Source organism: Thalia democratica, chromosome 3 (genome assembly GCF_965202585.1).
Source record: "Thalia democratica chromosome 3, ktThaDemo2.hap1.1, whole genome shotgun sequence".
NCBI lineage: Eukaryota > Metazoa > Chordata > Thaliacea > Salpida > Salpidae > Thalia > Thalia democratica.
This window is the reverse complement of record NC_139167.1, coordinates 79,473,420-79,525,297: the sequence shown is the minus strand read 5'-3', so window position 1 is coordinate 79,525,297 and position 51,878 is coordinate 79,473,420. Positions and strand designations below refer to the sequence as shown.

The 51,878-nt window shown below is 23.0% G+C and overlaps 1 protein-coding gene across 1 annotated transcript; it reads left to right on the top strand.

Annotated features, from left to right (window-relative positions):
- Positions 1 to 3,284: 3,284 nt before the first annotated feature.
- LOC145832584 (protein Wnt-7b-like) lies at positions 3,285 to 34,413 on the top strand. Its single transcript, XM_082939897.1, has 7 exons — positions 3,285 to 3,481; positions 28,507 to 28,736; positions 30,622 to 30,709; positions 30,975 to 31,039; positions 31,496 to 31,583; positions 31,850 to 31,910; positions 34,363 to 34,413. Exons 1-7 carry the CDS (start codon positions 3,285 to 3,287, stop codon positions 34,411 to 34,413), a joined length of 780 nt encoding a protein of 259 aa, XP_082796023.1.
- The last annotated feature ends 17,465 nt before the right edge of the window (positions 34,414 to 51,878 follow it).

Genomic DNA, 51,878 nt, shown 5'->3' with positions numbered 1-51,878 from the left:
GTTCTACAGATAAAATTTATAACCTTTGTTAACAAAATCATAGTACAAAATACGTTTAAATATACACTAGTGATTATAGCGTCTTGCATGCATTTGAAAACAATTATGCATTCTTACTTTAACCGCTAAAACTGTTACTATAGTAAACTAAAATGTATTGAAAACGAAATATCGAGTGGTTAAGAATTTGATTGGATTAACCAGCTAAAAATAGCTAATAATCAATAGTAAAGTTCCATCGCAGTGTGCTAGCAAGTGTTTTCTAAAATGACTTTGATCATCGACATCAGTTTTGACCTCTGGCCTCGTATGCTTTTGTCATTAAAAGCTTCCATTATTTCAACTTTGAAAAAATAGACCCAAAACATATTTTTGAAAAGTACCAAAATATTTTTTTTTTAAACTTGGGCACTTGAACTTTTAATTGGATTTAACAAGTAAAATTTTTGTATAAGTAGCTGAAAGAAAATAATAATTGCCAAAAAAATATCATAGATGATTTAAAGTCATCATTTAAGTCAGACATATAATGTTGTTGCTACTTATTTAGTTTGATTTTTTTATTAAACTTTAGTTTATAAATATTACATTGTTACTGAATTCTATACTGTTACATAAAAGGTTCAATGTAAGATTTAGGTTTAATTATTTCAAGGCAAGAATATTAAAGTATATTGTGTAAGTTTATATATATATATATATATATATATTTAATATTTATAAGTTTAATTACAAAGAAAAATGCCTGTAAAGGTATATATTTTTTTATCAATATAGGTTCAAAATTTAATTTTGATCAATAATAAAAAATTGCTTAAATATTTTGTGTAATTATAACTTTTATACTAAAAAGAATATCTAACAATAAGTATTTAACGTCGAGCAAGTCAGTATTACAAAAGTACAACTGTCATAAAACTACTTAACTCGATTACCTATCGTGAAGTCACAAAGTGTTACGTCATAATACGGAAACAATCGGAACTGTTTAACGTGTAATAATGACAAACTGTCATTCGGTAGCTTTTAAGTTTTCTTAGAAAATTAAAACACATTTTTACACATCAAAATATTTTATTTTTTTCTGGATGATTAAAGTGCTTGAATTTTAAAAACATAACTAAAAACACTCATGTTTATTTAAAATTTTGTGATAATATAAATGAATTTTATGTTGCAACTAATTTTTTTAAATCCGTATAATACTTGGTGAATGATTTTTTTAAATATTTCGAAACTACTTAACTTCAATGAAAAAAAATAAAATTAGTTGCTATAAAACAGAAATAACTTTATATTAAAAATATATTTACATAAAAGTTAAACATAAAACTTACCAAGCGAACTTACACAGTAAAAATAATAATCAAGGCACATGTAAAAATGCTAAATTATGTTCTTTTAATAAATTAAATTAATATGTTTAAATTAATTGATAGAAAAAGTGTTTGTTGAAAGCTTAATGAAATATGTATTGAATTATTAATCAACATCAAAATAAGGAACAAAAAAAAATTACTTATAAAAATAATTTTAAGTATTAGTACAAATAAAACTGTACTAGGCTAAATTAAGGTCAAAATTTTAAGTGTAGGAAAAATGCAAAAGGCATAACATGAAATATTTTTATTATTTCACATAAGAGCGGCAAGACAAAAAAAAAAAAAGGAAAAAGTTATTTAGATTATGTGTAATATAACTTCAACCCTTTATTAAAAAGTATTGAATAGTTTTATATTGCACCAAAATTAACAAACAAAAATATTTGAAAATTACGTCGAACTTTAATTGCTTTGTTACTAAATTCGTTTTTTTAGTATAAGCTCTATTCAGAATTAAATTTTTGTTACTATAAACCTCAAATTTAGAATAAAATTTAATGTTTGTTTTCTATTTTACAAAGTATGAACTGTGAGACAATTTTTTTATAAGTTTGATGATTGATGATTTTACTGTTAAATTTTCATAATCCTAAAATTGTTTAAAAAACAATGTCTTACAATAAAACAAGTTCAAATAAAAGTCATACAAAAATAAGACTTAATAAACAATTAAAAAAAGGTTGAAGGATTTCTTGCAATTATAATCTAAATACATAGGAGTTCGCTATGTAATCTGATATAAATTTTGATTAATTATAATCTGCTGATACAATCCGATTAGGCAAACTTAATTGACATTAAGTTTGCGTTCTGACTCAGGCTTGACTTGAAACTGTAATGAGATTCAAGTGCTGTAAAAGTTGTTTTTCTTGAATTCAAATTCAAAACCAAATACCTTTTTATACGTTTTCTTTTTCAAGTGTTGCACTTGATAACTATTAATCCTGTCAAAAATGCAAAGTTTTATTACTTTTTTATTAAGAACTTTTTAAATTTCATGTGACACTTAGGTATCATAAAGCTCAATCGACACATGTTGATTATTTCAGATAAAAAGATATAAATTTTAATTTATCTCACAGCAAATATATTCCGATGTGATAGCAAATATTGTTTTTTTTTTGATACAAAATTAGTTTCAAAGGTCAAAAAACATGCCTCTTAAGGTTGAATGCAATTTTAAGGTCTTACTATTGTTATAACTACTAATAAAGTAAAAAAAAATCTTAAAGTTTCAAAATAGAATTAAAATATAGTAGCACGTAAAATAATAATAAAGAAAAAAATGCTAATTTAGTTAGTAATCGTTCAATCTTTATTTGTGTGATTATTATACGTTAAGATAATTATTTGACTTATATATTTATTTTTCGATTCTAAAACTAGCTATAAAACTTTTTGCAAATAATTACTTCATAATAAAAAAATTCATGGCCTTAATATTACTTTAGAATTTTATATAAAAGCAAGTTAAAATATAATCTAAATTTAAATTCAGTGATATCTACTTATCAAAGCACACCAATTCTGCTAGCATAGATTTAAATAAGATAGTTTTTTTTTATAGAAATCTTAAAATCGTTTATTATACTATGTTTTTTTAATTATGTTGTTCATCTTTGAATAATTTATTTTTGAACGTTGCATTTTAGACTTCTTTTCTAAACATTTTACATAGTGGTTTTCAGTTGTTAATAAACGAATTGTTAATTACTTAAAACTTTTTACTTATTAAAAAAACAAGAATGTACTTCTAATAACAAGTTTTTAAATTTTCAAAACAGTTTTCTAAAACAACATCGCTTCGCTTTTCCTTGAAGTCGTCGTATTTGGCAAAAGGTAAAAATTAAGCAAATTATTAGCAAAAAATTACCAGTTTTTTTCCAAAATTTCAATGTTACTATGACGCAATCAAAGGCGCCGACGTGGTCCGGGCGTCGCTCGTCAAACAAAAGTTGTTTCCGCGACTTCAAAGCCGGTGAGCTCACATTTAATAACACACTGAGACGCGACAGTTCGAATCATGGAAGTATTTTTGCGGAAAACCTCAATATTTACTGGTACTTTTACGAAAATATTCGCGTCTGCATTTCAAGTGGGTGTTTGTTTAACGTTGGAGTTCAATAGTTTGCAGTTTGGAAAAATGTTTACAAACAACAAAATTTTTTTTTGATATAAGCACGTTTGTGACTGATTCAAATGTTTGATCTGAGCAAAAAATTTAATTCAATGCTTCCATATAAACAAGTTTAGTTACCAATGTAAGTTAAGAAGCGTTGGGCTTGTAGATAAGTATTGGCTAGTTGATTCAAGCAAAAAATACTCAAGTAAAGCAGTTTTTAAAGTAATATACACACAAAGGAATTAAAACATATTACATTATTAAATACCTCTAATTTAAGTATTGTAGTTATTTAGTAAAAAAAAATTATCGACAGTTTTATGCTAAAGTAATTTTGTAAATGAAGGTTACTAACAAGTTTAACAAGTTTACTAACCATAAAATTGTTTGCATAAACTAATTGAAATCAAAAAAATTATTAAAGTAAAAACTGAGCAAAGCATATACTTAAGTTTCAACATCATTAATAAATTATGAAAAATATGACTTGTAAAAAACACCATACAGTTCTGATTTATGATAAACATACTCTTTTATTTTGTTTGTGAATGACAATAGAGAAAGTTTTAAAGCATGAATGCAACTTTATATACATAAAGATAACGTAAGGTTTAACAACAACTTAAATCATTTTAAAAAGCAATCAGACTGCATTGTAATTTAACGGTATTTTAATTAGGATAATAAAATTTATCATTGATAAACAATAACTGTCTAAATAAAAACAAAGCTTATAAAAGTCACGTTTTTTTTAAATAACAAATTATAACTTTTACTTTTACGTCAAATATTTAGCAAATACAGCTTTCTGGATACTGCTTTACATTTATCATAAACTATGCTTTTCTTGACATAAAAAATAAATTTTAGTTACTGTTTTTAATATACTTTAACAACTAAAATTGAAATAAAAACTAAACAGCTAATTTTTAAAACAAAAGTAGTTAAAACCTATGGCTGCATATTTATCTATTGTTAAAAAATACTTTATAGACTAAAAATACTAATTGGATTCTGTATCACAGAAATCTATATATTAAGATAAAAATAAACAAAATCAAAGAAAACAAATCGTACCGAAATCAAATGCTAGACTGTTTTAAAGAAAAGTTTGAAAAGTATATTTGTATATCCAATTAAAAAAATCGGAAGTTGTACTAAAAACTGAACAACACAAAACTTTTTCAAGTTGTTGCGGTGAAAAAAACGATTGTTTTTGGTAACTAACAAGATTGTTCTATCCAACCACAATGTGACGTCATAAATACACGTTGCTGACGTAACTGACCAATAGCTGGCAAAAATTTGCTGTAGAGTTGAACAATTATTTTTTCTTTAAACTAATATAAATTTTATTTACAGCTTTACTATTTAATTTCTACAACTAAATAGCTTGTATAAGTTGTTACTGAAACTGAGTTTTAAAAAAAATGTTTAACTCAGATAACTTTTAGAGCAGCTTGTGTTGTTTATTAATTAATAATAAAAGTTTAACTTTTCAAAAAAATTAAATATTTAATCAAAAGCTTCTGCAAAGTTAAAAATAAAAAGCTTTTAAAATTTACGTAATTCTAAAATTATTATTAAGTATATATTTTTATTTTACAAAAGCATGCTAAAGTGGTGTATTTAATTTTCTTTTATCTAGTTAGATAATTAATTAATTCGAAACAACTAACATTTATAACAACTTAATTTATAACTTTACTAGTTTTTTAATAAAATATACTTTTGATTTTTTAACTTTTGAACAATTTAAACTAATCAGTTTTAAGCTAAAAACGACAAATTTGAGATAAGAATATTAGATTGATAAGTTATAAAGTTTTACTTATACGCTGAAAATAAGTACAACCTATAAAAAGTTGTAATTTTTATTTGTTTTTTCTGTTTTAAATGTTTAAATTTTTCAACTTTTCTTGATTTCAATTAACATTTTGAAATTGTATAAAACCGTTTTTTTCTGTATACTGTTGACAAATTGTTAACATATAAAATAAAGTTTATTGAATAGAAATTATTTTAAGAAGTTATGCGAACTACTGTACTAGTTTATAACAAAAATTTTAGAGCAGTAACAATTTGATTTGCAACTTGTAACTGAAAACGCATTTAAGTCGCTTAAGCGTCACAGCTTAATTCTTTCAAAGAATGTTTTTAATTATTTCAATCAATTTTATTGATTCCGCTTGATACGTGCGTGAACGCGTAATGTAGTTATTAAAATTCTAAATCTTGTGTAATCATCTCACCAGTTTTACAAGTATGTTTTTAATTACAAAACAATCTTAACATTTAAACTAAACATTTGTTGTTGAATAAATATTGATCACTATTTTTGTAGTTGTATAATAATGCTTTTTTATCTATGTTTTTTAACAATTGCAAATAATTTTAGTACAAAAATTTAAATAAAACTACTTATTTACACCGTATGTGTTTTTTCAATATAATATGTATCTAAATGTCTAGTTAATGTAGCATAAAAAAACTGAAACCTTTTTTCTACAATATTTTTAATTTGAAACCATAAATACTTACTACAGAGCTTTATATTTTTGTATTGAAAATATACGTTTACAAAACATAAAACATAAATATGTATTTAAAAGAGTAGTACCAAACAAAATGTTTTAAAGTGTAATTTTAGTGTTAACTTGCATTTTACTTTGTTTTGTTTAAATTTACAAAATACAGCATTCGAGAGTTTTACACTATCAAAGTTTTCGACCACTTTGAAATGTATAACACAGAAAATGTATTTGAGTAATTAAGAACTAAATATTTTAAACAAGAAATAGAAATAAATTACTTTTTTTTTTGTTATTTTTTTTTTTAATGAAAAGCATCACGTGAAGTTCTAACTAATTACTTTAAAATATGAAGTTTTAAACCTAATTACATACACAAAATTAATCAAAAAACCACAAATACAACTAATTTTGCAATATGTACAGAAGTACAACAAATTACATTAGCTTTTATTTCAACCCTGACTTAAATCGTATAAAATTTCAAAACACGTCATAACTATCTAAAAGCAGGTGCATTTACCACGGTTTGATAGAAAACAATGAAAATATATTTCACGCAAAAACTGATTAAACACATTTAAAGACGTTTAAATTTAAATCCGCTTGCTGCATTTAAAAATAATTTACTTGATTGAACACACTGGTAAGTGTTTTAGCTATTTAAGTTTCAACTTGTATATCTAGACAATTTCTCTTCACTAAACGTTTATTTGCGAAAGTTTAGAGGTATATACTCAGACCAATTTCGTATAAAACTAGAATAAAACTTAAGTACTAAGAACTACTAAAATGTTTTATTTAATTAATGCTAAAAAACGCACTAGGTCGATATTTAGTATAAAAACGAAAAATTTAAGTTATGAATTTCAATTTACAACTTTGGAATAGAAAATAACCGTTATTAGTTGCACAGCTTTTTTAAATTGCACTACTTTACCTAACTATTCATAACCTAAATGAAGTTTGTTTTTTTTTGCTTTGTAAAGACGGTAAACTATCAAAAATAATGTCACCATGATTGAGAACACGTTCTTGAGAAATATTAAGTTCAAGTTATTTATTATGTAGTTTAATTGCTTACCATCTAAAATTGTTTCTCACGTATTAAGGTAGATACGTGCGAAGCTAACTTTTACAACATTTTATTAAAATCGTGCGTAGAATATTTAGTAAAATAAGTTATTTTAGCTTAATTAAATCCTCATCAAAATTATAATTTTGTTGTGTAAACTTTATAATTGCTGTTTTAAAGCATATTTAAGCAGAATTTACTCAATTTCAAACATTTTTTCGTACATAAAAACATAAAAAATATTTAATAACTGTGAATAATTAGGGTTTTAAACATTAAAGCTTTGTTGTTTTTAGTTTTTGAGTTTTCTAGTTGTTGTAGTGAAATGTACATGTCTTCTAAAAATAGATATTTTTTCTAATTTCTTAATTAAAGACTTTATAACTTAAATTTCTTACTTTAATTTTTCTCTATCACTTCTATTTTTTAACGACTCTGATTGTTAATTAATATAGTTTTAATTTTTCATAATACCAACTTTAGATGGTAACAAAAATTAAAATATAGTTCACAATGTTAAGATTACATAAAAGCTAAAAAACTACAATTAAGTAGCATAATGTTTGTTTAGTTTTATAATTGTATAGCTTCGTTAAAAATTTGCCATATTTTATTAAGCTTTAGTTACTAGTTTAGCGTTAAGTAAACAATACGCTTGCAATGATTTTAAATTTTTTATAATTTTTTTTTTTAATAAGACTATCATGAATTTTCTCTGCAACGTAAATTTTTTTAATTGAAAAACAATTTTGGTTGAAGTAAATTTTGATTGTTGATTGTTATATCAATTCTCAATATAAAAGGAAATTCAACGTGGGTTGAATTTTTGCGTTTAAGGTGGAAAAAAACTATAAAAAGTTTATTTTTGTCTAATACAAACTAATTAAAAAAAAATATCACATATGAATTCATTTGTAAGAAAAGACTTAAAAAACTTTAAGATAAAAACTAACACTTTATACTTTACTTAAAAAAATTTTTTCTTCAAAAAAAAACAAAAAGTATATTTAATTACGAAAAATTGTTCGTCATTCAATTTTTTTTCAAAACTATACATAAACTAAATATCATATAACTTTAATAAACTAGTTAAAAAGTAATAATGAAGTATAGAATTTATTCTAAACAGGGGTGTAAATATTACTTCCCAAGTATAAAGTACCATACCGAATTTAGAAAGAAGTTATTTTTATTTTCATATGTTTTTGTTCTTTTGATTTAAACTGTGTTCGTTAGTTGTTACGTTTTTTCCAAGTTTAATACTTAATTTAAAACCAAGTGATGTTACATTAAAATGTATTAATGCAAGTTTTTCACGTGATCATCATTTGACAATGTTTTATAAATTACGATAACAGTTATTTCTATTTATTGTAAACCTTACTGTAACCCGTAAACAAAGTTTTTCAACACGTTAAAAAAAATACACCATAGAACATTTAAATTATTAAGAATACTTTTATCGACAGAAACCTGTAAAAAACAAATACATATAAAGTACAATCAAAAATCTACTTAGATTTTTATTGTTTACTTTTTTAAGAAGTTAACAATTCAAAAAAAAAAAAAAAGCTTTAAGGTCTATAAAGTTTGTTTATAAAACTTCAGTCAAGTAAAATATGTTGCAAAACAGTATATCTAAAACATTTAAAACTGTTGTTCGATCTATCAGTTTTTAAGGAAAAGATACGTTAAATAGCTATCATTAAACTCAAATCAAAGTAGATAGTTACTAAAAAAAGTTTTACTCAAATAAATAATAAAGATAATCATAATGTAAGTAGATTAGTACCTAAACAATCAAAATCAAAAAAGAAAAAAAAAAGATTATATTAAAATTCACAAAGCACTTTACTCTTATATTTAAATTACTAAAAATGAAAAAGTATAAAGTTGAATGCAATCAACAATAAAACAATTAATACCAATCATAAATAAAAACGTTTTATTTTGCTAACCCTCATTTGTAATTTAAAATATTTAATTTTGCGTTTTTTGTTTTAAATGTTTGAAATATGCAATTCAACTATCAGGCATTAAAATTAAATTTAAGCAATTTTTTCAACAAATAAGTTTTCTAAACTTAATGAAATTTTCAGATTATAATCTTGTAAGAGTTGATAAAATAGTATCTCTGTTCATACATATAATAAATATGTGACAAACCAACATATTACAATATGATTAGTTAGTGGTTACTCTCTTAGAGAATTGTAATCAAAAACAACTAATTTATTAAACATACATTGGACACAAAACTACTTTAAGTTCAATCGTCGTTATGTACAACTATTCTAATGTTATTTAGACAGATCTTTTTATTTTATAGTTTTAAAATTAAATGTTGTTCGCGCAAATAAATAAAGCGAATACTTTTAGTTTGCATTTAAACTGTCTGAGGAAACTGTTACGTACTTTAGTAGCTTCAAAAAGAACAAAAGGAAACAGTTTAACTGAAAGATTAATCGGAAACTGGTAAAAATCCTCAAGATAAAAATAGTTTTAAACCAAAATAGTATAAGTCAGTCTAAAATATTTGTCTTATATATGGTTTATCTTTGGTTTGAAACTCTTAAGTTTGAAAAAATATTGTAAAGCATAAATTTCATTATTTTTAAGAAACAGAAAACTTTTATATTATGATTACCAATTTAAAATGTTTTTAAGTGTTATCAAGTGTAATAACATTTTGAATTGAAAAGTTAGTTTTAAACCAATAAACGTTGCTTATAAAAACAACAATCTGAGTTATATCTTCTATTATATATGTACTTTAATAATTTTAAATTACAATATTAATTATTAAACTACAATTCCGATTTACGCAAAGTTTAAAATGTCTACTTTTATATCAACTGGTAATGTTTTCGTGTGTATTTTATAAAATACCAGAACAACAATTTAAATTTATGTATTTTATCTAATTATAAACTATAAGAACGTTATCGTAGGTAAGTATTTAAACTTGAATTAAAAAGTATCAGATTTAGATGATAAAATTGAGATGGTTGTCTTCACGGTCAAGTGCATTACAATGACTGTTGCTAAATATAATCACTTTAATGTGTGAATTAAAGCAAAAACTTTCTTTCCATAAACCTTTATTAACGTAATCAAATGCATGCTAATATATTTTATTTTTTAGCCTGAAAAGTTTTAAGAAGCTTTTAGTTTGAAAAAATAGTTTTACTATTGTTTAAAGTTTTTACCCTGAAAAAAAGTTTTAGTAATGTTTATTCAATAAAAAAAAAAAAAACAACGCTCAAAAAGTTAAACCTAAAGACCTGGTAGACGGATACTGATACACTTAAAATTTTTGTTCAGGACTTAGTAAGTACCGAACTATAGTATTAATACATTGAAAACTTGTATAAAATTCTAAAAAAATACAAAGAACTTTAGAAGTAAGTCGTTATGTGTTGTATTTTATTATAAATCCTTAAGAAAAAAATTGCTTAGGTTAGCTTCATAAATAACAAATAAAAGCTTAATTTATATAGCTTCAAGACACTAGAAAAAATGTTCAAAGTAAGTAAAATATGTAATTATACAAATTATAGTTTACTTTGAAGTTAAAACTATATCATAAAAAATGTTTGTTCTTTCACCTTGAAATAAAAATTAAAGAAATAAAAAAGTTTATAGTTCTGTCTTTGACTTTTTTAAAAAATCGTAAAAATTGTTATAACGTTTTTTTTTTATTTTTATCTTTTTTTTTAAGTAACAGAATATTTCAATTTTTGATTTTTATTTTGTAGTTTTATGTAAGTCGAATAAAACTCTGATGAATTATAAAAGTAACTACTTTTTTTTAATCTTTTTAATTAAACTTTTCTGCAAAAATTCTGAAATTAAAAAATATATGAAATATTTTGGATTGAAGTTTTTTTCAAGAAGTAAATAAGTATATGTTTGGTTTTTTAAATTTAATCTAAAATTTAAAACGGTTTAGATCTTTATTCAAACTTACACAATTTAGAATTGTAAACATGCCAGAACTTTCAATTAATAAATATATTAACTAACAATTAATAGAAAAAAGTGAAAGATATTTAAATACTTAAAATTAAAAAATGATAGTCTGCATAAGTCTTAAGGTAAAATCATTTTTCTTTTGAAATTTAACGTTATTACTAACAATCAAAGTCACATAGTTCGAAGCAACTTATTTAAAATTGTTGTATACTAAATTGTGTTTCATTAAAAAAAACATTCACAAGAGTGGGGGCAGACTACCCTTTGGTGTTGTTTCCATTTTAACAACCTGAAACGTCATTGTCATTCCTCAAACGCCCATGTCAGTAGCGGTTGCCATAGAAACGAAAATTGACGGGTTGCTTGAACACATGGATTTCTAAAGAGGTGTCAGACCTAATACTTCCTGACAAATTTCAATGAATACCAAATTCGTAGTTAATTATAGTTGGTTATTTCTAACTAGATTAACATGAACTGCAAAATAGTAACATTGTAAATAAGATCAAGTTTAAACATTTAAAGCAGTTTTTAATGTTAAGTTTTTTTCTTTTATAAATAAAATAACAGAAGCTCATATGATCATAAAAGCTCAGACACAGGTAGTTTTTGTAATTTACCAGTCTGAGAGTTTAAACTTTAATTGGATTAAAGTTTGTTCAAGTTTGTATGGGTAGCTGTAAGTTAGCAAGCATTGCCAAGAAGAAATCAAGTTTAAATCAGTAAACAACCTTAAACAGTTATAATTGGAAGATACCACCTATAAGTAGACGTTTACATTGTTTCCGCTTGTTTCGGTATAAAATAATGTTTAGCCCCGTATAGTGTTATTAAAGTTTTATTACAAGCTTATATTTGCATAACTTAAGTATAAATATTGGTAATTTAAAAATACTTACTAATTTATTGATAGCAATACTTTATTGAATAATTTTATAGATGTTAAGAACTTTGCAAAACACCACATTGTTGTAAATTGTTCTAAAGTATAAAAGCAAAAGTTAAAACTTTATTGTTAACTGTGAATTTACTGTTTTAAAAAAGTTTGCTTATGTGTGCTGTAAAATATAAATAACACAAAGTAATAAATACATTTATTTCACAACAATATTTGGAGGATAATATCATTTTAAAAATCAAGTCAACGATTTAGTTTTCAATAAACAGTTATAATCAAGCAGTAATTTACAAAAAATTTTTATAACATTATCTGTCATACATCAGTAAATAAGCAATTTAAAACCAATAAAAGATGACATCACGTATTTATATTAATATAAGATTTAATGTTTAGATGTGCAGTTGACTTAATATAATTAAGCTTTACACACTTGTATGAAGTGTTATACTAAAAGCACAATGTTAGTAACAGAAAAAATTAAAAATCAGTATTTACTGCACGAGGTAGTACCTTAAAATTTTCAGTAACCCTAAATTTTTTTCAATTTAGCGAAAAATTAATACATTAAACCTAAGTATTATTTTCTAAGCAAATAATATAAGTTACTATCAGTGTGGCCATTAAAAATATTACAATCTTATAGATAACAAAAATATTTTAAAACACTGCAATACTCAAATTCAAACGAAAAACACAATGTTAAAGAATTAAAAAGGAGTGTAGCGTGCCATTCTAGTTTTCAACTTTCATCTTAAAAGTGTGCAAATGTCTAGTAAAAATATTTATAAAACTTTTATTTCAATTTATATGTGGCTGCTATGCGGCTGCAAGCTTCTGAATCACCTAATTGTTTTTCCGACTACTTGTTCGCACGGTAGCTGAGCTAAACAAGTGATCATTTCTTAACCAATATGTATATACATACTTCCACATGCTTAAATTTAAAACTATAACAAAAATTAATTTACACGTTCTTATTTCGATTTGAATTTTTTAAAACACGCATCAAAGCTTATTAAAGTTATAAAGTAAGACAAGTGTAATAATTCAAATTAAGGTTTCTTTTTTGCTGTTTTTTAAAAAGATAAACCTCGTGTCTAAATGATTGTTTAATTGCATTTAACGAGAATTTTAATCAAACTCTTAGAAAACAATCCTTGATTATTTAAAATAAAACAACCTAAATAAGTTGTATACATATACATGTTTATGTTATTTACTTGCTTAAAAATAATCAAAGCACTCACCCAAATTGTGTGTTTAAATTCCCAATTCTAGTTATTTTTAAAATACTTTTACTTATTAATCTTTAGAAACATACCGAACTTGTAAAGTTTTAAGTTTTTAAATAGCTAAATAAATTACAATTTGTTAGCAGTTACAACCGAGACTTCTAACATCTAACTGTATACATATCCCAACTAAAATTAATCTGGTTAGAACTATTGCTATTATTGCTATATATTAAATGATGGATCTTTTACATTAGTTTTGAGTCTTGAAATTAATTATCTAATTGTGAGCACACTTCCAAGAAAACGTCGTTATTGCATTCAATTTCAGATTACTTTTCCATTTATTTGGGTAATTAAAATCTTACTTTCTTTAAGTTTCTATATATATTGTTGAACATTTTAATTATTCGTTCTTTTTTGTTGGCTCAAATAATGACAACTGTTAGATACAAATTGTAAATTAAATATTATCAAAAGAACTCCAATTTACTTTAAAGTGCTTTTAACTTTGAAATTGACGTTACTTTATAATACATTACTGTTACTTAAAACATCAATAATTTTTTTATTTATATAGTGAAAAAATGTAGTTACTACTATTTAAACAGGTATTTAGAAAATATTTACTATCATTCACATGAAACCGGTTTATAGTACTTCACCAAGAAACTTCTAAAGTATCCTAAAACCTGACACTCAGGTGATCATTTGGTTTCCCTGACAACAGGAAGTTTAATATTGTTGCATGGCAACCAACATTCTGCGTGGAAACCGACAAATGTATGAGATGTAGTTTTCTAGTTACAATATATAGTTAGTAGGAAAGTCACACCGGTGGTTGTCATGGACGTTACGACCTTCTGTTGCTTAGTAACCATAATAAATGAAACTGTTAAATTTTTCATAATACTTAAAATTTTTCACAGACTAACGACTGAGAACGTTAGTACAAAGAACAAATTAAAAAAAAAAATATAGAAGTCTTTGTTTCAGAGCTTTCTAATAGCACCAAGAATATAATTTTTATAAAAAGAAAAACTTGTTTATAATTTAAAATAAACTTATTGTTATTTATTGAAAAAAAAGAACTTATATAAAGATGCCATGCTTATCGAGTTTTTGTTTTTTTTTTTGTGTAAATTATGGTTTTTGTGACTTTAACGTTTAATATATTACTATTATTTTTAAGCTTACAAACTTGTTTAAATTTATTTCATCATTACCCTTTAAGTTTATCAAAAACAGTATAGCGATAAATTTAAGTTAAGTAGTAATTAAGCAAACAAACTAATCAACATATTAGTTCTCAAAGCAAAAAAAATAATACTGCACAAAAAAAACTTTTTTATAAAGTTATCAGAATCAGCTACCACATATACTATTTAGGTTAATTTGAAAAATTTACTTATTAACAATCAACGTAACGAGCTACACAACTTTATTCAACATTAAATGTGTGATTGATGTTATATCACAAAAAATTGAATTAATAACGCGGGAAAAAGTATTATGAGAGAATGTGAGTAATGCGAGAGAATGTTTAGGTTTATATTTTAATACCTCAGTTTTAAATAGACAGAAACATTTAGATAAGCTTAGTCACGAAAATTAAAATATCATATATAAACAAATTAATTTGTGGTAACATAAAATGCATAAATTCTTAACGTTAATGATATGTTTATAAAATTTGTCCTTCGTCTTTAATAAAAAAAACTTAATAATAGTTAAAGTACCTTAAAATGTAGCTAAAAACAAACAAAACATCTTCTAAACTTAATTTTATAATTCAAATAGCTACTTTAATAAATGTAATATGTAGTTTGAAAACATTTCTGTTAAATTTTTTTTTATTATAAACCTATGAATTAAATAACATATAAATCTATAAACGTTATTATTTAATGTAAAACTTATTGAATAAGTTTTGACTATAATAAGAAAATTAAGTTTAGTATGTGTTGACTGTATAAACTTTATAAGTTGTTTTGTAAATTTTGGAATTTTGGTAATAACATAAAGATGAAGATAAGCTAACTTGAAAACGTATTATATGAAATATTTAAAAAAACATCAACTCATCATTGAATCGTTACGGTGTAAAATCAAGTTCTTAAAAGATGTACAGAGCCAAATAAGAATAATAAAAAAATCAAGCTTTACTAGATATTCTACTCAATACAACTTTGTTGTTGTTGGCTACGAACTCACATCAACATTTAAAAGTTATCTGGGGTCAGCTGGACAAGGTTTACTTTTTAATTGGATTAAAAATAATCTAGATTTGTTTGTTTGTTGTCCCTTCATTACTGACAAGTTGTTTTGTTAATTTTTTTTCTCGTGTGAGTTCTACGAAGCATACTAGTAATTAATTGTTTTGTTAGTTTTATAGAAAAAAAGAGAAGATAAAACTAAGTTAAAGAGATCAACGTCATTTTTCAACTGCAAGTACGAAACCTACAACATATTATATTATGACAAATTAGTGAGTTAGTGGGAATTATTTTTTAAAGAAATGTATTGGTTGTCAATTTAGAAACGATTATCTTTTTGACTGCTTAGAACATAAGTTGTTTTAAATACAGTTTTTTATTGATTTTATCAAAAAGTAACTACAGAAAAGGAATTTTTCAATTAATTGTGTAACGAACGAATATAATTAAAGGTAGATAAATAATAATAAAATGAAGACTATAATTATAAAAGCTATTATGTATCTACAATAAAAAATTTCTTTAAAGAAAGTAAATTTCTGTTTGTTAAAATAATAACCTACTACATTAATTAATAGCTTTTTGCTTAGATTGCAGATGTTTTTGTACATATAGTTTTAAAGCTAAACTGTGTTTAACTTTAGTTTAACAGCTTTTATATCTAATTAAATTCAAATTGTTTTGATTATTGTATATATAAAATTACTTTTCTATTTAAAATCTATAAGCTTATGAGCAGAAAGTAATTAAAGTAACACTTAATGCAAAATGCATCAACTCTAAACCATGTAAAATTCATTATAAAATTTTTCATGTTTTTAAACACACTTAAATGTTGTTTAATTAGTTTTATATATTTGAGTTATTGATAAAGTATATATATATATATTTCAAAAAAGGTATTAAAAATATATTATTACAATTTACTTTATTTTTGACTATAATTAGAAATTAGACGTAGGTTAAAAAATAAATAGCAAGTCAAGTAGGTTTATGGAAATTAAAACTCAATTTTGTTCGTAGTTTGTATTAATACTAAAATAAAGTTTTATGAGCGACACAAATACTTTGTGACGTCAATGAACAAACTTGTTTATTACTTAAAACAACCTTAGAGCAAGTTTTCAATTGATTTGTTTCTTATCCAAAAAAATACAGTAAGGTTCGTTTGCAATAAAAGAAGTTTGATTGATTACTAATGCTCTTAAAACTTAATTCCCGATAATTAAACTTTTAATCTTGTTATATTAAACGAAAAACGAGGTCAACTAAAATTCACTTGTATTTTGAAAGCAGATCAAGTATAATTTAAAAAATTTATATAAAATTTTAGGTAGAAAAAAATAATTAAAAAAATTTCATGACAGTTTTGAGTAGAAAACATTAAAAATGTTATACTAAAATACATAAAGTTTTAAAATTAAAATTTTGTTACGGAATCTAATCCAATCAATTCGTGAAGTAATGAAACATATCATTAAAAATTAAACTTGTGATCTGATTATAGGGCAAGTAAAGAAAAATTCAAACATCAAATACTTTAATAGACGTACCCAAAAATTTTACTAGGAAAATTCTGAGTTGAAGTGTAAAGTTTTTATAATTTTTTATAAATCTTTTGTAAGAAATTTAAATTTTTTATATTTAATTTGAGGTTGTAGTTTACTAAAACACAAGTGTTTATACATGCACATATTTTTATGAAATAAGCACAGTTTTTTAGTCAAAACATATAAAGAAATTAAAGTTTACAATATTTTACTATTACATTAATAGTGTTTAATTGTGTACTTTATTCAGTTGTTTATAAAATAAGTGACAGTACAATGTATAAACTAAATTAAATGTAAGTTTTAACTTTCTGTTCTTGCATTATTTAAAAACCTAACATTAACATAGATTTCTATGTACTTTCTTCGTGTAAAACTGGATATATACAGTTTACTTTATTGTCATTTTTGATATAAACAAGTCAACATTTTTTGATAATATGTAATAAAAGTAGTTATTTTTTAACAAGTTTATAAGTTAATTTTTAGTATGATGAAATATAAGTTTGAAGTTTTGATATGTAAAAGTTTTTCTTTTCATGGTATAATAACAGTTAGTGAAATGAAATTATAAATAAAACTTTACTGAAACTGTTTAAAAAATAAATCTCTCTTACAAATTAAAAAATTTAATTCAACTTATCAGTAGGCCTAACAACTAAAATGATTTCCGTGACGCCAAATAGGCTTTGAAAATAAAGATTTGAACATCGTTTAGTAAAATATACAAAACTTATTGAATAATTAATATTTTAATAAATTATTTTAAAACACTAAACTTTGAAACTTTTCCGAAAAAAACTTAGAAGTCTGCTTTTTAAAATTTTAGGTTTAAAAAATATTTTCAATATTATTTTAATGAAAACTTCGACGCTGTTAAAATTGTTTTTATTATGAGTATGAACTAAGTTATTAAAATTAATAACTCTATGTTTAAAATTTTAATCTTAATCCAGAACCGACCGGATCCCAATTTTATCGATCTGGTATGATGATTTTTTAATTGTTTTCTAATAACATTTAAAATGCAAAACTACAACCACCTTTTGTACGAAGTAAAAAAAAAAAACAGAATGACTTCAGTATTTTCATCTCTAAACCACTAAATTAATTCTCATGCATTACGCGCATTAAGCTGCGTAACTTAAACTTTTTTCTGATATCAAAACATTTTAGTAGAAACCCGAAACGTAGTAATTTGTGTTGGTTCATAATGACCCATAAAATCGGAAGTAAAATCTTGCTTGTCTGGAAAAAACGGAATAGTTTTTGAAACTTCCTGTAGCTCTTTTAGTTGCACTAACTTGAGTGTTTTGTCATTGAGTTGTTTGTAATTGAACAAGCTCAAATTTATTGCTAAATTTTGATTGAAAAACGGAAGTATATAATCAAGTAGAGGATGTTTTTAAATTTCTACGCTTTAAACCATAGTAATAAAACCTTCAAATTTTTTTGTACTGAAAAATAAATTAACTAGTGCTTCGGTGCAGGTTAGTGAGGTTTAAAAAGCATAATAAAATTAAGTTTGCATTAAGATAATATGCATATGGCTGAATTATAGTGTTTACCGTTTTATTTTTCTTTTAAAACACTTAAAATTAATATACCAGTTTAAAAAACAATGTTGAAATATGTTTTATGTATTTATTTAGTTTATACCTTTAACTGATAAAACTTGATCAAAGTTTTAATGTTGTTCAAAAAATAATAGCAAATCTAAACAAGTATGAAGCGGAATAAAACATGTGAATTTATCATATTTTGTTAAATAAAACCAAGTAACCTAGTCTGTTTATAACGATATATAATAACGTATATAAACTTTAACAAAGTTTAACAAATATTTTTATTGCAATTTTTTATATTTGTATAAAATTTTAGAGCTTAAGCCTCTTAAACACCGTAGATAAAATTAGTTTATCAAGCAAAAGAAATTTAGTATATTTATGTAATACTCTGAACAAGCTTTTGTTATTATGATATAAATATCAAAACAATATTATCAATGTATTTTTTTTAATTTAATGCTGATTTTTTATAACTTTGTATTTTTAAACATAAAATTCGTGTTATCTAACAGTATAGCAAGCATTTGTGTATACAAATTATCTGAAATAAAATTACACCTGTAATACTAATAAACTTTGAAAATTAGTTTACTTAAATTATAGAACAAAATTTGAACTTTGATATTTAGTAATTGCACATTTTTAAGTTTGAAAATGTTAAAGCATAATTAACAACTTACACTCCTTTTTACTTCTTTAATTTATGCATAAATTTTAAAATTAAATATGGTATCATGCTAGTATAAGGTGTTATCAAATTCAACGTAAATTTTTCGTTAGCTAACACTTTTTAAAATGTCATTTTAATTTTGTTTATGCAATTAAACTAAATAACTTTTAGAAAATATTTTTTTATTTTGTTGTTAAACTCAACACTTACCAACTATTACTAATTTAATTACTTAAGACATTATTAAATTTTATAGTAAAATAATAAATGTTTTTTCTTACAGCCTTATTCTTTTCAATATTAAAACCTGAAACTCAATTAAATTTTTTATGCATAGTTAAAGTAAAATAAATTATATTAACAAACAATTCAATTATCATACGCCATCAGTTTTATTTGGTGTTTTATTGGTTATTCGTTCAAATGTGACCATTTATGATATGTCTTAGGAAGTTAAATGACGTAACAATGCAACTACGAAACGTTAACCGACTGGGAAATGTTTTTTTTTGTGTTTTGTTTCAAGTTTCTACGACATAAAAAGTAAAAAAAAAACAATTCACATTAGTTGATTTGTTTTTTATTCATAACAGATTAAAATTTTAGATTTGTTTGAATAACTTAAACCAATTGATTGTAAGAAGGATTTCATTCTAAGTCTTCTAATATTGACAAAACGAACGTCAAAAAATTATCTAGTCGAATTTCATTAAACTGTCATATAGTTCTGGGTTGATATTTGCAAAACAGTTTTTTTTTCTTTTAACTATAAAATGTTCAATATCTTAATTTAAATATATGTACTATTTTTGAATATTTAAAAAAAATGAGAGTTCTATTTAAAATAACTCTGTCAAATATTAAGAACAGCAAACGAAGCATAACCAATTCAAACATCGTTATTTAAAGTTTATGTAAAATTAAAATTTAATTGGTTATAAAGCTTAACGTATATTTTAACAAGTGTTTAGGTGAAACCAAAACATTTTTGGTATTAACGGTTGTAAAACGAGTAAGCTAAAGAAGAATTGAAGTTTTTAGACGTTTTGGAAGTTTTTCAAGTTTAAACCTTGTCTTGAACATAATATTACAGTTTTTTCGTTAAGGATTTAGAGTAGAAACTAAGACTATAGTTTGTGGTTAAATGTTTAAAAATGTCAAAACTTTTTATAATATTTTGAGATTCACTGTTTTTATTTCAGTGTATATAAATGTATGTTTTAGTTTGAGGTATAACAATGATTTCAGTTATTTAAAAAGTATAACTAAGTCTTAAAGTATAGTTATGTTTACTTATAACAAATATTTTAAATTCTCTACATTTAGCTTTGAAGAAATTAGAGCATACTATATTTATAATATCACTTAAATAGGAAATCATAAAAAACATAAAGTAAGCAGGAAAATGAAGCTGTTTCTTATTTTATATAAATAGATTTCGTAATATACTAATTTTTAAATATTAAATAGGACATTTCAAAATTTTTGTTTTACATGTTTTTACCTGATATACCTAGATGACCTATTTTGTCTAATATCGTAGTTTTAAAACTAGTTATGACGTCTTTGTTATATTATTCTGTATCCATACATTTTTGTTTCAGAACACGAATTTTGTTATATAAATACAAGTTTTAGTGCTTATATTAAACGCATTCCAATTAAAAAGCTAAAAAGGCAATTTGTATTTTAATAATGTTCTCGTGTTAAATCTTTTGTTAATTCCAAAAACAAAATTTTATCAGCCTGTTGCTTTTAAGTAAAATTAGCTTTAGCAAGGACATTATTACTCAGCAGTTCTTTACATGCATTCATAACTTTTATTGGGTTTAAGTTTCAAAGTTTTTAAAAAATATCCTTCTGGTAAAGTCGTTTAAAATTAAGTTGTTATCATCCGGAAATATTTATTCACCCTTTTATCTTAAATATAATATCCCTAGTCAAACATACAAAGCGAAAATTATGTCCACAAAAGTAGTAAACTGTCACGAGTAAAACGAAGTTTAAATCCGAATGATGAATCACAAATGCGCAAATCCTAAAACAAATTTATTAGTTGTTGATTTAAGTTTTGGCTTTAGATAGCAAAGTATGATTATTACTTATTTTGTTCCAATGATTTTGTTTTTACTTTGAAGGTATTTTCCAGAATTACCTTTGTTTATTTTAAAATTTTTATCGTACTTTTTTTGTAATTGACTTTTAAAAAGTTAATATTAGTGCATATTCATATTTATTGGTAGCACAAAGCAGGAATTAGTAATTAACTCATGTAACAACTCGCTGTTAAAATGATAGTTTTTACTGTTTCTTTAAATAAGTTTATAAGTTTAGTCAGATTATGTGCAAATTAATTAGTGACGTATAATAGAGACACTTGTAGTTTCATAACGGTAATACTTCTTTTTGCTTAGAGGTACTCAAACAACAAAGTTTTTCAGCGTTTTACTAACCATCTATTTTTTTAAACCGTAAAAAAGAAATGACTTTTTTTTTATTAAATTTTGCTCTATAAAATACTTAAATCAGTTTACAGTACAACGTCTGTTTTAACTAGTTTATTTATTTAAAAAGTAACTTTCTCTCATTGTATAGGTAAAATACATGTCACTTATTTACGTGTTTACAGGAAACTTTTAATTAAACCCTAATTTATCATGACGTAATAAACTAATTATGACAGTGTAATTGCTCTAACTGTTAGAAAAAATTGATTTTTGGTCTTTTTGTTCCCACATAAAACTTCATATTAAACATTATGTAAGTTATATTGAAAACAAATGATGTTAACTTAGTTTAGTTTATTATAAATTATTTTAGTCTTATTACTTTAACTTTGTTTTATTTATAAAAGCTTTAGCTAGCAAATATAAGTTTGCACTACATATTAAAATAGTAAAGAATTTTTTTAAAACATCTCATTAAAAAAAAAAAAAACTTATCTTACTGAGAATATTTTGCTGCTTTTTGAAGTTTTATCAACTTTCATAGCATGTAAAAACACTAAAACTATGACGTTACTAAATGAAATTACTTAATATACTTTATTTTAAAAATACGAATGTATTTATGTTTTGTGTTTTTTTTTTTCACGACTTTTATTTTATGCAGTTTGCTTTAACGACAAGAATTTTCTAAGATACTTTATACATTAGTAGTTATTATACTTGGTTAATTTTAGTGTACAGCAAAAGATAAGCATAGTTGACATAAGTTCAGTTAAAGTTTAGACACAAATATAATTATTATTTTGTAAATAGTAAATATCGTTTCTTTACAAAATGATATGAATTAATAAAGATAACTTAAACAACTTTATTATGTTTTGACAAAAAAAAAACTTTAATCACTTCAATTCTTTTTAGTTAAATTTTAGGTGATAGGTATTTTAAAATAAATGAAAAAAAGTTTAAAAACAAATATCATTAGAGTTAAAACTGTAATTGAAAATTGTAATTATTTATTTCTTTTCGTAGTTTTTACATAACAATTTTCCTAAGAATTGATTTTGAAAATAATCTTCTATAAAAATTTTGTTTACTTTAATTATATGAACTTTAATTTTTTACGTTTCAATGATTTCAATTTCCATGCTTGTTATGGTCTGGCACCGCTTTTAACAAAAGAAAGTAAGTTTAAATATTTGGAATGTTGGTTGTAAACAATTATTGAGTTATAGTTTAGTATGTTTTTCTATTTAACTGTGAAGGAAAGAAAAAACGGATGAACTTAACGTTTCAACAGTTTTACGTACATAAATGTTTGTTTTGGTTTTGAAACAATTTTTACTTAGTTAGTTGATTCAACGTCGCGTAATTTTACGTTTGAATTATTTTAGTTAATGCTTGAATGGTTTTCATGGAAGTTGTAGGCGGGAATATTAAGCAACTTACATCTTTATACAAAGACCACCGAAAAATTTAGTTCTAATATATCATTTTTTTTTGTTTCACAAAAAGCACTTATTAAATTTAAACTTTCATTAAGATCTATATATACAATGAAATAAATTAAAAATCAATGAAAAACTAAAATAACTTACTATGTTTATTTTAGGTTTTTACGCTGCATCTAGCTAAATCAATTGTTTTTCTATTTTTTTTTAATCACCCAATTGTCATGAAATTACACAAAGTCTCTCCTTTTAAAGTTGTCGCCCCATATCAGTTGAAAGTTCATGTAATTTTTCAAAAGTATAGTTAATTGCCCTAGTACCCAATCAAAGCGATATTGCTAGGTTCGAGAAAACCTACATCAGAGCTTTTAATTTCTTAAAATTTCTTATAAAATGTATATTAAAGAAGTTATTTGTCTTACAAAATTGTCAAAATTACTTTTATCAAGATGTAAAAATATTTAGCATTTCTTGAGAATCTAAACCAGGGGTCGGCAAACTACGGCCTGCGGGTCAAGTAGAGCCCTAGAAGCTATAATCTGGGGCCCACGAAGTGCGTTCCAACTGAAAATTTAATCATTTATACACACTATTACCACGTTTTTAGTCTAAAATAATTTTTAAGTCGATTACGAGAAATAATTTATATCAACTGTGGCCCGCGAGCAAATTTTTCATAAAATGTTGTACCACCACTTATAAAAGGCTCCGACACTGTCTCTAAATGTTTGCCTTTTAAATTATTAATACAAACGTTCAAGTGCATTTTTATGTTAATTTTATTTATAACAAAAACATATTGAATACTGAGTTCTTTTTTAAATAAAATAATTTCTGCTTTAATGTCACTATTTTTTTTGTTATCGCAACCAATATTTTGATGACATTACAACTTATCGGTGCCTTTTATGACGTTATGATAAAATTGAGTATTTTTTATTATTATAATTGTTAAAGAAATATTGATAGCAACAAAAAATGTTTTCGGTGAATTTTGTGATATTTATCTAATTTATAGTCGGTGAGAATTTCCGTATAAATTTTAAAGTAGTTTCATGTAAGAATATAACATTTTCTCGTGGTTTAAAGATATTTCATTGTTTTATTTGTATGTAATTTGGGTGTAGAGCGCTACTTAAAGATTTTGAACTTTAGTAACATGTAATGAGCTAGAAAACATTAGCAACTATTTATAAAATTTATTTTATTAATATTCTAATTAGTTTTGTAAAACTCCATAAATAAAATTTAAAAGTTATATATGTAAATAAAATGTTTTTATTATATATAAAATAAACATTTTTTATAAAAACAAGCATCTATATTGTTAAATTTACAATTTTATCTATGTATTTACAAATTATGTAGTTTTTTTAATTTTAAATGTTTAGTTTGAATTTTTTTTTTATCTTTAAGGTAAGTCATTAAATATTTATTTCTTACTTGTTTATTATTTCTATGAGAAAATTGTGTGTGAACAAGCATTTACATTATAATTATTAGTAGAATATATTTATTAATTTGAACAAATTTCTCAAATACGGGTAGATCTATTTTTACTCATAAATGTGACTCTTAGTAGAGTTCAAGTTTTTTTTTCTCTCTTGGGCTATAATTTGTTTTATACAGATTTAACCATAGTAGGATACTTTAAGATAAAAAAGTTATTATCAAATTTATTAGCTAGTTTTAATATAAGTAATTTACGAGAATTTTAATTATTTTGTTAACAATAGTTATTACAACATACTTTGTTTATGTTTTTATATCTGTTTACTAAAGTAGTTTGTTATTAAAAATTCTTAAAGTGCTTGTATTCTTTATGTTAATGTTATAATTTTATTTATTTAAATATTAATTTTTTTATTTGTTCTTTTAACGTTTTTAAACTTCTACAAAAACAAATATAAATGCTCACTCTAAATCCATGAACATATTTACTTATAAAACTCTCAAACTTTTTACAAGTAAGTTGGAAAAATATTTATTAATGTGTCAAATTATGAATAAGACCAGCTTACGTTTTTCATAAACATTTTAGAACTGCTTAGAAACCTTTTGTATAAAAGCTTTAAAGATAATTAAATGTTTAAAATGCTTATGTTAAGGCAAAAACAAAGTAACTTTAATAACTTTTTGTTTTTAATTTTGTCAATTTTTTTAATTTTTTTAACCTTAAATTTATCTAACGAGTTCTTTTTATAAACAGTAAAACTATTTCACTTTTATAACTTAATTGCAATATTGCAAGTGTTTTTAATTGATACTAAAATATGTTTGAGAAAAAAAGTTTATTTCTTACATAATGTAGTTGCAATAGTCTTCTCTAAACTTTATAAAGCAAATGTTGTAACTAATTTGAAAAATGTCAGTAATTTTAATTTACACTTTTATACTAAAAGAACTATTGTAACTTCAAACGAAAAAAGTAGTTACAATACGACAATCAAAGTGCAATTAACACTAAAGTTTTAACAGATAACAAAGTAATCCAATTACAACATTAGAAGGTAAATGAGATAATTAGACAAATTTAACTCAATAGACGCCTCTGTGAGTCTGATCAAGTAAAATTACCACAATTAAATTTAAGCTAACTTAATACAAAGTAGTAAGAAAATCAGCTAACACTAAGTTTAATTGTACTTAACTTTAAATACCCCGTTAGCTAACTTCTAAATACATATTTATATTAGTGTATGATATATCATACTGTTAGTATATGATATAATAAGTAGTAATTATTTATAAACTAACATCATTCGACTCGAATAACTTTCTATAATGTCATAAACTCTAGTTAAAATTTTTTGTTCAGCATATTCTAATTAAAAAGATTTATTAGTATTAACAATTACTATTTTAATATACCTTATTTGTGCAAATGTTTACTTTTATTTCGGTTTTAAATATATTTATGTTTTTAAACATAAAACGAACCATTTTTAAAAAGCTTTTGGAACTTTTATATCGATTATAGAGTTAAATCTCAGTATAAGCATAAATTCTTTAAAAGATTTTAAACTTTGATAACGAATACGTTTAAAATAACTTTTTTAACTGTAAAAATCGGTTAGATAGTATAAAAAATATGAGATTTAATGTTTTTTTTTCACAGTGCTTTATGCTACAAATATTAAACTAACTACTGAATAAATCAATTTTTAATTGTTTCGTCAAACTTTAAATGTTTTACATTGATCTTCAAAAAATTTTTTTTTTTCAAAACTCAACACTTAAACCATATGTCATCACACTTCTAGATAGCAGTGCTTAAAACTTAGTACCAGTATAAAATAGTTTTATTTGAATTACCTTTGATTTTGATCAAAGTTTATGACACCTATTATTTTATTATTATCGATTAAAAACTGTGTATCTGCACATATTTATCATTTACAATTTTAGACTTAAAATATAAAACTTTATTAAACTGTTGTCCTATCATATATATATAGTAGTTAGAATTGTTAAAAGTTTCAAACAAAAAAAAAAAAACACTTTACCTTTTTTTTTAATGTCAAAGTATTTACAAATTAACGATTTCTATACAACGTTATGTTTTTGTGTTTGAACTGTAGTTAGTTTAAGGCTTAGACTTAACTTAATATTTTGGCTTCTATTATCGACTAAACTTAAGAAATTATAATATCAATTAAATTTTGTATCAAACTACAAAGTAACCTTTTATGTATATTTGTTTTAATTTTCATAATTGTTGTTTAAACATTATAGTAGTTTTTATTCTCATCGAGTTTGTATCTGGTTTTTACTTCTTTCTTACCTTAACTGACTTTCAGTTAAACTCGTATTCTGTACATAAGATACATGTTTTTATGAAAAACTTTAGGATAATAATATTTTATAAACTTTAACCATCAATCAAGCAGATGTCAAAAATAAGAATAAAAAAAAACATTTTGCGACAATAATAGTTTTTAACATAAAAGCAAAGAAACATACATTTAGTCTCGATAAAAGGTTTTTGAATATAAGAAAGTAATAATTTAATAATAAGACAAAGTAATTTTCATAACAATTTTCTAGATTTTATTTTTGTTTATGTTATGGTAATTGAAAAATTGTTGCCCTGTATTACAATAATGCTTTCAATAAAATAGATTTTTCAAATAATCCTCAGAACTCATTTCCTTGAGAATTTGTTTTTGTCTGGTTTTTTTAAATAAAATCGTTGTGAAAATTTTTCATTTACAATTTTTTTATTTCAACATTTTAATGCCTTCGTAATTTTAAGAGCGTTTTTAGGAAGTTTACATATTAAAATAATTAGTTTAGCATTAACACTAAGATTATAAAAGTTCGAGTTTAATCTTTTAAGTTTTATTGAAAACTATTTTAACACTTTCCCATGTTTTCAAACTTATGAATAGCTTGTGTCTTATACCAACGTGAGAAAATTTGATTATTTAAAGTTCCATTTAAAACTTACAATAAACTTAGGCATTGCAATATATATTTTACAAAAGATTATTAGCTTTTAACTAAGTATTTCTAAATCCATGTCTATATTATCTAACTTATTGTAATAACAAATTAGACTTATTATAACTAAAATTATTTTCAAATAACAAAACTTACTTAGACAGCAATGTAATTTAAGTTTCAATATTATTGATTTCTTACACTGTTTCAATTTAAGAAAATCACTTTCAATAAGCTTTAAATTATGTAAGTAATTTATAAATTTTGAGAATTTATATTTATTTAAAATATATATATTTGTTTTAATTTTGTTTTCTTTTTCTAAAAAAGTTTAAAATAATATAACAAATTCAGTTTATTGTATTTAATAATTAAATAGACTGTATTAAATCAATAATTTTCTTAAGTTTTATACTACTATTTTTGTGTTTTTGTGGTTTTGTATTTTAGTGATATAACTTGGTATTTATTTATTAATATTTAATAATAAAATTCAACAAACATACGTAAAAATAATAAAACGTTTTTGTTTACAATACATTTTTCAGGTTTCAAATAAAAGGTTTTTAGACTCGAAAAACTTAAAAAAATAAATAATGTTTTGTAAATATGTTTGATTTTTTATTTTATATTTTATTTAACGGTATAACTCTGTCATTTTGTTGTAATTATAATTTAAGCATATTTTGACTAGTTAAATGTTTAATTAAATATGATTTAGAATATATTCTTCTTTAAATAGTAGCTGTTTTTAAAAAAAAATTACGTAAAAATTACTTTATTTTAAAGTATAATATTGCTCAAAAACTTCACTGTATTAAAAGTTATCAACGTTTTAAGATGTTTTTTTAGTATCAGCCTGAATTTATACTTTACAATAAATTTGATAACAATACAGTTTTAATATTACAAATTTTCTTAATTGTTTACACATTTTTACATACAGATCATCTTCAACTACAAATTTGGTATCAAGTAGAATTTGTCAGGGAGTTTCAGGTCTAACACCGCTTCAGAAATCCATGTGTTCAAGCAACCCATCAGTTTTCGTTTCTATGGCAACTGCTATTGTGAGGGCATCTGAAGAATGTCAATGGCATTTCAGGTGGAAAAGATGGAATTGTTTCCATAGAAACAACACCAAAAAGTTGTTCTTTTCTCAAGAACTATCAATTCGTGAGTTGTTTAGACATTGTTAGTTATTTTTTACAAGTTTGTTGACTGTTGAATGTGTTTTGCTCTTTATATTAGAATTTTTGTACGTACTCAAATATTTTCATTTTACCGTTAATAAATGGTGTTTGCTAAATGAAGAATTTAAGAAATATTCAATAGTACTTTATATTTTGAAAACCTCTTAATTTGCTAATAATGTTTTAAATAAAAACAATTATTGAATTTATGCTTAAATATTACAAACTTATCTGAATTATTTTAACATGTTTGTACAATTTTTAATTGTAAGTTGGTAAGTTTGATTGAAAACAGTTTACATTAAACGGTCGTAAACTAAGTTAGTTTCTTAAGCAAAGGTTTTGATCTTTTTATAAATGTTTTTCAAACATTTTTAATTAAAAACTTTACCATTACTTTTGTTTTAAGTAGACATATTTCAAATTATAGCAAAATTTCATTTTTCACGAACAAAAGTTTTTTTTCACCATCTAATTGCTATTTTTAAATCAAAAATTCAGTGGCAATTTTTCAGGCACTTTTCCAAATTTTTAAACAGCTGTCTGGGGGTTGTTCAGTATTAGATTGAGAACAAAAACAAATGACCCTTTTACTAGAATTAAATCCCTAAGTAAACTGACGTCTCTAAAAATATATACATTTTTGTGACGTAATAGTAGTAATAAATAGGAAAGGTTCTTGTGAGAAGTTTTGATACTTTTATAATTATTTTCTAACTAACATAAGTAAGTTTACTTACAACTTCAATATTAAACAAAAAAAACGAGATTATTATGTTTAGATTACTTTTGTTTTTAAATGAATAATCTACAGTTTTATAAAATTATTCATCAAAAAATTATTTTAAATTATTAAACATAAAAAGTTATAAATGAGAAATATTTGCTGTCCAAAACTATCGATAAAGAATACTTAAACGTATAACTATATAATACCTAGAAAATCGTTACATAGTTTTTATAAGCTTTATAGGTTTATACTAATTAAAGAATAAAACTTTCTCATTAGTCTAGTTTTATTATTGACGTTTATTGTAAAGCAATAAATCAAACTCTTTTCATCTGAATTATGATTATTTTAATCCGCTACACACTTATTCAAGTTTAAATATTTGTTTTACACGCCTTTTTACTATCAACAAGTATTTGGGAAAACGTTAACTTCTAATCTTTTGATTTTAGTAAGTTTTACGTTTTTATAAGAAAAAAGGTGTTAAAAGACGTAAATAGTTTAGAATTTTTTTGTAATTTACTTAAACTTGTATACAAGCTTTGTTTTCGAAATACCATAGTTCTAAAAAAAAATATTCTCAGTTATTATTAAGAAAACATCTTTACCTGTTGAACTGAAATAATTAGTATAATGTATATTTAAATATTTATAAATTTTTCAGTTTTGAGCAAAAATATATGGCTAAGCAACAAAAAAGTGTCGTTTAATTAGTTTAAAGTCAAAATATCTTTTTTAGTTTTTAAACTTGGAATCATGCCAAAATAAGATGTAAATAAAATGATTCTCGTGATCTAAACTTTTGATATAGATTTCTTGTTATTTAAATTAAAAGTGATATAATGTATATTTTAATTATAAATTGTAAAAACTCTTTAAAACTAGGATTGAATTTGAGTTAAATCAGTTTTGAAGGGAAAACAAGGATAAATTTTTTAATTTTAAAGAATAGTTTTGATATTTGAAAATCAAAGAAAATATTTTGAATTAGAAATTAAAGGGATCACTATAAAAGTTTTATTTATTGCATTTAATTTTTTAAGGTTTTCAAAGCCTTAGTTGAGCTGTCACTTAAAATACAACTTTTAATTTCACAATTACGTTTTTGATTTTTTTAATGTTTTTACATTGTTTTCAGCAACAAAAGAACTAGCATACGACCACGCAGTAAAATCAGCTGAGTTGTTTTCTACAATTTTTAGAGAATGTGCCAAAGGGTCTATGGGGTTTGAACTTTTCTACAATATTTTATATAAATATTTCTAATTAAATGAATCGACTCAATGTATTTTCATTATTTTTTACAATAGCTAGAATGTTCAAAGACACTGCAGTATATTTTACTGTAAATAGTTAAACTGCAGACTGCTTTCACAATGTATTTTGTAAAATATAAAATTTTAAATAGTTTTTATTTAAACTTAAGTTCTTTACAAATTTGGAATTCATGAATTATCAAGAACATTTATATCAAATAAATACTTTTTTCAGGTCTGTTTGTTATTGTAATGGTAACAGATTAAAAAGACCAAGAAGTACCAATCAAAGAAATTCAGGTTTTTTTACTAATTTAGAGAATATTTATGATCGTTGTTACAAATTTTGTCTTTGATCTCACTTTTTAAACAAATTACTTGTATTTGTTTGTTATATATTTTCAAATAGAAACAGCATTATTTTTGTCAAGTTTTTGAAAAGCAACAAAAACAGCAACATAATATTAACTTGAGTAGCTGTTTGTTTCCTTTTATGTACTTAGAAAAACTCTTTAGAAAAAGGAAATAAGTTTATAAATTAAAATGTGCCTAAAATTATTGAAAAAAAGTTTTTTATTACGTAATCACATCACAATTTTTGTTTAATAATGTGCAGTACACTTGCTTAGTACTCGTTGATCAGTTAAAATTTTCGATCACTAGTTTCTTATGTTAACGAATTCTGATTTTTAACTTTAAATAGTTCAATAAACAATTACATATGATATTTTTAAAAATAACTATACATTTTCTTAGGAAGCCGAAGTAATTTTTTATGGACAGGAGAATGTAATGAAGAAGTTTCATATGCAAATAACTACACTGCAAGATTACTGAAAAGCAGGTTGGTAGATAAAATTGAAATGAAATATGATAACGGTTTATTTAAAACATAGTAAAAGAAATACTTCTGTAATTTATGCATTAGTAGTTGAACTATTAGTTAAACTGTTTATTGCATACTTTGAATAAAATTTAGCTTTTTTAAATAACTTGCTGTTTAACTATGAAAAATAAAACATTTTATATACCCATATCTACAACTAATACAAAATTCACTGTTTTAAGAATAAAAGTTATTTAAACTTATAAAAAATTTAAATTTTCTAGAAATGTACGTAGAAGTAAAAGAAGTCATGTTAGCAGACATAATTACGAAGTTGGTAGAAATGTAAGTTTTATTTTAAACATACAAATGTATCAATATGTAATAGTGTTAATATTTTTGCATGTAGGCAGCAAATTAAGTTGATATTTACAAACGTTTTAGAAAATAAATATAACAACTTACCCAGTTTTCAAGTTTTAAACTAAGTATTTTAACAAATTACATATGAGAACAACAAAATTAAAACTTTTTAATTTTTTATTCAAACATTTTACTTGTAAAGTATGTTTCTATTTTATAGTTACAAACAGTATACCACAAAAACTTCTTTTAAGTTATTTTCAATTAAACATTACATACTTAAAATTTATTTTACATTATTTATATACTTATACAGTTGAAATTAAGCTTATCTCATTGTAACTAAACAAAACTATTTATCATAAACAATCCAAAAAAAGTATAACGTAGGAACAACTTCAAATTATAAATATCTATTTACTATTATATTTATAGCCTTAATGTAAAACAAATAAAAAGAATTTTTTAACTATTTTTAAAAATCACTGCTTAAAGTAACTAAACAATTAATAATCGCTATAATTCAGTTATCTTTTAAAGTTAAATCTATGGCTTATAATGGTTGTTAGAAATATAAAAATGAAAAACAATGATTTATTTACGGATAAATGTTTTTTACATCTAATAAAAAATTGTAAGCTAGAATTTATATATTACAAAAAGTATCAGTTAACAATAGATGGTCAATTAAACTTAAAATACAACACAAATCTTGATAAAGTTTAATCCAATTCGAAAGTTAATATTTTTGAGTTTGTTATCCAAGATGTTCAAATTATTGTTGAACCTAGATAATTTCGAAGTTGATTAAAATCTATCTTTGAGCCAAAAACAACAACAATAGTTTTTTGTGAGAAAGTTTCCGTTGTAGGAAATTATGATTGTTTGATATATCTTGGCTTTTTAAATTTAAAATTTCTAAATTATAACTTTCTAATTTTTTATTAAAACTTAAAGTTTTAAAGTAAGATAACAATGTTTATTACGTAGTTTCTTATTTACAAGCCGTAAACTTTAAACAGAAACAATAGTCTTTGTTATTAATATGGTTAAAGAAATTTTTTTATAGTCTAAAATCAAAACTTAGTAACTGAAAGAAATAATTTGAGTTTTGATTAACTTTATTACTGCTTTCTGTATAAGTTTTACTTTTAAGTATAAAACATTTAAAACTTTGATTCTGAAGTGAAACGTTTTAAGAAAATATCTAATATTACATCTGCTTTTATAAACAAATTAAAATTGCTTAAAAATTCTTAGGTGTAGCTTTAACAAATATAGTTAAAAGAACAATCATAACTATTTAGTAAACAAGTTTAAGGTTATTATGGATAGATCAAATTTAATTAAAAATATCAAGATTATTAATAAATGATACAAAAGTCAGCTAAATTCATTATCAGATTGCAATCTAAAACGCAAAACTATTGTTAAAATTACATCAATAGTTTTAATTCAACTTTTCTTAGTGAGGCTTATAAACCGGAAAATAATATTAAAGTTCACTTATTTTGAAGTATTCAGCTGATATGTTTTATTAAGAGTTTTAAAAGTTTTTTCTAACTATAATATATCTTTAAAAGCTTATATGTTACTCTAAAAACAATTTAATTTATTCAAATCAAAAATTACTTAAAAATATTATTTTTATTTATTTAGAATTTATATATGTTCGAGTATAAAAATTCTTAGAGTATTAGACATTTAAAAAGGTAAAACTTGTCATTTTATATGATTTAATTAAAGTGTCAAATAAATAAATTTTCAATATATTGACTGAAAGTTAACTATGTAAAAATTAACTAAATAAACTAAAAGCTTTCAGAGCTTCTGATATACTAATTTTAAGTATAAAAATTAAACATTATTTAAATGTATACTGTTCAAACGCAACGTGTTAATACTAAATCATTTTAGTTTTTTATATTTATTTATATATAAAGTTGAAACTAACTTTAAAATTTACATAGAGATTAGTTTCTTTGAGATAATTTAATATATAAATATATATAGATATACAATGTGGTTGTCAAATATTATTTACTAAGACATGTGCTAAAAATATTTTAGTATAACTTCATAAAGGTTTCTTAAATACTTTTAACATTTATCAATACTTTTTTTCTTAGAGTTTAAAGATAAAAGTTTGCATCTTCAGTCGTACTAAAAAACATATGAATAAATATGTATATATACAAATATTTGCATCTACATCGGAACTAGAACATTTATTTTGATCAAGAGTTCATGGTCTTTTAATATATATCCTTAGTTTTTCTTAGTAATTTAAAGTTCTCAATGCAAAAAACTTACAATTTCTATAGCACTATTAATTATCTAAAATAAAGCTTCAGAGCAAACATACTTTTATATTAAGATTAGGATAATTTTTTCTTTTTCTTATTTATGTTTATTTTTTCATATATTTTTACAGGCAGTTAAAGAAATGATGACGTCACGGAACTTCAGGTTCTTGTTCATCTAGAAGTTGTTGGAATGAACTTCCAACCCTTCATAATCTTGCAGGGTTTCTTAAAATGAAGTATTTGAAGAAGAGCGTCAGAGATCGCTCAAGAAGGTGTGAACTTTATAAGTTTTTTTTGTTTATACACCGATTTCAATCTTTTTATTTTGAATTTGACCACAATTTATAGCTTAAGTTTATCCATTAAAATTTTGAAGTATTCTATTAAATAATAATAAATACTTTAAAAGCAAAATTTTACAGCTGAAATATATTAGAAAACTAAATTACTTTAGATCATTAATTCAACAATCAAACTTTTTATAATCAAACTTTCACTCGCATAGTTATTTAGTCAATCAAGTGTAATTTTAATTCAGTTTAAACAAGCTTTATTTTCCCAGACTGGCTAAACTGAAAACCATGACAAAGCCAAGGAGGTCTCCTTCACTTCAGGAGCTAGTAATTCTGACTCTTCACAGACCAAATATGCACTGCAGTGCTAAGCCAAGAAAGCATATTGTAGGTACAAGAGGTAGAAAGTGTCACGTCGAAGTAAGAAAGTCAAATGGCAAGAGAGAAGTGGTTAGTTTTGTATATTAATAAGATTGTACTATAATTTTTTTTTGTTTAAAGCATTGATTCATAAAAACTTCTACTCTATTAGCATATATTAGTAGAACACCTTTATTTATCTAAAATAAGAAGGTATATTTTATTTATAAATCTCGATAACGCTTATATTATAACATACAAAGGGATAAATCTTTATAAAAACAAGTTTTGTGTGTTTAAAGGCTAACAAAGTCTCTTTTTAATGGATATAGATATTTTTGATATATGTTTACTTACATCTACATAAGAAAATATTTAGATGAATAATTTTTAGTTTCAAAAACTCGCTAAGTTTTACAAATATGTTTAGAGAAAAACTTTTTTTTTTTAATAAACCACTGAAATTTAAACACTTTATTTTTACAAAGCGTTAGTTTTCTATTCAGAAATTTAATTCACACTCAATGAGATTAAAATGAAGATGTTTTATCATTTCTAATTTTATTAATTTTAATGTAAGTAAGAAAAAATTGTTTTTGAATCACAATTTTTTACAGATCCCACCAGTCGAAGGAAGCTGTAGAAAAATGTGCTGCGGTCGAGGATTTACAACTAAAATTTACGAGAAACAACAAAAATGCAACTGCAAATTTAAGGATGTTTAGGCTGCAAAAAGTTTATTTGATTCATATTTTTTATAGTTATACTTATTTTGATGTTTTTTTTTTTGCTTATTAAAAAAAAAATTTTTTTATTCTTCATTAGTTTTTTTATTAGACTGAAAGTATCTATCATCCTTTTAAAAAATCGTTTTTTTCAATTATAGAGTTTCTTAAGTAGAATTTCAAAATATTTTAGCCTCCTAAAGTTTTTCTTTAGAAATACTAAAGCTGCAAAATATAGTGATGTATAACACTTATTAATTTTCTAGTATAAATTAATTTAATTTGATGCATTATTATACTTCTTTGTTTATGAAGAGTTTTTATTGAAATTATATTTAAAATAATTACAATTTTAATTACTTTTATATCTTTTATCAATCATCATTTTCTGAAAACATGTTCATTTAAAGAAAACAAAGTAAATGTACTTTTTTTTCTCAGAAATAGTATTAAGTTAGAGTTGTTACAGAAAACTAAAAAAAAAGAGACTAAAATAATTGTTTTTAACTATTTATTAGAGTAAAACAAAAACATAATAAGGTTTAAAAATTTACCACTTTTCAATTTCTTTAAACTTTACTTAATTCTCACTGTTTTTTGTTTTACTGAAAACTTCAGAACAAATTGATGAAAAACTCTGTGTTAGAGAAAAACTTTTAGAAGTCTAAAAAAAAATGTATATTAAGATTTTTACAGATTAAAAGAATCGAGCTATAACTAAAAAATAAAGCAGTTTGATATTTTAAACTAAGTTAAGTTTTTAATCGTTTGCATTTTTTATCGCTAATAAATCATAACCATTTTGTTCTCAAATTTAGAAAATAAACAGTTTTATATGTAATAAGATAAAATATATTACTGTAATAAAACAATAGTAGTGTCATGAAAAGTTTTTGAAGTTTATTAATTAAGTTATGAAAAGAGATTTTACAAAAAATAATAATAGAAAGATTTAGATAATTATGTATGTGGTGTTAAAAGTTTATTGCTATTTTTTAAATTTCTTAACACTAAAACACTATTCAATCCATTCTTATTCTAACATACCATTCTTAACACTCTTATGATAGTAAAACTGTTTATGTTTACAAAGATGCTACCATAAACTTGTAAACGTCTTAAAATCAATAAAACAGCTTAAAATACCTTTTTTAGCTGTTGTTGTAGAACAAAATGAAAACTTTATATTAAAATAACAGTAATAGAATTCATTTATTCTGAATCATTTTGTTTGATACTTAAACCTAAGTCTTAATAATAATAAGTATTTAGAAAAGTAAATTTTCGAAGTTTTAAAAGCGCTAATCAATGTGTTTAACACCAAAGCTATACAATTAAATGAAGAATCATTTCAGTATGCATAGTATATAATGGAAGAAAATAGAAGAAAACTAAAAAATCGTTATAAACAAACCACATTAAGTCAGCTAAATATTTTATGTCTAGTTGTCCTGACTAACAATAAATTTCGTAAACTAATACTTTCAGCATGTATTTGTAATTTTTTTCTTCGACGAACAAGTATTTAACATACTTTACAGTTAGCTTTTATATTTAAAAATTTCTTTTTATAAACAACCATTTTAGTACTTTCTTAGTTAGCTAATATATAGTCCTAAAGTTATAAGTGAGTTAATTTTTTTTTCTAATTTGAAACCAATAAACGCATAAAGAAAATGTATTATTTTTTTTTACTTGAGCGGTTTTAAAACAAACAATTTGTTTAATTGTTAATTGAAATACAAATGTTTAATCATAAAAGCCTTTAATAAATTTTGTTATTTTTATTACACTTGAACGAAAAAAATAAATTTCCTGAAGTTTAGCTGTTATATTTGTACATAATTTTGTTTTTACTAACGGTTTACTAGAACGTTTAAATCCATAAAAAAAAAACTTATTTTAGCTATAATATATTTTACAAAAGCCGATGACTTAATTAAGATGTTACTTACTATTTTCACGAATTACAACTTGTTAACTCTAAAGTACATATTTTTCGAAATGTACCCAATTTAGAAAAAAGTATAAAATATTTTTAGGCGTTTTAACAAATCTTTTAGTTGAAATTACTCACTACTTCAAAAGTTTTTTTTTTTCAAAAAGTATTTTACAAAAGATTTTTTTAACGTCTAGTCAACTAAGCTATAATGATTTTATATTCAAAATAATCTGTTAAACATGTCTAGTTTTTTAAAAAAGCCAAAAACATTATATGACGTAACTCAAACTTATGAAAATTTTCATTCTATTCTGGGAATTTAGTTTTCTATGTACATAAATAATTCTTTTTTCTAGTCAAAAACAAAATTATGTGAAAGAATAGAATGACAAATGATTTAAAGTATTGTTAGGTACACTATTTTTTATCAATAAAAAATTATTTTTGTAAGAAAGTTTATTTAATATTCGTGAAGTAAAATTTTAAGCAAGTCTACAAAGTATACACATTTTTTACAGAGTAAAAATTAAGAAGAAGGTTTATTTTATTGCATTAATTTTTAATTTTTTAAGTTGGAGTCTACTTAAAAATAGTCATAATTTAAAACAAGTGAATTTATAAAGTAGTTTATTCTAATAAAGTTTTTTAAATAAAAATTTCAATAATAACTTTGAAAATGGATAAAAATTAATAACTATACGAAGCTTTGTTTATTCGAGAAGTTGAACTTTTGCTTAAAAATTTGTAAAATTATTCAAATACTTCTTACTTTATATGTTGCAATATATTGAATTCTAGTGTTAAATTTTTAGACAACTTGTTTGTTTGACAACTAAATTACAATAGATATTAACAAACAAAACATAAACTTTTTCAATAGTCTTTATTAACAAGATTACACTAAATTTTTGTTTTACTAAAAAACACAATCACATGTACACAAACTTAAAAAAACCAACGAACTAATTTGTTTTGACGGTTTTTTTTTTTGAGCTGTTTTCTATTCTCAGTTAAAAATTAATACTCAATTTACTACCATTTTTATAGGCATATAAAAGTTTTCTTTACCGTAACCACACTAATAAAATATTCAGAATGTTTCTACATACTATTGCACAATTATAAAACTTAATAATTCTGCTTTTAATTTCTTTCTTAGTCTAATACTATAAACGAAATTTTAATTTCGCTCTAGCTGAGTCATTGTTTAGAAATTAAAAGCTTTAACACAATATAAGATCAAAGCAATTGTCATGTTAATGAAAGAACATTAGTAGTCTTAGCCACTTTACACACCTAGCAACGAAGTATTGTTGATTGGAAACAAGCCAAAAAATCAACGATAAACGTATTTATTAGAAGTTTATAATTTACCTTTAGTTTTTTAACATTATACAGCTAAAATAAAATTATAAATTTTAAAACGTTTTTATTTTAAACCAAGGCTATACATCTGTTAGTTAATGGTTTTTAAACTTTTAATGCTTATTTTACTAGCTTAATTGCTTTAGTTCACTAGGTTATTTGGATAAACTACTAACATTATACGATTTTGATATACAATTATTTTAAAACAAATTAAGTTAACGAAAATAAAAAAGCATAGTTAAAGTCTCTTTTTTAAAGTACTTTGATTTTTAGTTTAAAAACGTTAATAAAAGTGTTGATTAGAAAATAAATTACACAGTTTTTTTTAACAAACAGTTTTTTTTTTCACATATGCTTTAATTTTGCCCTTAAACGAAACTGTCGAAGTTATATATAAAAAATTCTGAAGCTTAAAAAATTAAACATAAATTTCTATATGATTAAAATAAATTAAAAAACATAGCTTATAATATACTTATCCGGTTAACTTTAAATGAATTGTTATGATCAACTACAAATGTCACAAAAACAACTACAACTTACTTAAACAAACTAAGCAAAAAACTATCGAAAAGTTTTAACTCATTTTATTGGATTATATTAAGATCAGGCGATATATTAATGAAAAAATGACAAAAAACTTTCTATTTTTGTAACATTAGATAACTAACACCTCTGCGGTTAATTTTAAAAATAATCCAATTAATTTACAACTTAAAGCGTATTTATTGTATCAGTTTATTTACAGATAAGTATGTCATTTTTATCAATACCTCTCAAATTAGTAAATTGTTTAATAGTTTATAGTTCTTTTGCCAAACACTTATTTAAGCATTATTGCTGTTATTTTTTTCTACAAAAAAAAAAGTTATAGTTTTTCTTACTATAAGATATATAATATAGCAAAAAACTAGCAAAAGTTTTGACCTTTATTTAAAAATATTAGTTACTTTTTGTACTTAAATAAAAAAAGATACTACGTCAAACACACTAGACAACCTGTTTAAATAAGTTTTAATTCGAACCGACATAGGTTTTTATTATTCCAAAACTTGTTTTAAATAAAACACTAAAACTATTTTATAAACAACGAATTAATTTATAAAAAAAAAAAATTATATGGTTATAAAAGTAATGTTAGTCAATTATTATTTATAGTTACATTTAAACACGTTTTACAGCAAATTAGATACATACAAAATATCTTAGTGTAAAACTTAAAATTAGTACTAACAATAACCGGATACATTCTATGAAGTAATTTGAATAATTTAAAACATTTTTTTAAATCTAGCTTTGAATTAAATTGTCGTATTAAAATAAACACACAAATTGTCCTTGAACAACTAAGAATTGTGTTGAAAGTGTAACTATGTTGCTACTTTATGCTAATTAAGGAGTTCGTAGCTTCTTTTTATTATTTATTGATAATGTATTAGTTACTCAATTAATATAAATCTTTAAAACTTAACTTATCTTATTTATTATTAACACCTATTTGCATTGTTTTATTGTTCTGTATAATAACACTGTTGAAGTTGCTTCAGGTGATTTAGTTTATTGACAGTTTCTACACAAACTAACTTTCCTTTATAAATTACAAGGTGTAAATGTTTTTAAAACTGATTTTACAAAACAATAAAACATGTAGACTAGGATATCCGAAACTTTTTGTCATGGGGCATAAAAACAAGTTATGGCCCCTCCGGTAAGACTTTTACATTAAATACGCCAAAGACTTTTTATTTCTTGCTTTATTATGATAATCAAATTTAAAAATAAAATTTTAAATTATAGTTAATCAACCCTTGCTGCTTATGGATCTCGAAATTATGTAATGGCCCCTGAGTAAAACATATGGCCACCTAAGGAAACTCCGATGTTGACAAAGAACACCGACTTCTTTTTTACTAAATTAAAAAAAAATAACAATACTATATTAAAATTTTCATAAAAATATTGAGTAATTTTTTTTTTCGGATGTTTTATAAAAAACCTTGTAAGTAAATTTCCTCACATAAAGTTTTATTTTTTAATCTAAAAATAAACTTAGATATTACCAAAAATAAAACTTACATGTACCTAGATATGTGTTGAAAAGTTAAACTACACAAAGCGATTCGAGTTTTGTAAATATATAGTTTCAGACTTTGAAAAAATATTATAATATTGTTAAATGTAATAAATTAAATATTATTTAGAGATTTTTTTTATTTAGTTTTATGTTGCTTGTTTTAACTTATTATACATATTGCATATAAGTGACTAATATAATTAAATAATATTTACATATGTTAAATTGCTACAGTTTGTTATGTAGCAAAAGGTAATTAATAACATAATAGATTGTTAACAAAAAATTTTTCCAACTTTTTTGTAGTGAAATTTTTGGTAAACAGTATTATTTCTAGTTTTCGTGACTAAACCTAAAAATACCTTACAGTCTAGTTTTAAACCGACCCATTAAAATATCAATTTACGAAATTCTCTTGTTTTTCGGTCTGTTCTCTCATTTTACAGCCAAATCTCTCATTTTTACTTTTTCTGTTTTATCACAATTGTTTATAAAATTAAACAAGTTTTTGTTTCAACTTTAGTTACTTAAAGTAGAGATCGCTTATATAGTACGTTTTAAGACTATATTTTAGTAATTATTCATAGAAATCTTCTTTTAATGTTTATTATTAACAAAAATTTTATATAGTAAAATTTATAACAGTCTTTTGTGCCTTTTAAATCTCTAATTACATTAAAATAGCTCAAATCTTGACTAGTCTTAAAACAAACAATTTAATCATTTAATACTAGATTTAAAAATTTACTTTCACTTCAATATAAATATTTAAGTTGTGATATTGTGTTTTTATTTTTGTTTAACACTTTAAGTAAATTGTTAAGAATACCCATTCACTATGACTTTGAAATACATTAAGTATATTTTTATAGAATTTTCAGTTTTATAAGCATTGATGAATTCTTTGAGAAAAACATTGCTTGCAGAAAAATATATATCAAAATTAATTGTAACCTCATAAAACTCCAATTAACACTATTAAAAAAAAATTAAGTTTCAAAACATTTGAAATAACTAATATTCTAAAACTTTAAAACTTTTTGTGTAAAAAAAACATAAGTTTATTTAAAAAATTTTTTAATTTTCAAAGTTAATTATATTTGTTAAGGTAGAGTACATTTAAAAATAAATTTAGGCTAAAAGTTTTTTTTAATCAAATCAACTTATCAATTCCGTTTTCGATAATTCAAGTTACAACATGAACAAGATGTTTTTTAATAATTTCAACAACCAGTAAAGTTAAATTAGACAAGTTATTGTACAACAAAAATAAATTTATTTTAAAATTTTATATCTCTATCTAAATATCTGTATTGTCATACACATAGTTTGTTATTTCAGTGAAAAACATTTTGTGACGTCAAAGAACAAACAGTTTTTTCTTTATTACTTAAAACAACCTGAGAGCAAGCAAAAAAATATTTAGAAAGGTTCTTTTACTAAAAAGAAATTGATTAATAACTAATGCTGTTTAAACTTACTATGCTACAATTAAACTTAATAAACTTGTTTAAGTAAACAAAATACAAGGTCAATTAAATGTTACTTGTATTCATAAAAAGCAAAAACATATATAATTAAAACAATTTAGATAAAATTTAAAGCAGCTTAATATTATTCAAAGATCTTTATTACAATTTGTAATTAATAATAATAATTATAATAATAATAATAAATTACAAAAAACATACGAAATATTATATAATCTTACATAAAGTTAGACAATATAAAATCTTACTATTAAGTCCAATCCAATTGATTCGTATAAATGAACATATTTGACATTAAATTTATGTTCTGATTAAATTGCAAGAAAAAAAGCGTCAAACATCAAGTACTTTAAAAGACGTACACAAAAATTTTACGAAGGAACTGCTTAATTGAAGTCTATAAGTGGTTTTTAATTATTGTAGAGAGTAGTCTTATATTTTTTTTGGTTAAAGCTCACTATAATACAAATGTTTATAGATGCATATTATAATGAGATAATTTTTGTTTTTACATCGAATTAAAAACAATCTTTTAGTCAAGATAATAGATTTTTTTTTTATGTTTAAAGTTTTCTTATGTTACATAAATTTTTTAAAATGTAGTATTATATTTCGTTTATGTTAAATTTAGTAGTTAAAATTTTAAAATATTAAACTAATATATATTATTAACTTAAAAATAGTTATAAGCATTTTAATTTGTTGTAAAATTCGAAATAAAGTTAAAATAGTTGAAGTGTATCAAATAAAAGAAGAATTATCAAAGAAGTATATAACAAACTATACGTGTTAATATGATAAAATATTATTTTAAAATTTTCATAAGTAATAGTACTCTTTATTATATTTTAATTTTAGTGATGTAAAATTATAGTTAGAAAAAGTATTAAAAAAGGTATATGTAGTATTTACCAATTTTTTTTCGTAAAATACAAAAAAAAATTATTATACATTAAAATTTTTTTAATACAAATTATAAATTGGAATAACAACGAAAATTTTTTTCGTTGTTACAAAGTCTGCTTTTGAAAATTAAAATATAAAACGATTCGAACTTTGTTTAGAAAACTATTTAAGTTTATTAAATACTTTTTAAAACTATTTTGAAGTATCAACTTATGAACTTCTACAAAAGAAATTAAATGCCTGATTTTTATAATTGTTTTATAAATTTTGACGTTTAAAAAATATATTCAACATTATTTTTAATAAAAACTTCAACGTTATTTTACATTGTTTTTAAGGTATTTATGAAAATGTATTATACTTGTTAACTTAAAAATACATTTTTAAAGTTTAATTCGTATCCAGAAACGACCGTATCCTGATTTTTTTGACTCGGTAGATCACTAACATAATGTGGTCTTAAAATGTTTTTGTAATAAGTTTCTAGAATAAAGATACAACCATCTTTTGTACGAAGTAAGAATAAAGAATGACTTCAGTATTTTCATCTCTAAACCACTAAATTAATTCTCACGCATTACGCGCATTAAGCTGCGTAACTTAAACTTTTTTTTGACATCAAAACATTTTAGTTGAAACCCGAAACGTAGTAAATTGTGTTGGTTCGTAATGACCCATAAAATCGGAAGTAAAATCTTGCTTGTCTGGAAAGAACGGGATAGTTTTTGAAACTTCTTGTAGCTTTAATAGTTTCCCAAACTTGAATGTTTTCTCTTTGAGTTGTTTGTAATTGAACAAGCTCAAATTTATTGCTAAATTTTGATTGAAAGACTGAAGCATATAATCAAGTAGAGGATGTTTTTAAAATTCTACGCTTTTAACCATAGTAATAATGCCTTCAATTTTATTTGTACTAAAAAATAATTCAACTAGTGCTTCGGTGCAGGTTAGTGAGGTTTAAAAAGTATAATATCATTAAGTTTGCATTTAGACAATATGCATATGGCTGAACTATAGAGGTTACCGTATTATGTTTTCATTTAAAACAGTTAAGATTAACAAACCAGTTAAAAAAATAATATTTAAACCTACTTTTTGTTTTTATTCAGTTTATACCTTTAACTGATATAACTTGATCAGAGTTTTAATGTTGTTCGAAAATGATAGCATATCTAAACAAGTATGAAGCGGAATAAAACATGTGAATTTATTATGCTACATAAAACCAAGTAACCTAGTTTGTTTATAATGATATATAGCAACGTATATAAACTTTAAAAAATTTTAAACAAATATTTTTATAACTACTTTTTGTATTTGTATAAAATTTTTGAGCTTAGGACTTTTATATACCGTAGATGAAATTAGTTTATCAAGCAAAAGCAATTTAGTGTATTTATGTAATACTTCTGAATAAGCTTTCATTATTATGATATAAACATCAAAATATATTACCATTGTATTGTTGAAAAATTTATGCTGATTTTTTATAACTATGTATCTTTAAACACACAAGTCGTGTTATCTATCATATATATAGCCAGCAGTTGTGTATACGAATTATCTGAAATACAATTACACCTGTAATACTAATAAACTCTGAAAATTACTTTATTTAAAATTATAGATCAAAATTTGAACTTTGATATTTAGTAATTGCACATTTTAAAGTATAGAAATGTCAAAGCATTATTAACAACTTAAACTCCTTTTTAGTTCTTCAATTTATGTATAAATTTAAAAATTTTGTATTTTGTTATGAGTTTTCGTTTGAAGTTTATACAACACAGAAAATAAAAAAAAACACGAATAGGTGAAATAGAATTGATTTTATGAAAAATATTTGGATCTAATTAGACTAATTAACATTAGTTGGTTCATATCAGGTTAAAATTCTAGATTTATTAAAATAACTTAAACAAACTTATTGTTTTTTTAACAAAAAGTTTATAAGTTTAGTCAAATAACATGCAAACTAATCAGTAATATATTTTATTAATACACTTTCCTATAAGGGTAATACTGCTTTATGCTTAGAGGTGTTCAAACAACTATGTTTTTAAGCGCTTTACAAACCATTTATTTTAAAACCAACTGTAAATAAAAAGGAATAAATTTATTTTTAATTAATTTTGCTCTATAAAATACTTAAACCAGTTTACAGTACAACATCTGCTTTAACTAGTTTATTTATTTAAAAAGTAACTTTATCTCATTGTATAGGTACAATACCTGTCACTTATTTACGTGTTTACAGGAAACTTTTAATTAAACCCTAATTTATCATAACGTAATGAATTAATCATGACAGTGTAAATGCTCTAATTGTCAGAAAAAAATAGTTTATTACTTTTTTTCCCACATAATTCTTCAAATTAAACATTATGTAAGTTCTTTAAATCAATTTATCCTAATTAAATTTAGTTTTTTTGTTAGTTCTAGTTTTATTATTTAAATTTTATAAAATTGTAAAATCTTCAATTAGTTCAGATAAACTCGCATTACATAATATAATTAATTTTTAAACATCAAATTTAAAAAAATGTTACAATTCTACTGCAAGTTTTTCGATGCCTTTTTAAGCTTTATAAACTATCTCAGCATGTAAAAACACTAAAACTATCATTTAACTAAATTAAATAAGACAGTAAACTTGCTTTAGAAATACATTTTTACTAGTGTTTTGTTTTTTATACTAAGAAAAAAATATTTTAGTTCTCTCTAATTTATTTTTTTTTTTTGTAGATAGAAATGATTATTCTCATTTTTATAATTTGTCTTTTGTTATTATGCTTTAACAACGAAGTTTTCTAAGGTGCTTTATACATTATAAGCTATTTTACTTTGGTAATTGAAGTCAACAGCAAAAAGATAAGCATAGTTTATATAATTTCATCCAACTTTAGACAAAAATACAATTGGTATTTTGTTGATAGTAAATATCGTTTACTTACGAAACAGAATACTTACAAAACAATTAATAAGGATAAGTTAGCAGCTTTATATTTTGATTATGTTTTGACATTTAAAAACTTTAATGATTTTAATTATTTTCAGTAAAATTTTGCACGATAGGTTTATTTAATTATATTAATTATTTATTAAAGAAAATGTAAAAATTATTCGGCGTCTTGTTTTTCAATCGTGAAAGCAACAAACATTAATAAGAGTTTAACCTATACTTCAAAATTGTTCGTCTTTTTGTAGTTTTCACTTAAAAATTCTTTTATAGTTTATTTGAAAAAATACTGTATATAAATCTTGTTTATTTTAGATAAATGAACTTTAGTTTTTTACGTTTCAATTATTTTACTTTTCATGCTTATTATGGTTTGGAACAGTTTTTAAAAAAGGAAAGTAAGTTTAAGTTTTTGGAATGTTGGTTGTAAATAATTATCAAGTTATAGTTTATTATGTTTTTCTATTTAACTGTGAAGGAAACAAAATACGAATGTATTTTACGTTTCAACAGTTTTACGTACATAAATGTTTGTTTTGGTTTTAAAATTTTTTTTACTTAGTTAGTTGATTCAACGTCGCGTAATTTCACGTTTGAACTATTTTGATCAATGCTTGAACAGTCTCCTTGAAAATCATAAACGCGGGAATTTTATGCCAATTAAATGTCAATGTCAAAGACCTCTGAATTATTGAGTTCTAATATATCATAAAATAATTTTTAATAAGTAATTGAACACTCATTAATTTTAAACTTTTATTAGAACTTAAATAAACTTAAATTACAAACTGAAAAACAATGAAAAATTGAAATAAATTATTATGATTATCATTCGGTTTTTACGCAACATCTAGGTACCAAATAATGCAACATTTCTTTTTTTTATAAATTAAAAAGTTGTTAAAACATTTTGCTTAGTTTTAAGACATAACTTAACGATTTTCTTAATAAAATGTTTTCGATAATCATTAAAATTTTTTCTAGAAAACATAAGTAATTAAAAGTAGACTTTTACATTAATAGTTGTTTTAAAACAGGATTTTCTTAAATTATTTTAACAATTGCCCACTTTTCAGAAAATTACGGAACAATCCCTACTTTAAACTGTATCGACCCTTTATCATTATTAATTCCTGTAATTTTTCGAACCTTATTAGTTGATTGACTTGGTAGCTTTTAGTAGCGATACTACCAGGCTCGAGAAAACCTGCTCTTAAGTTTTTTATATTTTAATATATATTAAAGTAGTTTTTTTTAATATAAAATTCAAAACTTTTTTTTTATCAAAACGTATAAATCTATAATTTTACTTGATAATCTAAACCAGGGGACAAAAAAACTACGGCCGTGGACTAGATGTCCTCTAAACCATAATCTGCCCACGAGGCACTTTCGTGCTGAAAATGTCGTATTTTAAATACAAACTTGAAATAAATTTTGTGGTAAAGCTTACAAATAGTCTCTTATTTAAAAAGACACATTTTATTTACATTTGCTTATTTTACCACATTTTTGGTTTAAAATTGTTTAATAGGTTGATTACAAGAAATAATTTAAAGTAACTGCGGCCCGCGAGAAAATTTTTCTACAAAACGTTGTACAACTACTTATAAAAGGCTCCGACACCTTTATAAGTGTTGGATTTTTAATTGTTAAAATAGATAAAAAAGTTTAAAGCCATTTTAAGTTTTATTCATTTATAACCAGTAGTTATCACTCCCATCATTAACAGAATTGAGCAGTTTCGGGCCACCAATAATAATTAATGAACCTTACCGGAAACATCAACATCAACAGCATCCGAGACATCCTACGACCGCTTGGTTAAGATCACAACAGCGGTTTCTCGAGACTCTGCCTGCCTGATGAGTCCTAATTAGAACGAAACCGGTCGTGGGATGTCTCGGATGCTGTTGTTGTTGATTTTGCGGTAAAGTTCATTAATTATAAATTAATTTTGCTCATGTGATTTTTTGGAATAATAAAAAAAAAACTCGATATTAAATTTTTTGTTAACTAATTGTTTTGTTATCGCAACTGATTTTGATGATGACGTCACAACTTATTGGTACCTTTTATAAAGTAACGATAAAATTAAGACTTTGTGTTATCATAATTGTTGAAGAAATTTGAAAAAGATTTTTTAATGATTTTGTAATGTTTATTTAATTGAAAATTGGTGAGGTCCTCCGTATAAATTTAAAAAACAGTTTTATGCTAGAATATAGCATGTGTCTTGAGGTTGAAAGATATTAAATATTTTACTTGTATATAATTTGGGTGTAGATCGTTACTTTAATTCTAATGAGATGTGAAAAGCAAGAACATAAAAATTTAGTGTAGGTAAACAGTCAGCAAAACAGAAATCAGTAATTTTTTTAAGTTCAAATTTCCATTAGTTTTGTTAACTCCACAAAAAAAAATTAAAATATAATATTTGTAGATTAAATGTTTTTATTATTTATAAAATTAAATACTTTTTATAGTAATATACACCTATGTTGATAATTTAGTGCATTTATTTACAAATTTATATAATTTTTAGACTTTTAAAGTTTGGTTTAAAAACATTATTTTTTTAAGTTTATGGTAATTCATTAAATATTGAAATTAAAATATAAATTTCTAATTTTTTATTACCCATATGAGACAATTGTTTTTACACAAAAGTTTACATTATAATTATTCGTAAACGTATCAAGTAAATATTTATTCAAGTAGTATTTATCTAGTAAAATATATTCTAACTACGGGTAGATCTATACTTACACATAAATGTAACCCTTAGTAGAGTTCAAATCATTTGTTGTCCCTTTGGTTATAATTTGTTTTTATACAAGTTTTATTTGAAAATAAATAAATTGAAGTTATAAATATAATTAATTTTATAAGCTAGTTTTGATTTAGGTACCTTAAAAGAAATTCGTTTATTTTTTAACAAAAGGTTATTACGACATACTTTGTATATATTTATACTTGTTTACTACGATATTTTGTTGTTAAAATTACCTTTAAATATTCGTTATATTTATATTATTGTTTCAATATTATTTTTAAAATAGTAGTTATTAATATTTGTTCTTTTAACATTTTAAAAAGTATGATAAGTTGCTTATTTTAAATACATAAAAATATTTAGTTTTAAAAATTTCAAAATATTTTCAAGTTAGTTTAAAAATTATTTATTAATATGTCAAATTATGAATGAGATAAGTTTACGTTCTTCAAAAACAATTCTTAAAGTAATTTAAAAAGACTTTGTAAGTACTGCTCAAAAACAACTTATATATAAGCTTTTAAGATAAATAATTGTTTTAAAAGTTCATGTAAAATTGAAATCAATTTCATTTTAATAGTCTTTTGATTTGTTTTATTAATCAGTATTTTTATTTGGTTAGTTTTAATTTAGCTAACGAGTTCTATTAATGAATAGCAAAAATGTATCACATTTATAACTTAATTACTGCATTGCAAGTTCCATAAATTGATACTAGAATATATTTGAACTATAGTTACAACAGACTGTATTAAACCTAATAAAGCGAATATTGTAACTAATTTGAAAAATGTCAGAAACGTTAAGTTACACACTTTTACTAATATAATTGTTATATATTCTTAACAAAAGTAATAACAAACCACAATCAAAACAAAATTACCTCTAAAGTTTAAACAGATAACAAAGTAATCCAATTATAACATTTGAAATTAATGAGATAATTCGACAAATTTAATTCAGCAGACGCCTTTGTGAGTCTGATCAAATAAAATCATCGCATTGAAAATTAAGCTAACGTAGTACAAGGTAATCAATAAATCAGCTAACACTAAGTAAGATGCGCTAAACCTTAAATAAGGTTGTTAGCTTACAACTAAATTTATATTTATATTACTTTGGTAAATGAAATAATGAGTAATAACCTTTTTTAAACTAACATCGTTTGACTCAAGAAACTTTCTACCATGCCATTAACTCAAATTAAAATGTTTATCGATTATCATTAATTTATAACTTCGCTGGTCATTAATTTATTTTTTTTATAACAACTACTACTGGTTTTAAATATATTAATTGTACAAATTTTTACTTTTGTTCCAGTTTTAAGTAAAAAAACCTAAAGTTTAAATTATTTAATAGTTTTGAATACTTTTGAAGTTTTTAAACATAAAACTTACTATTTCTAAAAAGTTTTTAAACTTTTTGTTTTTAACTTTATCGGTAAAATCTTAGTATAAACATAAATTTTCGAAATAAATTTCAAACTTTAATAACGAATACATTAAGGTTAACTTTTATTATTACAAAAGTCGGTTAAGTTAAATTGAGTATCTAAGATTTAGTGTTTTTAGTTTTATCACAATGCTTTTCTTACATATAATAATTAAATTTTAAATATATCGATTTTTTGATTGTTTCGTTAAAATTTTAGATGTTTTACTTTGATCTAAAAAAATTAAACTTTATTTTTAAACTCGAACTTAAGCTATATGTCATCACATTTCTAGATAGCAATGGTTAAAATTTAGTAAAGGTTTAAAACATTTTTTCTAAATTACCTCAGGTTTCGATTTAAGTTTTATGACACCTATAATATGTAGGATATCGTTTCAAGTATATATGCTTATCATACTTCGAATAAACTCTTCTACCATTATTTATTGTTTCCATTTTATACTTAAAGTATAAAACAGTTTTTAACTGTCGTCCTTTCATATATCTACTAGATGTTTAATATTTTAAACAAATAAGAAAAAAAAAACATGTTATTTTCTCTTTTAAATTCTACAATTTTAAAAGTAATTTACAACTTAAATTTTTCCACACAACGTTATATTTTTTGTGGTTGAACTGTATTTAATATTTGAGACTTAGATTTAATTTTATATTTTTGTCTTAGTTATCGGCTAAAGTTTAAAGATTATAATTAATCAAAGTTTGTGTCAAATTAAAATAAAATCATTTACATAATTTGATTGTAATTTTCGTAATTATGGTTTAAACATTTTAAGTAGTTTTTACTCTCATAGAATTTGTTTTTCTTTTTTATTTCTTCCCTTAACTGACGTTTAGCATACCTTTTACATTATACAAAAATAAAAGATAATTGTTTTTTTGAGTAATTTTGACATAATAGGATTTAATAAACGTTAGCCATCAATCAAAAGCATGTCAGAAAAGTGATTTAAAAATAAACATTTTGTGACAATAATACTTTCAAACATAAAAGTCAAGAAACACACATTAACTTCCGATATAAAGTTTTTGAATAAAAGAAAGTAATAATTTAGTAATGAACCAAAGTAATCTTCAAAACAATTTTCTAGATTTTTTTTGTTTATGTAATGATAATTGAAAAATTATTGCCCGTTATTACAATAATGCTTTTAATAAGATCGATTTTTCTAATAATCTTAAGAACTCATTTCTTTAAAATTTTATACTGTCTGTTTTTTTTCAATTGTCGCTAAGAAAAGTTTTACGACAAAATTCGACTAATCATTGGTTTTTTTTATTTTGGATGCCTTC

Coding starts and splice junctions, on each gene's coding strand:
- LOC145832584 (XM_082939897.1), top strand. CDS start 3,285: ATGACGCAATCAAAGGCGCCGACGTGGTCCGGGCGTCGCTCGTCAAAC. Junction 28,737..30,621: donor TTCTCAAGAACTATCAATTC/GTGAGTTGTTTA, acceptor CATTGTTTTCAG/CAACAAAAGAACTAGCATAC. Junction 31,040..31,495: donor TACCAATCAAAGAAATTCAG/GTTTTTTTACTA, acceptor ACATTTTCTTAG/GAAGCCGAAGTAATTTTTTA.